This window comes from Chiroxiphia lanceolata, chromosome 8 (assembly GCF_009829145.1).
Source record: "Chiroxiphia lanceolata isolate bChiLan1 chromosome 8, bChiLan1.pri, whole genome shotgun sequence".
Classification (NCBI taxonomy): domain Eukaryota; kingdom Metazoa; phylum Chordata; class Aves; order Passeriformes; family Pipridae; genus Chiroxiphia; species Chiroxiphia lanceolata.
In genome coordinates, this window is record NC_045644.1 from 10090275 (window position 1) to 10162363 (window position 72089).

Sequence of the window (72089 nt, forward strand, 5' to 3'; positions counted from 1 at the left end):
TGGGCTCTTGGAGCAGCCTCTGCAAGGAGTAATGGGAACTGTCAGTACTGTTCCCTCTGTTCTACTTTTCCATTATTTTATTATTCACCTCTACATTACACCATGATTTGCAAATTTGCAGTTTGGCCTGGGGGACTCTGTCTTACCGTCTTGCAAGTTAATGAAATTTTGCACATTGAGGGTTTGCATCTTTGGACTTCTGAGGTCTGCAATATGTAATCATAGATTTACCCAGAGGGGTAGGAAGACAGAGGTCAGTGTCCTCCACACTAGCTCTTCTTGTAGCACCATGTGCTTGAAGTCACATCACAAGGAAGGGGTTGTGCTGATGAATAGTGCCTTTTATCAATAATGAAGTGACACTCACTCTAGCACAGGTGCCCCCATCCATATCAGGTGCTAGAGCAAAACAAACCATCCCAACATTAATCTGCATGGTCTGGTCTCATTTTAGGATCAGAGGTCTTTTCTTATCATCCCAATAGCTCCCTGGATTTTGTTTTGTTGACATTTCACAGAAAACACCTTGATCACCACTGACATTTCAAATGTAAAACAAATGATGTTGCAAAAGTCTCGGAATAAATCACTCTTCACATACAAGTGACATAAAATTGAACAAGTCATGGCTGAAGAACAAGCTGTAATAAAAAAAATTCTCTGCTCTTATTTAATGAGCATAATTCACATGAATGTAGATATTTAAAGTAAATATTATTTAATGATTTCTTATCTATTCATACAGCATTATCTTTTCTATCTACTGTGAAGAGATTGTGTTCTCCCTTTAACTATATAATGTTCAAGAAAGATCTGAGATCATGCAAGAGAATTTGCTTAATAGTCATAGGTTTAACTCCAAAAATTTTTCAATCCATCTGCCTCCATCTTAGTATTTATAAAATTTTAGTCATGGTAGGCTGCAGATTTAGTTCACATATGTTTGGACCCTACATTTTTCAAACTAAGAAATTCAGTAAACAAAAGTACTATTCCTTTAACACTTTCTTGTTTCTATAATCCCTATTATTTTTCTAGCTATCACATAAGCAGTAATTCCCCAGAAGCTGAGGTAGAAGGAACAAGACAAAATGTTTCACCAAGCATGAAGCATGGGTAGTGACTCTTATCACCACCCAACAGAGCAGATACTCTTTGCAGAGAAATGTAGCATCATAGATGGCTGCAGGGCTCTCCTTTTATGATGGTGAGAGCAGACCTTGTTGCAGTAATGATGATAAAATGTACTGAGAACATTAGGAAAAATTTTTTCATACTGGGTGATCTCTCCAGTACTTTAGTGCAGGATTTTAAAGATCACTGAAAAGCTCTTGAAATCAATGACCACTGCACCAAACCAAGGTCTGGTCATTCCCAGGACTACTACGGAGAAAGTTCAGTGCAACCTGGCTGATGGTTCCCATGTGGCTACATGTAAGTTGTCTCCAGTTGGTCTTGGCTGCTTCTGCCAACCCATCTCTCAGGAGCAGTCCTGTCTTCATTCACTGCTGTCTGCATTGCCCTTCAGAAACCCAGCTTCCCTGACCATTTTGGCTAAGCACCTCAGTTTGTTTTCCAAAACTAAGAAAGGAGATGAGCAAATTCCACAGGCTTTTCAGCCCTTGAAACCTATATCTCCTGTTCCTTCCCCATAAACCATAAAAAGTAAGAAATATTTTACAATGAGGATTGGAAAACATTAGCACAGATTACCCAGAGATGTGGTAGATGCACCATCCCTGGAAACATTCAAGGTCAGGTTGGACAGGGCTCTGAACAACATGATCTAGCTGAAGATGTTCCTACTTTTCACAGGGGGTTGGACTAGGTGACCTTTAAAGGTCCCTTCGAACCCGAACTATTCTATGGTTCTATGACATGCTCTGCTGGGTATCCCAAAGGCTGGATCCTCTGATCTTAATGAGCATACATTCCATGTGCATTACAGCATTACATTAACCCAACAGGGACAGAAGGTCGGTCAAGCTCCATGTGGGAGTTACAAAGCTATGCTGAAGGGAAAATGGCAATATCCAGACTCACATCAATGTTCTCAGTGTTATTCAAGCTTTGTAAAAGCAGAATTCACTTTTTTATTTTGCTAGGAGATGCCTAATAAAATCACACTTTTGGCTGAAAGTTTATATTGGAAGCATTATCATTGCATCTCTAAAGAACAGTTCTCATTAAGTGAAAGACTGAACGGACAGATATCCTAATAATAGCTTGATTTGAAGTGCAAAGTGGGTTGAAGCACTCAGCATGCCATCTTCTAATCAGGAATGAAGGTTTTAATGCAGGGCTTCCTGACAATCACAATTTTGTAATGCTTACATAAATGACTTTGTAGATGTGTGTATGGTTTTTTAATTTGGTGCATGGGTAAAGGAATGTATTTCCTGGTGATGCAAAGAAGGATCTGACTACAAATGCAGCAATGCTATCTGCACCTGTGAAAAAATCTAGGTGATCACATAAGAAAGTTCCCTTATTTGCAGAAATACTTAGTAGTCTGGGGGTTATTTGTCTTAACAAAAATACAGTTAAGGATCTGTTACCTTGAATGTTGTGTACAAGTATCTGTACATATATTAAGGCAGCACTCCAGGTGTTTGCACCCTAAAGTAACCTCCATGTACCTTGAACTCCTAGGCACAGCTCACATAAAAGGTCTCAGGATTTCAAGCTCCCTTTAAGCTTGTGTTCTCAGGTGACAGTCAGAGGCACATAATGCCTCTGGGGAGATGTTCTTCATTTCACTCACCTTAAATATGCCTTTCTCTCCCTCCTCCCTCAATACTGAAAGGCACCTAGAAAGTTGTTGCAAGGGCCATAGCCACAAGAAGAACTGATTTGTGGTTCTTCCCTCAGCCACACTTAGCTGCAGTGTCAGGTGTCTCAAACTTCTGGCAAATTAGATATGAAAAAATTCTTCTTCATTACATTGTGATAATGGAATAACCAATAACGATGGGGAAAATGGGATAGATGTTTCCTACCAAAGTATTTTCAAGCTCCATTTCTGCTAGGTTGATCCCTTCCAGAAGTCCCTTTCAGCTTAACTCACCAGTATTCTGGAAGTCCTCTAAGGTTGAAAGGAGCAAGTTACATGTCTTGTGGTCACCCTCTTAAAATAACTCAAGAAAAATCCGTGCCAGCTCCACAGTGTTTTTCCTGGTTAATGATTAGTCGAGAGGAGAAGTCTGGCTGCAAGGTCTTTGATTCATGAACATATTTGTAGTAATTGGGGTCATGGCAATTCCTGTAGCTAATGCATTTTAAAAGGCCAAAGTCAGTACCCCTGAGTAATTGGGGCTGTTACTGAGCAAATGACATGCTTTGAAGCAATGACATTATATTAATTATGTGGGGTGAAATCTAGAAGTGAAAGTTTGTAGGAACAAATCAGAGCTTGATTAAAACTTGGGATAAACCATTCAAGTTTAGTCCAAAATCCAAGATCTAGTTGGTGAACATCAGTTGTCCACCAGTAACATGAGTTCAGGAAGGACCCCCGGAGAAGTCACTTCTGACACTCCAAGCCATGAAGTGGAGCCACGTGGCCACAACAGCACAAGGTCAGCCAGCAGGAGAGGGGAAGGAGAGTGCTACTAACCCAAACCTCTCCTCAAGGGTTGAAAGGCTGGTCTTAGTGAAGTCAGGGAGGAGGAGGGAAGGAGGAAGCACTGCTTGTGGTCCCAGCTTCACCAAGCTAACGCATCTTGCCAGTCCAGGATCTCCCTCTGAGAAGTGTTGCACTTCAACCCCTCCAGAAGAGTAATTGCAAGAGCAACCAGGACAAAGCATACAGCACCAGTGGTGCATCTTCAGCTCATTGCCAGGGAACACGCTGCTGTAAGAGCAAGGAAATAATCCAGGCTTTAAAAAGCAACCCTTCAAAAGAACAATGTTCTCATGTCCCCAAGAACATAGTATTATAAAGAAAAAATTCACACACTTCCATTAAGAGATTTGATCAAATGCATTATCAATATGAAACAACGTACATTCCCATCCCCAGACCCTGTTTCCCTAAATATTTGCAGAGAGATGCAATAGTGCCAGAGCCACTTTCACAGGTGACCAAAAAAAAATTCACCTTTTTTCAAGGATTAATTATTAAGTATAGTAAGGATAAATTGCAGCAGCCAACAATTGTCTTATTCTCCCAAGTCCTATTCATAGTAAACATGATATTATATGGAAATTTAACTTGTATAATTATAGCCATAGGCACTTTGGAAATAGTACAATATGGGCTCGGATATGGGCCAAACCATGCCCCTTCTGCATCTGCACAGTAATCACCATGGCTTTACATCACTGTTCAGATATAACTAATGCTGAAAGTGGTCTGGAGCACTGGCAAGGAAAGATAGGGCTGTGCTTCTCGAGGGGACCATCACTCCAGGGCCCTGAAGTATTTGTGTCCCACAGCACTCTCTGTTGTGCCACAGCAGCTGAGCACACACTTCAACAAGCCATTCCCATCTCTCCCCGCATGACAACTAACTACTGCTCTGTGGGCAGCTACACTACTAACCAGGATTTAAGGCATATGATTTAAGTTGTTGTTTTTTTTTCCCAGGGTCTGCATTAGAGGCCTATTTCTTCATCTTACATATTTCTCACTATACTGGAAATTTTCAAGCAGAAGGCAGATGCTGGAGGAAAGACCACTGTGTGATATGCAGTGAAATGAAGATGGAATATTATATACATAAATACTTACAAACACATCATGTAGGAGATGTTTGCAGATGGAATTCTCCACACAGCATTCATTGTGTATGGCTTGTTGGCTGACAATAGATTATTGATTTATTACACTTTGAAAACATCTTTTACTTACATAAATTTTCCCCTTCTGATGGGGACTGAACACAATATCCATTCTCCCCACTGAATGAAGGCTATTATTTAAAGGATGGTGGATAATCCTGGATCCATCCCTGCCCTGGTCTTTCCGAGTGGTTCTGCTTTGCTGTGGTCTTTGCCTCAGCAAACACGTGCCCTAATGGGGTTGGTTCAGAGCAGCCCAGAGATATTCTTCTCCCTTCCCCTCCTCTTTGCTGATGGATTAACCTGCTGACATTCACCTATGAAGGAGTCAGCTAAAGACCCTTCATGTTACAAATGAGCCCCACATCTTTCCATCTCCCTGGGTTTTGGCATCATAGCTGAAAGAACGATGCAGAGATCTGACTTTAGACACAGAAGGACCAACTAGAGTGAGGTCATTGTTTCCTGACTTTTCCTTAACAGAATTAGTTTGAAGGTAGTAAAAAAACCCACATCTGAATACTTAATATTCATAAGAGGTTTATTCTCCTTTCAACAACCTTGAATAAATTATGGAGAATGTGATAACACTGTAGTTACAGCTTATTCTAATGATCAAAGCAGTTCATCATTGGGGAATAAATGTTCTACCTAAGCAAAAAAAATGTTAATCCCTAAGCAAATTTATTACTTAGAAGGAAATTTCACTTGAAATTGTCCCATTAACTCTGTAAAAAGAAAGTAGGTGGTTTATATTGTATCATAGATTTTCCAACAGTCCTGCAGTATATTTAGCTGAAACAGCTAGAGTGAAAACTGGGAATAAACATTAGTTTCTGCAGTTTGAATATCATTGTGGCATTTTCCCATCTGTACAGTGCAGTACACAGGACACCGTGTTCACAGTACTTTGCAAGATTCTTTCCTCTGAAATGACACATAAGCTGGGAAAAGAACTGACCTTTGGTTTAATTTATATATAGGATTGATCCATCTTCTCCATGTCAAAGCCTTTAGTTTTTGACCTACCGGTCCAAACAGATCATTCTTACATAACTCAGCCCTTGGGCACTGGAACAGGCTCCCCAGGGCAGTGGTCACAGCACGAAGCCTGACAGAGTTCAAGAAGTGTTTGGACAATGCTCTCAGGCACATGGTGTGACTCTTGGGGATGGTTCTGTGCAGGGCTAAGAGTTGGACTTGATGAGCCTTGTGGGTCCCTTCCAATTCAGCATATTCTGTGATTCTGCGATCTCCAGCTTCCAAGTGAAGTCACTACTCCTCTTCCTCAAGGCAGCTTGCTTGGCAGATTTCTTTCACCCTGGCAGGTCCTTTAAGTTCCATTCCCACCTTAAAAATCATTTTAAAGCTCTTTGTTCAAAAGAACCCCCTTGCCAGTGAATCCTGAGTGGTGTTCAAAAAGCATACACTGTCCTCAGCCTTCCAAGATACACCTCTGAATCTCCTCTTAGGAGCAAGTGTTCCAGCTATAGAGCCTTTCTACAATTTCTCTCTCTCTCTCTCTCTATATATATATATATGTATGTGTGTATATATATATACTTTCATTTCTACTTCTGTCTATACAGGGGTGGCATCTCCTTTGGAAATGTCCCATTCCTCTATTTATGAGCATGGCTGCAGTAGCTGGCATTGGAGTGATTTCTCCTTGTATCTCACCTAGATTTCTATTTTCTATAATGAGGTAGCACACCAGTTTGTTTTTTTTTTTTAAATAGACCGTATTTTGTGAAGGAGAAAGCTTTGCTACTGGAAAAGAATGTCAGGAGAATAATGTCTGGCATGACTAGTGCAGATTCCTAATCACTTGCAAAATCAAAAAGAAAAAGGTACACTTATGAATTTTAATTCCCCTTATGAATTGGGAACTGAATTGAAACTGAAAAAAAAAAAGCTATAGACAAGAAATGCTTACAACTCTATGAATGTAGTTCTAGAAAGAATGTTATTAATTAGCAAGCAGATGGATGGATGGATGGATGGATGGATGGATGGATGGATGGATGGATGGATTAATAACATCCTGCAAAAAGCTATGATCTTCTGACAAACCACCTAAACAAGAAAGATGGCTTTCTCTCTGCCCTGATAGCTTTCTAATCCATATTAATGCAGCAAAAATCTCAAGTAAAATCCTCTCATCCAGAACTTGGTCTTTCATTCTTGGTAGGTAGAGTTGATACAACAAAACCTCTTCCTACCCTTATCAAAATAGTGTGCCAGTGAAGCATAGTGGAATTAAAGACAAAAGGAAATTATTCATTGTCAAGATGTACAGCATTTCCATACTACAGAAGACATAGTGTGTGGTTCTTTTCCACTTTTTTCTAATATAACCAAGTAGCTGTTGTACTATTAATTTGAACTTACATCGTATTTTTCAGTTGATTTTTATTATGCCTGGTGTTACTGATGCTGATCTAGACTCCACTGTGTTTCTCTAGGATGAAAATATGGAAAGAGAGGAGCTAATACCCAGGAGAACAAAGGTAAATTAGTGGAAATAAATTATCCAGTTTCATGTATCAAAGTTTATTGGAAATAAAAGGAAAAACATTTATCAAAAGGTCTAGGGAACACGTGATCATTGATTGTCAGCCTGTATTAATTTAAAGAAGATTTATCATTCTCAGGGGATTAATAAATTTTTACGAGCACTTGACTAGTTAGTCATTGTATATTTTCAAGATCCTAACTAAACCAGAAATTCAAAAATTAATAATTAACATCTTTTAAATTATATCCTTATGAGTCTTTATTCACAGGGGCACTTGGGACATGCCATAGTTGTTGATTTAACAAGTTTGCTTATCTACCTGATTGAAGTTAATCATCTTTCTGAAAGTTATCTGTACCTTTCAATTTCATTGTATAAAAGCAAGCTGGATCAAAAGACTACTTCCTTTTCGGTGACTTTAATTGACTCTCTGGTGCTTTCAGTACAGCAAGTGGTGTGACCACTCATCTCACAGACTGAGCAGCAGTCCTAGAAAATCAACAGTAAAAGCTGAGAAGGATGGTTGATATCTGTACACTGAGAGGATGAATCACACAGAGCCTCTCTAACTTGGAAAGGAAATAAAAATATACCTAGAGCTGCATCAGTTCTTATAGGTACTGCTGTTAAAATGCTTCCTAAGCATCTTTCCCTGGCTATGATCAGAGACAGGATACAGAGCTAGGTGGACCTCATTTGTATATTTGTAGCCATTGTTCCTGCAGAAATCCACAGGCCTGTTTCTGTACTGACCCAGGAATTAACCAAGAAACTTTCCTCTTTGTAACAGGCTTCTTGACTAATTTCTAATAAATTTTGAAGAACAATGGGAAAAGATGCTGTGCTGTTTATTATTTTTAGAAGGTATTTTCTGTGATATTTCTCTATCCTTCCATGTTTTCAAATTGTGAGCAGCATTCCTACCAATGTTTGACTTCATTCAGCATTGTCTTCCCTGATTCTCACCCCAAGCAAACATGGGAAAAAATCAGACATTATTATAAACACAATATAAGTTACAATTATTGCGGAAAAAAAATAAAAAAAAAAAGGAAAGCTGTTCAGTGCTACACATGAATAAAAGTTCCTTGTTATAAATAGTTTGCAGTGTAGGGAAGAAGCAAAAAATACAACACAAGAGCTCAGAAATCAACAAGAAGACAGCATGTAAACATGTTTAGAAGCCAAAATCTTTGCAGAAGGGATTTTTTTTTCTGGGAAGAAAGAATTGGTGCATTCCTGCATTTTGTCCAGGGATGCCAGCCAAAAGGCAATCCACCTGTTCTTTTTCACTCTTACTGGTACCTGGGGAGAACAGCATGAAGTTCATTAGAGTCCACCTCTGCTGGAAGATACAGCTAAGGTGTTGTGCAGCCAATCAGCACAGTTGATACAAACCTGATACAAACTTTAGGCTTTATACAAGCAGTTATTTTGCTTCAAAGACAATTTTGGATCAATCAGCTTATAGTTCTCGAAGAATCATTGGAAATTCTGGATTTCACATGCCTATGCTTGTCAGACCAAGGAAAATTAAAAGCCTTAGAAGACTTTATGCAATTTGTAAAAGCCACTTCCCAGAAAACTTCTGATTGCCCTATTTGCCACACCACACCTGGCAGAGATGTACTCCTGAGCCTTAAGGTGACAATATGAAAGGAATTCCTTTCCTTTTGAGAGTTTTTTTAATTATTTAATGCTCATGGACTGGATTCTCTGAACCCAAAATGTTCTGGATTCTGTAAAAAGGAACATACAGTGGAAAATCGATGGATTTCAACTTTGTCTACGTAAGCACCCTAATTATTTTCCAGTTTCATTGCTCTGCTTGATTGCAATTGCAACACACACAGCACTCAGTAGCCTTACTGGCATTACAGAGAGCCAACTTTTGGATTGCTTTTTCGATTAATCACATTTTTATTCTGAAGTCTTAAGCTAGTTAAAGATTTTTGAGGGAAACATATCTTTCTGTCAGAAAATGTGCCAGACTAAATTTATTTCATGGAACACATTGTTTTCAGTAAAACTGAGCATCAAAAATGGAAACAGAGTGTGGGACATCTTGTACAATAATAAAACAAACAATGCAAATCTAGAGTTAATATTGGAAAAACTGAGATCCAAAGTAATAGATTTTCAAAAATGGTATTCTTGATGCTTCAAGATAAAGGAAGACTTTTTTTTCAGTTCTTCTCATGAAGTGTCTAGTCCCTTTTAGCTCTCTTGAATGGGGAGTTTATCAAGACTCGATATTAAAGTTCCTACATTCACTACCACCTCACACTACTTGGGCTTGTTTGATAAGAAGAGCTACTGCAAATAACACACTAGTACTCTTAAGTGAGGCACAAATGCACCAGGCTCTTAGAAATCATTTAGCTTCAAGTCAGAAAAAAGGAGAAATAGCTTAAGTATCTCAAAAGGTCTCACCAATATCTCTTCAGCTGTCCCTCCTTTAATCCATTTTGAGATGTAGATCCATGTTTAATAAGTATTCAAGTATGTACTTGTCTTTAAGCACAAGTAAGAGCGTGGACACCTACTCATGGGTTTGGAATGATATGCATAATTATACTTTACTAGTAGAGAAATTTATTCTAGAAGATCTTGACAAAGACAGTGTTTACAAGTGTATTTCCAAAACTCCTGGTACATCTAGTCCCCATCTCAATGGGAGGAAGAAGGAACTACAGGTGACAAATACAGTTTGCTTAAAAGATTTTTTTTAAATCTGTAACTCTCCTCTGTGAAGAGGAAAATGCAGATACTATTTTCTGTGTTCTTTAGGGTTTGTACTTTTCTATTAGATTCTATATCTTTCACTAACCTTGGGTTCAACAAGGATCATTTCTGCCTATCCAAACCCCTCACTGGGACAGCTTTACTGCCTAAGTTCTGTTCCTGTAGAGCATCTCTCTATGTTAAGCTGCTGACAGATACAAGGAAGGAAAAAGCTCAGATTTGCACAAGTCAGTTATTTGAAATTCTTTACATTCTCTTTTGCATGACCCTGTTACACTGCCCTCAATTTTTTATCAGTCTTTACTATTTTTATTTTCCAAGCAAATGTAATTTTCAAGGAACTTATCCAGCTGACAAATGTGGAAAATGAAACACACTGTCCAAAGAACAAGGTTTGCAATGTTATGAGCTTCATATATTTTGTTTCAAATAACAATGTCCCACCAGCCACCACCATGACTTAACCACCTCAGATCTGGGTGAGCTTTTCCATTCCTGACTTTCCTGTGCAGACCAACAGACAACATGTTTTTCACTTGTGCTGAGTCTTTCTATCATGTCCACAAGCAACCAGTGCAAAAATGCTCACCTCCTCCCGAAACAATCATCAGATAGTCAGTGATGCCTGATGGTATAATCCTTCTAGACTCTGAGTTGAGCAGGATTTCTGCTGCTAAAGGCAGCCTCTTGAGAGACCACTCGGTATCTTTCACTATCCAATCATACCACTGAATGACTGCATTGGAACTGAATTTACATAATACAGCACAGGGACAGTTCATCACTTCTTTCTATAGTCTTGAGCCACCCTTGTCTTATATCTTTATAACTCAAGATATTTGACAGTTCTCCCCAACAGGATGCTTAACAACAAGGCTGCAATGGTGCTTAATCACCCTGCTGTGAATCTGGTTGGACCACAAAGCAGTTCTGCTTCCCGTTCAAGAAGGAAATTTAAAAAGTAATTAAAAAAAAGTATTTGTACTTAACAAGAAACAAAACTGTAACCACGTTGCTCCCTTTCCTGTTCATTTCATCATGAGAAGTATGGAGTTTAAACAGAAGGAAATTTGAGAACTTAAATAGTGTACCAAGATCTCTCTGCAAGTGCATTCTTCCTTACAGCAATGACATTACAGCATGCAAACACCTTGAGGAAACGCAGGTGCATCAGCTGTCACAATATATGGAATAATAGAATTTTTAGGTTGGAAAAGACTTTTAATGTCCAATTGTTAATCCAGTATTACCAAGTGCAGCACTAGGTAGGCCATGTCCCTATGTGTCATGTCTATGCATCTTTTAAATATCTCCAGGGATGGTGACTCAACCAGTTCCCTGGGTAGCCTGTTCCAGGGCTTGACAACTCTTTCAGTGAAGAAATTTTTCCTAATAACCAATCTAAACCTCCTCTGGTGCATCTTGTGCTCATTTTCTCTCATCCTACCACTTATAACTTGGGAGAAGCGACCAACCCCCACCTCACTACAACCTCCCTGCAGGTCAGTACATGGGGAACCACATCAAAAAATTATTTATCAAAAAATAATTCAGGAAAAGAAAGTATTCCTGCCAACATAGCAGAGAAAGAGTTCAGAAGCAGACAGGCTTTCCTTTGCAGACAGAATCCTTGTCTCTAGGACACGACTTGAGATCCACGTTAAGTCCCTTGGCCTTGCCAGTATCCTTCCTCTGTTATCAGAATCTTTGCAGATCAGCCTATCCTGTGTAGCAAAATTTGAACATTACATCAGATATTCCCAGGGAAAATGTCATTTTGTGGCCTGTCTACTGAACCTGCTCAACTATTTACACACAATAACCCCCATTTCAAAGCAGGATCTGAGACACAGTTTAGCCACCAGAGACAGGTTTTTTTATTTTCAGTTTATTTTGGCCACAGTTCATGTGTGCTTTTGTGTATTGAAAGTTACAATCCTTGGCCAAGCCATTTCACCAGATATATTAAGAATCTGATCCATCCCTTGTTGAATGGTGGCAGAACTCCCACTGACACCATGAAAACAGGATTAAGCACTAATCTTTTGCGCAAAGAATGAATGTCTTTTTTTCAGCTCCTAAAGTGCAAACACCACCCAGGTCACTGCATTTTTCTGCTGTACATTGTTTAATATTTGCCCAGTGTCGGGTTTGTTATAGCTTTTATTTAAATCCTCTTAAAAAAGGGGAAAAAAAAAAAAGAAGAGAGGAGATGGAAGTGCAGCATTCACGGCTTTTTTAATTATGAGAGAAATCATGAGTTCTTCCTGACACTAATAACAACATGTAGGAATTATGATGAAAGAGGTTGCTGAAAAAATCCTGTGATTTTTGCAAAGAAATTCAGAGACCAGCATAAGAAGTGTTATGGAAAATAAAGCAGGATAATAAAGCACTAAAGGGAAAAATGGGACAGATTGTATCTAAAGCAAATTAGCCCAAGCTCATTTGACTTCAGTGAAATTATTAATATTTACCTCAGTTTTGGCCCATGTACTAATTGCTCAACTTATGAATAGCAATGAAATTTGAACATTTTATGTTTAAATTACATTGCGTACAAAAATACTGGCTGGATTTTGAAAGACTATAACAATTTGAATTCATACCTACCTTATCCAAACTGCTGGTAGTTTAGCATAAATACTAAATCTACCTGGAAAAGGGAAAAAAGAGATTAAAATATATAACTTTTTTTTAAAGTTTCTTGAAATGACAGATAGCAAATACACCATAAAAGAAAACAGGACTTGAGGTAGGACTGTGAACTCAGCTATAAATCTGGAGTGATTTCAGTAAAATGATTATAGATTTTCAGCTTGAAATCTTTCTCTGGACTTTTCAATGTATTAAAAGTAAAGGTGAGTGGATTTGGGGTTTTTTTAGATCTACAGTTGTGAAAACTCAGGAAATAGAGACTGATAGCAAAAAGCACTACATTTTATTACTGTTGGTGTTCAAATTACTCATCAAATGCTGTTTTATTCCATTTGCTGAATTTTACTGTGAATTTTTACTTTAATAATAAGGCACCAATCAACTTTTTCTGGCAAAATATAGGAACCTTCACAGTATACAAGCAACCCATCCCAGCTGCCTGGGAGCAATATCTGCTCTACAGCATATGGGCCCATCCTGCAGCAATCACAGTCTTCTCACATCTCTGACTGTGGGGACAGTGGGAAACACCCAAAGGAAGCAGAATTTGCCAATTTTGTAACTAAAAAAAGTTGTGTGAGAGCACTTGGAAGAACAGAACAGTCAAGAGACATGAAAAAACCTGCCAGGTAGCTGTGGCAGACAGTGCACTGAGACTGCCCTGCTCTGTCATATACCACATCTTCGTGTCATACTGCACTGGAGCAGGAGCTTGATTCCCTTTGACGGTCAGGTTATGGGGTTTTATTCCTGACTTCTGACAGATTTTTTTCTATCTTCATCCCACTTTGCAGCACGGCTCTGATTTTCAGCTGAGATAACTTCCCATAGTTCTTTCCCACAGCCCTGGCATCGCTGCACAGGGGGTGATACAAGACTTATGTGTTGCTATCATGCATGAAACAGTCCATAAGGTCTCAGCACTATGAGTGTTGCCACCCGGAAAATGGAATTTTTGCAATTCCTATCTGTCTGTTTTAGGCATATTTCATCCAGCAGAGAGAAAAATGACCTCAGGTACAGGTACATCTATGACTCTACAAGGAGGGATGAAAACTCATGTCAAAAGGCACTGAGTATCTCTGTGCAATTGTTCCTTGGTTCTGTAAAGTTCCAGGAATGGGCCACAGGGTCAGTGTCTCCTGCCAGGGTGCTGCCACACATCTCACCTTTTCCAACAGAAGAAGAAATATCAACTGTCTTCTATAACCTCGTAGAAGTCATCACACCAGAATGTTTCCTTGGCATAAAGGAAAAAATCACTCCCTGGTGTCCTTTCTTCTTCTCTTTCATTATGCTTTGTGGTCAGGACTCCCTGGCTTTTGAAATACCAGCTTCTGGGCCTTTAATCAAGCACCTGGCTCTTTTCAAAAAGAAAATCATAAAAACAGTTCTTGAACATTCCTAATGCTTCTTCTAATACATCTTAATGTCTATGAATGCTCTTTCATGGCTTTTTGCATCCAAACAGAAGGACAGCCTGGACATACTATGAATGCACAGTGAAACTCAGAGCATGTTTGTGTAATGTCAAGTCATCAACGTTAGCAGTGCACCAAGTCATTTCTGAAAAGAAAGTAAGAGAAAATACCAATCCAGTCCTAAAACCAGCAACATCAATGTCTGATTCTGAGATGATACCAGGAAATTCCCTAAAGCCACTGCTATTCCCTTAGAACAAAATTAATACAGAAAGTGAAGAAGGGCTGCAGTGTGCTTTGAAAAAGGGAAAGCACAGCTTTGTTTTTATTTTAGCCAGTACAGTAATGAACCCCAGCTCAAAAACACTTCCCACCCTTATTTAGACAAAAACAGGGCAGGCCCCACTTGTGTAGGAACTGCACCTGTTCAGCTCTGGAGACAGCAGACTGGGTGGCACTCGTCCATCCAAGCAAGACCAAGGGCAAAGGTCCTTGCTCCCCTCCTCCTGATGTGTTTCTGAAATGTCACGGGAACATGGAATTTCCTGGTGGCCCCAGAATTTCCTCCAAGGATGAAGGCACCAGAAGCATGTGGCTGACCTTGGCAGCCTTGTTTGTTTTATGCATCCTGCTTCTTAAGGCTTGGATTCATTGCTGAGATCCAATGTCCTTTGGGTATTTTCTTACTGGAAGGGAAAGTTTATGCGTATTTTGGGAAAGTATGTTTTGATTTGGTTTCCTTGTTGTCCCTCCTTCAGGATCTATTTTTTCCAAGTGTCAGAAAAATAAGATGCTGGGTTTCAAAGGGTCCTACAACTGCACCAAACATGATCCAGATGCCAGACAGAACACACTCACTGTATGAAGCTGTCAGCTTTGGTTCACCCAGCCACCACCACCTCAGCAGCTTTCCCCATAGCTCACTTTATCCTCTGCAGCAGGTGAATAAAATGCCTGTTGGAATGATTTGCTGATAAGGTAATAGCACTTCTCTTCCTTCCAAAATATGCTTGCCAATACAGAAATCCATTCTGACCACTGTACTCAGGTTGTTCCTGGCAAAAAAAAAAACCAGGAGGGAGGGGGAATCTTTAAGGAGAAAGTGGCCCAGCAGAGCAGGGCTCAGCCCAAGCAGAAAGCAGTCATAACAGTGAAGTGAATGCTATGGACCATTACCCTGGGAGTTGCCTGGCACAATTCTAAGGGTCCTGCCCCAATGTTCCTCTGCCCAGTCATTAAAGAGAGAGGCAAGTTGGAATTAATAGCTTTGACTGCCCTTAGACACAACCACGTGCAGCACATGACAGGCAGAATGCTTGGAAAAGAGGGAGACTGAGCCACATCCATATACCAAGCTGCTCAGCAGCTACTTCTGCATTCTCCATCTGAAAAACTCCCAAGGTTGTTTGATTTCATCCCATGCTCTTGAAAGCCTGGAGTCCTGATATGATGTACCCCAATCATTCTACAGAGTTGGATGAAAAGCAAAGCTCACTGTGTACGACTTTCCTTTCCTGGCTCTGCAGCTCTCCACCTCCAGCTGCAAGCTCAGCAACACTAAGTATTCAAGCACAGCAAAGCACTTTGCTGCAGCTGTGCCCAGCAACAGGAAAGCACTTCCACTAACTTTTCCTGTCAGTCTCAGCACTTGCCTGCTGTTGCTCACCTCCCCAGGAGAGCGAAGCTCCCCCTCAACTACAAGAGCCACCTGCTTTCCCCTCAGCAAGCCGCCCATCTTCTGTCATGCATCTTCCTTATGGACAAGGTTTGGTCCCCCAGCCCTTGTTCACCCAGGTCAGTTTGCATTGTTCGAATAACGAGCTCCATTTCAGGAGGATCTTTCCTCCAGATGGATCCAAAGCATTTCACAAACTGTTAATTAAGCAAGCCAAACTCAGCAGAGAAAGTTCTTTTCAACACTGCACAACAAATCCCTTTTGGATGCTAGGAAGCAGATGTTTTACGACCAGCCCAGAACAAGTAATGAAGGCTATGGGTAAGGAAACTCAGTCCGGGGAGGAAATACCTGAGATGTCAAGTCAGATTATTTATGATTTCTTCTAAACAAGAGGCACCATAAAAGGGAGGCTGTTTCTTTTCCTCCGCTGCTACCAGGGAGGGGCTGCTCCAGACCCTCACTGAGCTCCTGGAGATGCATGTCCAGGTTCCTGCCTCCACGTTCTGAGACAGTGTAGTCTATGGGGAATAAAAGTTACTAAAGGGTTTTTCTTGCTTTTCAGTTTTTCATTTTCCTTATGGTCTGTTTTTTCCCCAGAGGTTAAAGCCTGGTTCCTAAAGGCTCCTAGACTCCATAGTAGTGATGGGGGTCAAACCCCCTGAATTCCCAATTAGATTTTTAGACTGCAGTGTTGGAAGAAGAAAAGTGTCAGCAGAAGAAATAAATATCTGCAGATCTAAAATCCTCTCACTCCATTGGTTTTGGTCATGGCATATGAACGCTACAAGCATAAGATGTGTCCTCAAATTATCTTCTGCCTAATTCTTTGACTTTGCTGGTGATGGATAAGGCCCTTGCTTACCTAATGTAACCAAAGAGACAAAGCATGCCTGCATGCATGTCCACATTCAGGAAAGCTATGAAATCCACCATTTTCCATGGGAAAAATGGAGGACAGCATAGGCCAAACTGTCCACCTACCTCTCACATGGCCATGTCTCCCACCACTCCCCATGGGTCAGTCACACAGGACATGCCAGCCAGGAAGACTGAATTGAGGTCCCTCTTACCACATCAAATGTCAGGAGGACAGAGTACTGTAAGGTAGAATACAGGGATTTGCTACTACTATAACACTGAGGAAACCCTGGTCCAAACAGTCCTTGTCCCAGAAACCTAGAGTGAAGGTACCTCAGGAAGTATGGAATTTAGCTGGACACCAGAGGCCAGCTATGGAGATAACCAAGGATGTTGTGCCAGGAGGTCAAGGACAAGTGGAGATTGCTGCAATTTCCCTGTCAGGGAGGAGTTCTGACACTGAGAGTGCCAAACTGAAACAAGGCTCATTTTATGCCAGGATGGGGCTTTACTAATCATACTTGTATCTGACTGTGTCCCACTTCACATTTTCGAGGCACACTAAAAAGCTATGACTAAAGAGGTAACTTCAAGGGGGAAATTTCCATTTTTAACTAGCATCTTGCAAAAATAGAAAAAAAAATTGTAATATAGACAGCTGACCAAAGGCTATCTTATTTGCATAATGAATGCTCCCCATCAAACAGAAAAATTAAAGCCCTTTGAGTTCAGATTTAACATTAGCTTCATCCTTGAAAACTGCCCCAGGGTGCAGAAATATGCATAAGTGTTTCTACTCTGGTACCAGAAGTGATTGTACCTTCAGGAAATGCTTTTTAAACCAGTTTCTGACTCTCACTTAAACTACTTAAACACCTTCTTGCAGTTCCCATGCTGAGTTTTGTTACAGATTCCATCATAAATGCTGAATCCCAAACAGCTCTCAAAGTACTCCTTTTTGAAAAGCATAGGAAGTCACACAGGGATGAGGGATGCTCATTTCCAATAGGATTTGCTACAAACCATAGACCCCCGCCTATGTCGGATGGCTTTCCGAAGTCCTCTCATTTATGTAATAATGGCATTGATCTGCAAAGCTCCTTGATGCCTGGGAGGCTTGAAGAATGGTTAGAAGTCTTGTTTGGGAAGTTTTCTGAAGTTTCTCATTTTTCTACTGTTTGTAGGAAAGGTTTGTATAACTGCAAGGTAAGAAAATTGTTCTTCATGTTTCATTATTGAGAAAGCAGCCACCACTGAGAAGCCACAATAAGACTTTCTCTCTTTTCAGGCAACAGCCCACTAGACAAATTGAAGTCTGTTATTTCTACAGAGTTCCTACTCATATGGAATATTTTCAAATAAGCAGCACATTTTAGAACAAGACAATACAAAACATGAGAAAAAAAAATGTGTCTCCTGTTTAATTTCCCTGCAGTAGGGAATTTGGGTTTAAAGAAGAAGAAACCTGTGAGCATAGAAAAAGACATAACTCCGTTTTTACAAAGATGAAAAAACAAACAGATAAAAACTTGTCACTTGACTTGCTATTTGCCTAGAATTTTCTAAATTCTGTGAATGAATTTCTAAATTCAAAGTATACCTAATATGAAGAAAAATAAACAAAGCGTCCCTATTAAAAAAGCACATAGTACTCTACTTCTTACATTGCACCTCTTTCTGAAATGGCACAGAGGAGTCTCGACACACAGTGATCACTTCCACCTTTTGCATTGTCAGTTACAAGAAAATCTAACCTGAAAGAGGACTTTGGTTAGGAATAGGGGTATACTCCTCAACTTCCTACAAAACATCTGCTGAAGTAGGAATCAGCATCTTTTCCTTGGTAAAAAGGAAGGGTTTGCCTTTTACAGGCTACAAATACTGATCAAATATTGTTCTGTCTTCTTGTGACTCTCCATTGTCTCATCAGCAAAATGTACACAACTATTTAACCATAAGCATTACCTGGGATAAGGACAATCAGCAAAGGGAATTGGCAGGTTCTCTGTTGCTTGGTGTCTTCTGGTTAATACAGGAGTCAGAACAGGACTAGAAGCTCTGCTTTGATGACCTGCTGGACTGCAAATAGGTTTAATTAGAACAAATGATGTGTTTAATATTATAAATACCTCAAAGGTCAATTATGATCTTAAAATCTCACTTGACAGCCTATATGTTAGCTTGCAGCTTGAACTTATGTTCAAGCTCAGGCCCTGGACCTTCAATTGACATGATGGCTGCAATCTAAGACAGACCAAGTATCTCAGATGAAGTTCACACAATCAGACGAAAGGAATTGGCTTGAACTGATTTTGACTCATAATTGGGGCACATGGACAGTATAGTGGATTTGGGTATCATTTTGAAAATCATAGCTTAAGAAACATAGCAGACAGGAAAACATTTGCAAAAAATCTCAGTGCCTGCACTTCATGATCAGCTCCACGAAATAAACAGATCAGCTCTAAGTAGTCTGTGGTTCTAATTGCTATACCTTATCCCCCATATTAAACATTTCTATCACTTGGCTGAGGAGCAGACACTGTCCTGTGGATTAGCCATCAGTAACAGCCCAGGAGTAACAACTGATAAATGGCACAGTTTAAGATCTAGCCAATGTTTTGCACTTATTTCTAGAATATTATTACATAATGACGTGCAGTGAATAGAAATGGAAAACAATCACAGCTTTGGCATGGAATTTCTGTATATACAAAAATGATTGCATTTACAAAGTATATTATTACTGACATCTAATTTAGTCTGTCAGAGTGGTACTATGAGGGACTAATTAAAGTCAAAGTAGAACAAATGCTTGTACTTGAGAAAAACACCAGGGAAAACATGGACAGATTTTACCAGTCTGCACGTCTCATTCCTGTCAGTGTGAAGAGTTTCTGAGGTGGTACATTTTACCTGCTTTAAAGCAGAGTATATTCCATTAAGATAGTTATAAGCTTCAAAAGAGCAGATCACTGGCACTCATTATTCGACCAGTCTTGCTCACTTGAACAAGCTTAAGATTGTGAATTTTGAGCCTCCAATCACATTTTTAAAGTTTTTGCTTGTTTTTCATGATCACAGAAATCTATATCCCAAATACGATAACTTTCCCATGCCAAGAAGGAGAAACCAAAGCAATCAAGCAAACAAACAAAAATGACAGGCAGGACAAAGAGAAGGAGAGGGGAAAAGAGAGAGTGTGGTATTCCCGACAAAACTGTTGGACCAACTGTCAGTTGCTTGCATGAAGCAAAGCCCCACAGCTACCAGGGTATTTTGCAGAGCATTAAATTCATTCAGTCTAGGGCCGTAGCGAAGGGAGAAAGGACGCTCTCTGTATTTGTCAGTATGAATGTTCTTGTGTAGACACTCTTCATGTTTCTTGTCCTTATTGACACTACCCTTGACCACGGAGGCTGCATCTTTCAGTGATAGAGGGACAGCAGCCAGCACACAGCAAATCTGCCAGACTTTACTTTGCTGAGCACTGGGCAAAAAGCCCAGTAGCCCCTTCACAGGAGCAGTCTTGTATGCAAGGAATTGGGTGCAAGAATTCAAGTACAAAACTAATTGAAAGAAGAAATTGGTATTTTTCATGTAATTTTGATCCCTGCCCAAATATTAATTTTTATCACATATATTCACATGTTCTGGCAGGACAAACATGTGTGCCTTGACTGCATTGGTCAGCTCGTGTTAATGGGCACATAATCCAGAAAGGTATTTCTGCTGCACATCAAGCAGGGAGGCCTCTAGGTTTCTGAGGCTGTTTATGCCAAGCACTGATTATTTCAGCGAATGAGGATCTTTCTCACCAGAGGCCAATATTTTGAGGATGCCCTGAAAAGATATGTTTTAAAATTCACTGAAGCTACAGAACTTCAAGACAACTAGTTATAGAGGGATTTCATCTAGTGACTGGGCTTCTGCCCTCAAATGCATTTGTAATCATTGTCGTGCTTGTTTTCACCATCTCTGGCTGGAACCATGTACTCCTGAATACTTGTACCCAAACCCAACTGCTTCCCCAGCCTCGTGGCTCAAATTCCTTTCCAAAGGTAAGAAGAAACTTTGTTTTAAAGTTGGAGAAAACAGAACAGGCTGAGGTGAACATGCAACTTTGTGACTGCTCGTGGTCTCTTGGAGACTTTTGATCCACTGGGCCTTTCATTTTTGACATGACATGCTGTCAAAGTTTGAAAATGTGGCAAATGACCTGAGCAGCTGGGCAGGTCCCACGAGAATGGTATTAGAGGTGGGTGTACAACATATGCATCCAGGCAGCATGCCTTTTCTTTCTACAATGCCAGCCCAGCCTGAAGGGACAGTGTCTGGTTTTAGAGCAGTCCTGTCTTTATTTACCCTGAGATGGCTTTCAGAAGGGCAGGAACTGAGCTTTCCTAGAAGAATAGTCAGAGGCTGGCGTACAATTACACTGTATTACACTCAGTCAGATAAATCACTTTTGGGGGAAGAGGTTCATAACAACTCCAGACATGCCTAATAGTTCCACTGTGAGTCTCTGGACAAAGCCCGGGACTGGAAACAAAATGAAATCATTACATAAAATTATTTGTACTCCTGTAATGCTTGAGAGCCCCAGCTAAAATGAGACCTTACTTCAGTGAGTGCTGTGCAGAGTCAGCCAGAGGCAGTTCCTGCCTGAAGTATCTGCTATCTCAATAGAAAGCAGAAGGGTAGGGATGCACTTTTTCCCACTCTTCCCACAGGCATGGGCCCAGAGGAAGTCTGGGGCCAGTGTGCATGACTGCAGAGAGCAGGGGTTTTGTACCACCACATAAACCAGGTAGTTTACTGAGCCTTATTTTTATTGCTGTTATTATTAAATACATTATCAGGGCCTCCTCAAGCAGTGTTAATCAAGATGATTTCCTCAAGCTATGCTCCAAGAGGCATATTACACCCCCTACCAAACTTATTGAATTAAGTGAAGTATGCGCATTATCTTTGCTTATGGCTTTCAAAGCCTATGAATGCTACTGTAATTGTTTTCATAAAACAGATCAATAAGTAGAGTCAAAATAGGCTCTGCTTGCCTCAGGGGGAAGGCATTAAAAGTATCTGGATAACAGCTTTTTCAAGAGGTCTTTCTGCCTGCCAAACAAAGAGAACTTACTGCAAACTCTCACCTTCTCAGGAAAAGACCTTATTTCCAAGTCAGTCTATGAACTGGTTTTGAAACAGAAGATGGCAAGAGCTTTCATTTGGAATGAAGGAATCAAGTTAGCTGGCTAGGGTTTTTTAAAAAATTCCTAAATCCTAAAGCATTTTAAATTAATTCACATTTTAAAGTACCTCCCTCCTCCCACATGAGTGTTGGCAGATTTCAGGTCACTTGGATGCAAACAGGGATCTGCTAAATACTCCACAAAAAACACACTGGTAAAGTTTATGTTCCCTTGTGGACAATGGGAAACACAAAAGATACCAAAGGCCAATAAAATAAATGAAATAAATCTTCACTTCTTGCTATGTTGAAGAAACTTTTTTAGTGTGTTTATCATTTGCTCCAAGACAAAATATGCCTTGCTATTTATGCAGCAAGTTAGTACATTTCTAAAGACATAAATAAAAATATCAAGGTGAAACACTGAGGAGTTTATTAGCTTAGTTATTAAGAGCTCTTTACACTTAACAACCTAAAGCACACACAGAGCAATTTGTAATCAGCACTTTTTAAGCTCTGAATAATCCATTCCTTAAGCAAGCTTTCCTGCTTCCTTGAAAACATCTTTCATGTCTTCAAACTTTCAATGAGGAAAGCCAAATTCATTAAAGCAACCTCTTCACTATGCTTTTCTCTCTCTCCCTTATTCCATCATATCTCCTATTCTCAAGTGAGCTAATTACTTGGTAGTTGGAGCTACAAAGCCTCCTGCCAGGGCAGGGCTCGGCCCTGGGAGAACATCTCTCAAGGATGGGATTCAGCTGGGTAAGGGACTAGTGCAACCCAGGGATGTGACAACTGGCAGAGCTGTTAGCACGAGCCTGAGACACTTGGTCCCCCTTTCTAGTTACACCCTTTCCTCTAACCAGAGATCTTCTCCTTCAGATCTCCTCCTTCCACTGCCATGTCCTCTTCCATCAAGAATGCATTCCCCTACTGCTCTTTCTCCCTTATACACAAACTCCCATCCTCTCCCATCTCCTTCACCTCCTCCAATCACTGCAGTACTTGAATACCTTCTCTCCCTTTACTAGTCAATTTTTTATATTTCATCCTCCTTCTTTCTTTTCCCCTTTTCCTTATTGGTTTTCTGTCTTTTCAATACAATCTACCTTGGAAAAAATATTTGTGCTGCTAACTAGAATTTGTGAGATGTACTGTGCTTATTCAAGCCTTGTACTCACAACACCCCGGTTAGGTTAATATATTCTCTTAATTATCTTACTGACTGGCTGCAATACATCATCTTAAACCAACTAGTAATATGTAGTGCACCTAAAGATATCTCCTAGAGTGTAAATGAACCTACAGTTTCTTGCAATGATCATGCAAGTGAGACACCTTCTGGCAAGGGTAACATGAAACACACACAAATAGTTTCCAAATAACACCTTTTTTTTTAAGTAATCCGTGAAAACATACCCAATGCCAAGAGTTAAGTAGGATCAGAGAAGCAAAATTCATGTTTCAGATGTAAATCCTGAAAATCTGTGCCAATTTTACAGACTTCCCTAGAGGTGAGAATCACAGCATAGGCACTTCAGCTTCTTTCCCTGACTGTCCGTTTAAATGAAACTTCTCTCGTCCTCTGGACTGGAAGGTTTTAGGGATCACCTTGTAGCAGTTCCTTAAATTTTCCTCAAATTTAAAAGGTGAAGAATATGTGTGTCTGCAACACCCACCTGATAGCTTTCAGGATAGCCACAACACAACCTGGCACAAGAAGATATTCTGTGACCTCTCCTATAAGCTTTAGCTTGCTCTTGGTGTTTTTAAATAACATTAGACAGAGAACATTTGGGGGGGGAATCTAAGAACCTAATACAGAGAGCCAATTCAACTGCAGTTGGTGGGAGAAGGGGTGGATTTGCAAGAAGACAATGAGAAAAAGAATCAGTAAATAGATGAAATATTAGCTTTATTTATCATGGGCCAGGCTAAAGATCTGTCTCCCACCAAAAAAGCACTACTAGAGCTATGCCAGGGAATATCCTGGGCAGCACCTTATTTGTCTTGACACAACAACACAACAGCAAAAAAGCATGCTGTAATAGTCAGCTCTTTTGGTTGTTTTTCAAATCTATATATTTTCTGGTATTTTATGAACACATTTTCTGAGGATGGGGAAAAAATGAGACCCAGGATCTTTGTTCTGAAATAATGCAGTATTTCCCAGATTTGTAATCAGTAGAAATATTTTCATGACTTAACTTAAATTTTGAAGGGAAGATCTTAAAAAAAATCCAAATATTTTAGTAAGGTGCTAATGCAACAGCTCAGGTTAAAAGTGGCACCAGTGTAAACTAAAGGGAGTGCTAAGTCCACATTCTTACATTTCTGTTGCCAACACTGAGATCAAATAGGATCATGCCAGCAACAATGTAGAGAAAAATGGTTATCCAAAAACTAATCCTAAGCAGCTAAAACATAAGATACATTATTGAAATAGAAGATGACACATACATAGCATCATCACCAGAATCATTTAATTTAATGTAACAACATCTTGAAACATTAAGGAAAGCTAAGTGTATAGGAAATTTCAAAACACACATCAGCTTCCTAAACTCTCATAACCTCTTCCTAACCTCAGAAGCATATTAGACATATACAAAAAGAGTGTATTCAACTGGTTGTAAATAGGAAAAGAACAGATTCTGACACAGAGCTCTGTTTGCTGCTTATGGATGTGATTGAAAACAAGACCTCCCTTGCACTGTATTTGGATGATTGACTCATATAGTCCTTGTTTGCATTATCAAGGTTTTGGAGACCATTGGTTCCAAATGCAGGAAATAATTTTCTCTCTGTTCAGATTGATTGTAATTTAGTGCAGACAGAGGTAAGGACAGTTTTTACATTTTTCTGCGGCATGGTACATATTTTCACAAGCATTTTCCACCCTTTTTTTCCTCCCACAGTAGTTTTAAAACATTCTTAGCTTTGATGGCATCTTTTTTACTTGCTGGTGGTACCTGCTGGTGATTAATGTCTAGCTAAGAGTTTACAGAAAACCATCATTGAGCAAATTAAAATGATCTAATAGTCCTTACCGACTTTATACTTTCTGAAACCTTTAGAGAGGCAAGCATACCTGTGCCATTGCAAGGGAAAAGATCTTGCAATGTTTAATCTGCTTGTGATTTCTGGGAACCCGTCCAATGATGTATGAGTGCCAAGGGAAGATGGTTCTGTCTCTCTGGGGACTCCACTGGAGCAGGGTTTCCTGGTACTTCCTTAGCCTCCACTGCAGAAAGTCCTTGTGCCTGAGGTGGCTTCCCCTAAAGGGAGACTGCAGTGAAGGGAGTTATTTGCTGCCTTAAACTTAGGCACAAACTTAGGCGTTCCACAGCAGCACCAGGAAAGCATAAAGCACCAAGGAAGGGACTATAACCCCTATTTTATAAAAGGAAAAGGTGGCTGGTAAAACCTTGTCTCCTTTTTCTTCTCTAACAATTTTTCCTTTTGTAGCAATGATCACACAGGTCAGAAGAAAAAACTTGGGGTAGAGTAGTCCATTGTGCTTCTAATATTGTCTGAAGGAAGGTTGCCTGAACTTTAAGTCTTCAGAGACTTGACAGTTCAGCCGAAGGGTGTTTTTTAGACTTTACTTTAAAAAGAAAAAAAAAAAAGAAAAAAGTAGCTATTTTCCACAGGAAAAAAGAAATGAACACGAGTTTTTGTAAGAAAAACAATTTTTATAGATTTCTTTAGGCTGAAACAATAAGTTCTTGGGGCTTGGGTTTCTGCAAGAAGCCATAGTATTGTCTGGAAAGTCAATCAATTAATAATAGTTAACACCATGGGAACAACTCCAGAGTAAATTCCTCATCCTGCTGTACGACTCTTCAGAAGTTGTGAACTACAGACAAGGGGGACCCAGATCATCTCATTCATTCCATTCTTGACTTCTAGAAATACCCACAAGCTGAAAACTCTAAACGAGGTGGAAAAACCCTCAGACACTACTTTTTTACCCTGCTAGGTCTTGTGAAGGGAACAGACTGATCTGCCTGGTCTGCAACCCAGCAGACAACACAAGAGGGCTCTGTGGCTGCACAGAGCTAGCCCCGCCACTTGCCACTCCACTCAGCGATGGATTTTTCCTCACCTGGTCCTTCTGAACCGGTCACTGCTGGCTGCTGGCAGCCCGTCTCCATGGGCACAATGGGAGAACGAAACCTCCCTTCTCCTGCCTCCAGCTGGCCCCAGCGCTTCGCTCACTTTGGCGGGGGCACTGGGATTCCTCTCCGCAGCATGAGCTGGGGAAGTGACCCAGCAGCAGAGCAGGCAGCAGACCTGCCCTGGGGGGTGATGGGCTTTGCAGACAAGCAGTGCTGAAGTGCCTTCTGTGTCTCTTTCTACAGAAGATCAAGGCAGGCAAAGCTCTTTATTTCATTTTAGCTCTTTCTCTTCCGAGATCATTAAAACTTCAGCTGCAGGCTGGGAACAGTTCCCTCTCAAGCCTCCCCGCTCCCATCTCATCCCCATCTCCATCCTGAGGTTTCTCCCTGGTAGTGCAGTCACTATTCTTGCTGCAGGAGCCACAGCCTGAGCTGTGAGGTTGTTCTTTATCTTCACCGTTTTGCCCCCACAGCTCATTTAATTTTTCTCAGAAGACCTTTCTGGAAAATTTCCCTACCCATCTCACAAATCTACGGGATTCGTTACAGAGAGAACAATCTGCCCTTCTCGCTGACAAGCTCTGACATTTGCTGAGGGCCCTACTCAGCCCCAGGAATATCAGGTAGTTGCTGGCCCGATCACAGCTTTGGTATTGATGGCTTCCTCCCTGTTCCTGCAAAAGTGTCACAGACACCTGTGAAAGACCTCCTTAGAAAATTCCCTTGCAGTACAGAATGAGGGCTCTTGTCTTGCTAACTGACTTTGCCTTTTCCAACCATCAAAAGTCATATATGGCATTTTTTCCAAACTCTCTCCTTTATTCTTTTGAAGCTGACACCAATGAAAATCCCAACCTATTGATGGGAAAAAAAATTAATCAGGTAGAAGCCAAAAGTCCATGGAATGTCTCTCTGGAGTGTGGAGAGTTCTATTATAGTAACTGTCACAGTTGGTGAAACATCCCTGGCCTGCCTCAGTGTGAACATTTTAACAGCCCCAAAGACAGGGTAACCCGAGCACATGCAGCAACATCTCTGTTCAGAGCACACAGGTGCATCCTTCTATGCAAGCAAGAGCAGCAGGAGTTTGCAGTGGGAAGGTTTTCAGCATTAACTGGTATTTGCTCAAACGACAGACAGGCTGTAACCACATGTCAGTGCAGGGCACTGACCCTTACACAGGGTTCCTCTGAGTGTGTGGCTGTCAAAACTCCTTCATCTTCATCTGGTCTCACCTGCACAACATACCCAAAGGAAGGCCTAAACACCTCTTCTGCAACAGTTTATTGCAGAACAGTTATTCAGTAAAAACATGTTATCACTATTGTCCTTCTCCCCCCGGCAAAGGGCAATACAGTCCACACCTACAGCTGGGTGTCCATAACTGTGGTACCAAATGGTAGAATCGGGGTAGGGCACGGGATAGGAGCAGGCCTGAACCCTGCCTGCCCCCTGCCCCATCTCACCCATGCACAAGCCTTTTTCCTGGTTCGTTTCAATGAACACACTTGAGACTCTTCACTGCAGGTTTTGCAAGAAGATCCCTGGAGCCTGCTGCACTGCTAGGACTTGTGCATCCTCTTCCCAATCCATAACATCCAATAACAGCGTCCAGCAAGTTCCAAAGGATTGGGACAAGGGGTACCCATTCTCCCTGCAGCAGGGTGACAAGGGCAGAGACAGGTATGGCCAGGGGAGCACAGGTCTTGCCCATCTGCAGACACACATCCCTGTCAGCCAAGTCTCCAGGTGGCAGATCAGAGGAGCCAGCTGCTCTGATGTAAATGAACCTGTTTTCTCTCTCACACACACAAATACAAGCCATGGATGAAAGAAGTTGTGCTGGAAGTTGCTATTTACAAGGAGCAGTTTAACACAAATGACTCAGACAGAACGTGGAAACGAGTGCTCAGGCTGAGATCCCAGATAAGAGAGGCAAGGGGGAGCAGGCCCGTTTCTCGACATATATCTCAATGCACAATGATGAGAAAAATGTTGGGGCCAGCTCAGGGCTCCCAAGAGCAGAGGTATTATTGAAAGGTCTTCCCTCACAGCTGGAAACAGCCTGTTGTGGAGACCACAAGGAGAGACATGGGACTGCAGTGGGACACACTGAGGGGCAAGGAGGGATGGAGAGGGTGATCCTGTGGTGAAGCTGCCACTCAATAGCCATTTAGTCAGTGCCCAAATTTCAGCCCTGCCAAGATCCTCACAAACATTTCTAGACTACTGAAATACAAATAGCATCCTGAAGGAAAGAGCCTGGGAAAGGGTGGAGACTGGTTGAAAGCCAGAGCGGCAAAGCAAAGGGAGGTCATCCTCATTAACTAAGTCACTGCTCTGTGCCTGTGAGCTGCTCAGTGCCCAGTTCCTGCCACCCCCAGACTCAGCAGTGATCCTTCAGCCATGGAGGAGTTTGAAGAGCAAAAGCCTACAAGCAACTGTTCCTTGAACATGTTTGGAGAAAGGCAGTGAAGTTTCTTTTCCAGAGTGACAACACATGGAAAATCCTAGGCCAGAGCCTTTCACAACTTGCCCTCCACAAAGGCACAACCTCCTTCTCTCCCTCTCCTCTCATTCATGCTTCTCTGTGTCCGTGACTGAGCTCTGCCTGCAAGAGACAATTCCATTTCAGTACAACAGATTCAAACTCTAATTGAGTTTTCCCATTTAAATCAAGGCAGGAACAGCTCTGCCAGCCTGCAGTCATGAGAGCTATTTTTGAAGAGAATTTTCAAACTGGCCAGGAAGTCAAATACAACATTTTTAAACCATTTTAAAAAGTGTGTGTGTGCACACGTGAGTGCATTTCCCTCCGCAAGGAAATTGCTCCCTATGCATGAGAGGATCCAGGTTGCTTTAATTGTGCAGCTGCTACATGCCTTCTTTGTGGCAGTGGAAAGCAAAAAAAAAAATCTTCAGTTTATGTGTGTATTTCTGCTTTACATAACTCATTGCAATGGAAAAAAACATAATGCTTCTTCTCCTCTTTTAGCCCCATCTCATCCCAGACACCATCTATCTTCATGCCACTCTACGGCTGCTTGCACAGTGGTGTCTCCTCCTTTATGCTCCTTAGTTCGAGTGCACAGTCCAGAGTTTATTTGGAACAGCTTATCCCCCTCTCTGTATAGCATAAGGAAGGACTGTTTTATGATGAAGACATCAGATTAGGATTCACGTTCAGCTTTCACATTCAATACTGATTCAAACTTCTGGTGCAACTCAGTTATTCATCTTCTATTAGGCAAAAGTGCAATAAAACTTTGTCTTTCATCCTATTCTCACTCAAGGCATTTTCTATTCAGCAAGATTTCGCACAATGAACACCTATTATCCTTTACATTTACATTGTAAACCTGTATTTTCTATCACTTTCCTATATTCTCTTCTATGTATTGTATGCTTTTTAAAGAGCTAAGTGAACTCCTTGGTAGATGTTGAGATCTCTACTTTAATAGGCCTTTACAGTTAAATCAGTGTTAGGAATAAAAGTCAATACATGCACACTGAGATAGTTTCAATTTCATTGATTCTTTAGTAAGAAATAGTCATGAGAGTGATTTGCAGGGTTTACCATCCTACAGATAAATTGACTGACACGTTTTGAAGATTCAAATACTTTAACAAAGATGTTTTTCCTAGGACAAAAATGTTTGCAAAAAAGCCTGCATTTTGCTGTAGAACAATTAACAATTAAATGATGATGAGCCCATCATAATTTTGTGCTATAAACACATATTCTAAGCTACAGTGAAGTCTTGCTTTGAATTTGTCTCAAAGCAGTATTCAGGATTTATCAGTTCCTAGTGGCCTTGATGATATTTGGCATTAGATAACATCCTGTTTACTTCTTTGCTAAAATAAGTTGGTCACATACTCCAATCAAAGCATCATAGAATGGGTGAGGTGGGTGGGCACCTCTGGAGATCCTCCAGAGCCCTACCCAGAGTAGGGTCAGCTGCCACAGGTTGTTCAGGGGTGTCTAGTTGGGTATTTAACAATTCTAAGGATGATCTTCCACAGCCTCTCTGGACAGCCTGTGCCAGTGTTGAACCAGCCCCAGTAAAAGTGATCTTTCTTATGCTTAAATGAAATTTTCTGTATTTCAGTTTGTGCCCTTTGCTTCTCATCCTGTCCATGAACATCACTGAGAAAACTCTGACTCCATCTTCTTTACTCCTCCCTACGTGTTTGTACACATGGATAAGACCTCTCTGAGCCTTCTCATCTCCAAGCTGAACAACACCAGGTCTCTCAGCCTCTCCTCATGTGACAGATTCTCCAGTCACCTGATCATCTTCATCACCCTCTGCTGGACTTGATCCAGCATGTCCATTTCTCTCGCACTGGGGAGCCCAGAACTTGAACCAGGACTCCAGATGTGTCTTAACAGTGCTGAATAAAGGGAAAGAATCACCTCCCTTCACCTGTTGGAAATATGCTTTTTAATAAAGCCTAGGGTGCCATTGGCTTTATTTGCTGCAAGAGCACATTGCTGCCTCACATTAAACTTGGTGTCAACCAATGTCACCACGGCCTTTTCCTGTGCTGAACTTCAAGAGATGGTTGTTGGCTCATTTTTTCCCCTATTTCTTCAGTCCCTCTGAACAACAGGGATACACTCACCCAGGGTATCCACTGCTGCCACTTCTGTATCATGTACACTTGCTGAGAGTACACTTTGTCCCATCACAAAGGCAATTAATGAAAATATTAAACAGTATATAGGACCCAGTGTCAATCCCTAGAGTGCACTACCAGTGCTGACCTCCAGCAGGACTTTGTACTGCTGGTGTCACCCCTTGGGGTCCAGCCATTGAGCCAGTTTCACCTCATGTCATTTCTATTTATTAGCCCACTAGTTCATCAGCTTGTCTCTGAGGACCTAATGGGGAACAGTGTTGAAAGACACTTCCTAAAGTTAAGATAAGCAACATCCACCCCTCTCCTCCCATCCACTAAGCCAGTCATCTCCCTGTAGAGGCTATCATCATCCATTTGTGTAGTGAGGAAGGTCTGAAATCCAAGGTCATGGCATTGAAAGGCCATTTTCCCACTGCCTGTAATTGTTAGTCCTTGGATGAGTCAATTCTGGCATGAGGAAGGTAGATGTGATTTCTTCATTTCTGTTTTACATTAGTAGATCTTGTTTACCCTCAATCTCAGATATTTAAATGCATTGCAATATTCTGGGTATAAAATTGTGCTGTGACCTTTAGAAAGGGATCCTGAGGCTAAAATATCAGTTGTGCCATTCCAAAGACAGCTCATTTCCCCATACGGACCTTTTTGTGTTGCTAACAAGGAGCCTGGTTTTTATGTTGTTCTCCATGAAAACAGAAGCTCAGCCTTGGCATCATCTCTCCTTGAAGTAGCCAAGAAGTGAAATTGGCCCATGTTTTATGCCAAATGTAGTTGATAGCTTAGTTGAAAATTGGATTTCCTTTAGAATAGAAAGCAAAGAGGACAAAATTCAATGGAAATATTCTTTTTGGCATCCCCAGGCCTTGGAGTAGCTCTTTGAAGATGGGTTTTCTGGGAGAGAGAAGTGGTGATGAACTAGGCCCTGAAATTACTTCCATGGTGTGGTTGGGAGCTGAAGGCACAGGGGATAACTCTGGGAGGACAAGCTTAAGGAGGAATTTGGTAGCTGTTTTCTACTACCTGTAAGGATTTTATGAAAAAGCAGCCAGGCTCCTCTTGTAGAATCACAAGGATACGATGGCCCTGAAATACAGGGCCAGTGAGTTTGTGGACTGTCCATGCACAGCCCAAAGTCCTGAGCAACCTGACCTGCCTTTGGAGTTGGCCCTGCTTTGGGCTGGAGCTTGCAGTGGGCAACCTCCAGACGTCCCTTCCAGCCTGAACCATTCCTTGAGTCAGTGGCCCGGAAGGGATGCAGCAGAGCTCCCATTATCTCGGGCTAAGACAGGATATCTAAACCCTTACTGCAGTTTAGAGATACAGAAGATACTAAGCTCGGTAGGAGTCCTGTTTGCATCAGAAAACATACTGAAAACTTTGGTTAAAGATTCTATCAGCAGGCATTGAAGTTTCACTAACTTTCTTGTAATAACTCCAAGTCTGTTACTAATATATGTGAACATTCAGATTCTATACATATTTTCAAATTAGCAGAAAATTTCAAAGTTATATCTGCTCTTCACATAGTTTCCCTGATAGCAAAGCTGTTCTTCCTAGATTTGCAAGAATTCCTTCACAGAAGTGTAGTCTAGATACACTAGTATGTTTTTCACTTATGAGATATTTTTAACAGATGTTGGTTATAGATATGATTTTTTCAGTAGTTTGTGGTATCACATGAAGCATCAAATTCTGGACAAGCATAGGTTTCCTTCTGATAACTGAATATGAAATATATATATATATCTATGATATTGCAAAGATATCTGTTTTAAAAGTCTCTCATATACAGAGCACTCTCCCTTTGCAGCTGCTGCTGGTTTCTCAATAATTTATCTCTAATTAATTATTGAGATAACATTTTTTTAAAATATAAGTAAAATCTTACAGCACAAAACACAGAACCATCAGTTCAATGTTGAACTGCTCAAGTAGAGACTGAGCAGAAAGGTAGAAGAATTGCTATTAGCACACAAATAGATGAGATAATGGAAAAGGGAATATACTACTCAGGAAGCAGTTTTATAAATGTTATTTTTCAAGTGTTCTACAGGATGGAAGTCCCCATTTAATAACAGCATTTTAAAATTGTCATTAAGGTCTTAATCCTTTAATGTGCCACATGTGGGTGGCTGCTGTCCAGATGCCAAGTGAGGCTGGGGAGGATGTGAGCTTCATGAGACATGGGACTTCTTCAGCTAAGCATCATCACATTGTCCCTCCACCAACCCCCTGAGACCACAGAGAAGATTTTCAGCAAAGTGTAACAAGAGGAATTAAAAAAAAAATTAATGGGGGAAAAAGCATCTGAAAAGCATTCCTTTCAGCAACAAACTCAGATTTCTAAGGTTTCTTTATAATTTGTTAGCAAAGGTATGGTCACACGTCCCCAGCAACCAAGAATGATTTTCAATACTAACATATATTGAATTTATACTGATACTAATACATATTTAAATAATTTACTTCCCCTTAGTTGAGCCACAGAAATTGAAAGCTATAGTGCTTCCAACATCCTGCAATGCAGCATAAAATGGATTATCTTAAACAACCTTTTCTGGAAATGGTCAGCAAAAATGTATGCAAAAAATTGCATCCCCTCACCTGAGAGATGATAATTTCATTGTTTGCAACTATCTGACCATAATTTTAAGGAATTCTTTGTGGATCTCAAAAGAAAGCTTGCATTGCACTTTTATGCCAAGGCAACGGATACAATCTGAACGAGGACAATCCTCACTGAAACACTTTTTAAAAGAATATACAAAATTCCACCTAACATCCTGTATCCTTGGCCCAGTCTAATTAACGTGGCCAGTATCTGAACCTCAGGAAACTGTAGAGATCTCTGGGAGTGAATGTCACACTGGCAATCACATAGAAGAGCTAATCACTTTGCAGAATACTAGGATATTTTTGTCTCCACATACAGGCTGAGCACTGTAAGTCAAGCCATTGAAGTAATTACAAGGGAGTTCAGCAAGCTGCATTTCAGGCACAGAAGAGTTAAATTAAAGCCACTGCTCTCACCATTAGGAAAAAAAATATAAAAGCATACCTCAAGGATGTAAGCTTTTTATAATCCTTGAAGAAGCAAATTTTTGACAATACTTCATAAAGTACTGGAATACAAACAGCTGCAGCAGTACACATTATTGTCAGTTAAATTATGAGATTGCAGCTGACACAAAAGTCAAGTCCAGCGAATCATTAAAACTTCCAAGAGGAGCTTTATGCCTATGGGGTTCATCCTGAAATTCACCAGAGCGATTCACTCATGGAAGTCCTCATGCCTAAATATCTGCAAGAAGATATTTGTAACTAGGGTGTTCATTGCTCAGATTTGGGTCAGAAAGTTAAAAGAAAATTGGGACTAACATAAGGCTCAGCAAAATAAATAACGTGTCACTGACCTACATATTTAGAGCAGCTCTATATCTTTTATCTAGTGGGTAAAGTACAAAATATCTCGGGACTCCTTGATCCTACCTCTGGTTTTGATATTAACATATTTCCCGTAGTTACCCAGGCACTGTAACCTAGACATATATGTGCCAACAGTTTAAATCATTGGTGTCATTTTATGTGCCAAAGCTGCTTTCAAGTTGGTATCAATATAAGAAATGAAACATAGTGTAAATAGACCAAACTACCTGAAAAGTGACAAAAAAAGGCAGCCAAAAAGTTCTGGGAACCTGAGAGAGCAGAATTTCTTTCTGTGTTGTTGGATGACATGGTAGCATTCGAAGGAATCTCCCTTTGAGATAGATCACTGCCAATCCTGTTCCAATTCTTGACCTTGAATACCCTCCCAAACATCAGGAGTGAGGGGAATCTGAAAAGGGGGAAATATAATCTTCTGTGCTCTATCTGTTGTCAATGAAGAGATATCCTTAGTACCTCTCCCCACGGCTATCTGTAGCTAAACTAGCAACCCAGTACTAAAATTCTCTTTTCCACAAATTTTGCCCACAGCGGAGGTGACAGGGACTGTGCAGTGGACAGATTTGGAGGCTGTAACAAATGAGGCCCCCAGGTGCAGGACTCTAATACACTGCAAAGAAACACTGCAACAAGATGTCCACCAAAACCATCTGAAACTTGTGCTGACAAGGATTAAATGGGGGAAAGTAACAAGGGAAGCTGAAGAAAAAGGGGGGAAAAAAACCAAACCAAAACAACAGAATGGAGAAAGAGAAAAGGAGCTCAGTGGAAGAACTTCTGAGTCTGAGTCACTCGACTAAAACTTTCTATAAAGTTCAAAAACCCAACTGCATTTTATGCGTGAGCCTGAAAAGATGAAAGGAGCAAGGAGCAGAAGGTTGTAACTTTCATGTTTATACACAAATGCTCTGAAGGAACCTGCCTCTGCCTAACACCCTCATTCAGTACTTAGAAGTGCAAACACAAATTAAGCAAAGGCTTTGAAGTCCTCAGCTGTGCAGAAGTCCCAGCAGAACAAGGAGTTCTGAGCTGAGGCAGAGGCAGGAAGGTGCCTACAAGTGTTGGAGGAGCACAAGTGCGTGGAAGCAGAGACAGAAGACCTGTGTTTTAATCCTCTGCATTTTGCTTGTGCCAAGAGTCTTATTGAATCCATAGGTAGAATTTGTCTTGGAATGCCAGGAAAGTCCTTGTCCTGGCCTCCCAGCATCGTCAGAAGCCTCTCTGTCAGCTACTGTTGGCCTCAAGAACACTTGGTGAGTACACACTTGCCAGGGCTGGCAGGCTGTGAGTGGATGCAGCAGGAAGGGAGGCATCAAGGGGAAGAGTTTCTGCTCACCCTTCCCAGTGCTGCTATGCACAGGATTGCCTTGGGCCCAGCAGTCCTCCACACCTTCAGCAGCAGGGCACCACAAGTACCCCAAGAGAGTCCTCCAAGAAAAAAGCTCAAAATACATGGTATTCAATGCACCCTCTCCAGCCTGTACTGTCTCCATGGGCCCTCTCCATCCCACCCCTCTGACCATATTGCTCTGGCTTCTTTGATCAGATTGCTCTACTCAGCAGATACGCTACAACACTGCTCTAACCTTGCCCCATCCAGATTTTGACAAGAAGAGTGCTACTGAGCTTCCAATGCCTGTCAACACAAGGGAACAAGAAAGAGGGGAAATAACTAACCTATGATCATTGGGGATGCACCATAACTATCCAAGTTGGTAGGGAACACCAAAGAGAAAGTCAAATTCCAGTAGTGTTGATATGCACGCAAAAACCAAAGCCCTACATCCCAGATGAGAAGCTAACTCAAAAACCTGCTGAAAGTGAGTTCTTATACTTGTTTTTGGAGCCTGAGGGCTCTGAAAGGAAATATTGACTTTTACAGAAAGGAAATATTGACTTTGGTAGCACAGTGTACATCCTCTAGGGCTCCAAGCCTCTTCCCACTGCCCCTACTTCTTTTCTCCCATAAAATCCTCTTAGGAACGAATGAACTTTGTAATAATAATAAAAAAAATCTGCTTAATGAGTTTTCTCATGTATGGCCAAGAGCAAAAAGCAAATGTTTAACCTCTAACCTCAAGGCTAAATTACAGCATGGTAAGTGATGAGGACCCACTGCTTACTGTTTGTTTTAAAACACAAACAACGCCACCATTTTCAGGTAGCAATTAACACTCCTGCTGTGTTCAGCACTGAAGTGTTTTTTCTCAGTGGAATAAAATCGTTCAGGGTTTTTTCCCTCAAATTTACAAAATATCTCTGTAAATGTAAATCATCAAATTCCTGCTGAGTATCCAGATGTTGCTGTTAAAATACATGGTCATATATACATATATGATAGTTTATCTATATATATGTGTGCATATATAATCTATATTCATATAAGTTTAAAAAATGTATAAATATGTCTATGTGTGTCTGAATATACACATGCAATGGAAGACAACTTGGATCCCATCTTGGACACATTAAAAATTCATCTGGATATGGCCCTAGGCAACTGGTTCTAGGTGTCCCTGCTTGAGCAAGGGCGTGGATGTTCTGCAATCCTGCAATTCTGTTTTTCTTCCCAAATGGAATTATTCAAGTTGGCTGTCTTCTAATGGCACACATCTCTAGAGCTTATGAACAATTTAGCAGCATGTTTATCCAGTTCCTAAGGTCCCAGAAGAAGTTTTTCTTTGTATTTCTTTGTTTTTCCTTTTGAGACCTGCTGTGAAAAGTTCATTGTGTTACTGTTAGCAGTTCAGTAAGTTTCCGACTGAAGTACTGAGCCCAATGACAAAAGTTAACTGTCCCTACAGTCAACAACTTCATGGAAGATTTTAATCTCCAAAGTAAAATGCCTCTACTGCTTTTCCCAGAAGGACAGATTCTACAAACACAAATTTTACAAAAAAAGTTTTTCTTCCACTCAGTGGTGAGCTTTTCATCCTTACAGCTGTCTCTAGGTCAAAATTAGATGGAAGAGAAAACTTTTCTAAGCTTGTCATGAGAAATGTTGTGTCCCAACTTACAGAGAAATATTAATGAGTGTACTAATGGATAGAATAAGGAGCTTTAATGACTTACATTTGGCTGCCTGGAGCCTTACAATCTATGAAGGACTGAAAGAAGGCTCCCAGAGGGTCTCATGATGCGCTGATTCTCAAATCAATCCTTGGATGGGTTTCCTGGGAGTGCTCACAGACTTAGTAGTTTCAGGCACCAATTCAAGAAAATTGTCTTATTCACTATCTGCCTTTGTGAGATACTCCAGAGTTTTCAGCACCCAGCAACTAAAACTGGAAACTTCTAATTTCTAACAATTCTGCAATGTGCTTAAATTCAAGTGTAGGTTTCAAATCCTTGGATTAGGCCATATTTTTAAATGTTTCCCATAGTTTGTCTGACAATTTTCTGAACTGGGTTACACAGTTCTAAATCTGGTATAATATGCCACATAACCAAGTTAATTCCAGGCTCTTGCTGTTCCAACCAACAGGAAGAGATGTTAGGTTGATTTGGGATCCACAAGGAGCTTTGGTGCACAAACTCTATTTGGTGTCTGCTTGGAGATAATTTCAGTTGTAGTTGCTTTGTAGGCCTCAAATATGATAAACGGTTGTCACTATTTGCTATGGACTTTTTTAATTTTATTGCCTTCTGGCAGTAAATATGTTTGCTTAACCACAACAAAGCCCCGAGGACTCTGCTGCGAGATCCCTGAAACCTCCAGCAAATAGGAATGGTCTCTTTTCTGGTCTTCTTTACATCTAGGGCAGGATCTGGCATTACAGTAGAGAAGAATGAGGGATATTTTTTAGATTTTCATCTTTCATATTAGCCATTTGAACCCCTGCTGTTCCTGCCACAACAAAAGAATGCCTTGAGTTCCTATAAAAACATAAGCCTGATAGAATACTTGAGAGTAGAAAACCAGGTAGTCCAAACTGTGTTCTTGCAGTGAATGACAAGAAAGAAATCACAGAGCTGAAAGGAAACCGAGATAATCTTTATGTGGTTTAAAGGATAAGTCTGGCGCCGACTGCCAGAGAATAGAGCAATCAATGGCACCATTGGCCTATCGAAATGGAGAAATGATTTTCATAATGCTGCATAATGATAAAAGATGGCTGATGGTTAGATTTATTGCTTGTGTTTTCTTATACTGAAGAACAGAAGAAATGCCTCAACATTTTCAGCATCAGATGGAATTCCAGATCTTGACAGGCAACAACTGAGCTAATTATGAGGAACATCTTGGAGGGAGGGAAGGCAAAGGTTCCTCCCAGCATGTCAGAGCTTTCATCAATCAGTTCTTGTGTCATTAAGAAGGTGGAAGAAGCAAATTTTGTTCCCTCAGTCTTGCTTCTGTCTGATCCCCTTGTGCCCCTCAGATAGTCCGAGCCTGCAGTTCTGCCAGAGGGCCACACTAACCCTCAGCCACGCTCCACAGCTTTGCTAAGGCACTTTCTGTAGCAAAATAAAGACACCGTTTGCTATGGGAAGCTGCCAGCATGCAGCCATTATTGGAGGTTTGCTTCGATTTAGGCACCTGGTTTGCTTTTTGATTCCTAAAGACCAAAACGTCACAGCCTTTGGAAGGGTAAGTGGAAAGCTCAGCCCCAGGATTTCCCCCATTCCTGCTCTGTATCTATAGGGAGACTAGATTAATTCCCCCCAGACTCACTCCATGGCTCCTCTGAAATCCACCTGTGCTTTCTCAGTTAAATTTCCAATCAGCATGTGAAATCTCTGTCTTTCGCCAAACCGTGAGGTATCTGCTGCTATTTACTATAAAAAAATCAACTCTGAAGGCTTGTACTGAGGTGAAAATCTCTCTGAATTACTCTCTCTTGCCAAAGATGAGATATTTAATATTTTATTTTTCTCCCTGGAGACAGTAAAGATGAGAGAACAATGAAAACAAAAATACAGCAGAATGTATTATCTCCATGAGGTGGAATCTGTTTGGGTTTTTTCTGATCAGTACTAGGCCCAGGCTGGTGGCATCATCAACCACAACTGAGTTCCTACATGCACAGGCTGCATAAATAACAATGACTGCAGAAAGGCTGGAGGTGCTCACTGACCAACACATCTCCCTGACTGCAATCTGAGGATGTGACTCACCCTGCTTAGGCTGTGCTGCATTTCATTTTAATGTAGCATAGAGGGGTTTGCTCTACCTGTACTCAGTTTCTGACACTACAGATATGTCTCCAGTGGAGACCACTCTCCTTTTTTATTTCATTTTTGTGATTTTTATAAGACAGAATGTGGGCAGTGTACAAAAGCTGTGATTCAAGTCATTTCACAAGTAGCATTGTTACACCTTTGAAGCACTCTAAAGAGACTTCAGCCCATATCACAAAGCTTAAGCAGCTCTAAGTCTCCATCATATCAGCTTAAAAGCAAGTCCTGTGGGTTCCTCATTTCTTTTGAGACTATTCTGTAAGTGATGTACAACCAAGGAACAAATACAATTTCTCAGAGTACTTAGTTTTTGCTTTGGCACAATCTGTAGATGCTATGTTCCAAAAATCTCATGGGAATTGAATTATCCCGTTCTACTGTCCTGGGCCCCTTCATCTGATTTAGCTGAAATTGGTTAATATGCTCAGAAGTATGACATAAATACACACCCACAGAGAATGAGACTGTACAAACCATATTGAAACAAGCAGCTGTGGTCCTCCTGGGATTCCTTGCAGTGGATGGTCATTTTCAAGAGTCAAACAAAAATGCTAGGGAAGCCTCTTCTAGAAAAATCAGCATCTCCCTCCTGAATGATGCTCAGTACTTGCCACAACCATCCCTCTGTGAAATGTCCTGACATGCTGATTTACGTGAGAAATGGGTAAGTAGGTCCTTTGGATCAAGGCACAATAAGGATGAATGTGTTTATTCCAGCTCTTAATGTCATTAATTATTAGAGTCTATTAGCATGAATCAACTTCATCCCTCTCAATCCTTGCCAAAGTGCCACCTTCCACTGGAAAGTCCCTGTATTATCCCTGTAGGAACCACCAGGAGACATAAAGTATGACATCAAGAGGGTAAAAAGGGCCAACGAAAAAATAGAATAACCTTCTGAAAGCATCTGGTAAGGCTGGCAACTCTTTGGGGACTGTGAATCAACACTAGAAAAACCTCTGCCTATAACTGTTAGTTCTACCTTTCCCAGACAGCCAGTCTTTTTCCATGGGTTTTCCCAGCTCTGGTAATCAACTGGATAGTACAAAATCTATTTACCTGCATTATAAGTACCAGCAATATTTCAGGTGACACCTTAGTCTTTTGGGGTTTTTTAAGAACTGGCCAATCTAAACTTGCTTCATACTTTTTAAATTAGTTGAATTCTGGAACTAGAAAACAAATTGAGTTTTGTGTTTAATATCTCCGCATTACTTAAAAAGAGAGCAAGACAGAGAAAACATAATTTCATAGAGCAAAAACTCCCAGCTTCCATGACAATAAACCTTTTTTCCTAGGAGCTATTAGAAAAAGTTATGTCTAAAATTACATAGAATTGACCTAGCTTACCATAAAGCCTGAACTCTACAGGAAACTGATGTTCTGACAAAGCAGTCCAGATTTTAACCCAAATAACACATACCTGGAGGTACTCTTTGGACTCCATTTAAACACTGTTGTCAGTCTTCATGGACTGAAGGGGGAAAGGCGTTGACTTTGAACACTACTGAAAGCTCAGGGAAGTGTGGGAGTTTAAATGACAGGTGCTTTTGGTAAGAAATACATCATCATCATTCATTTCATCAGCTGCAGGAAAAATGAAAAATTTCATAGAAACCCAACAGAGATTACAGTTTAAGCGTCTAGTAGTATGTGTACTGCAGGACATTTAAAACACAAGGATTGTTTAAACATTGAATGATGAATATGACCTTATCTCACTCGGGAGGAGTTAGTACAGCTGCATCCTGATGCCAAATGTAAATAAAAGCAAGGCAAGGCATGCAGTGAATGCTTTGGATTTGCTTCTCTGTATCCAGCAGTGGAAAGTAAAGCACAGCAGAGACTTCAGACAGTGAGGGGTTTCTGATCCTTTCTTAAACTCTTTTCTTCTCATGATAGTTTTGGATGTTAGTTTTGTGTTGTTCTCTTCCAACTATTTATTTTCCATAATATAGTTGTAGCATTTGTAATAAGTCTGGCTATTGCCACAGTAACTGCAAATGCTTATCACAGGAAATTCATACTTGCCTGAAACATTTATTTCTTTTTTTTTCTTATTCTTTATACTGTAGATGTCCACAGGATTTAGTTTGTTGATTAAAAGTTGTGGTAGTGTTTTGTGCAAGTGATTGGAGTTATTAATATGGATATTTTTCAACTTTAATGTATAGTGAACATATCACCATGTGTCCATATCAGAACAGGGCTAAATGAGATTAAAGCTTCCAGAGAGATGGATGCAATCAGGAAGAAGTATGTCCAGTTACTGGTCTCTTTTATCAGTTAAAAGCATTGAAAATCAAAAGCCACATTTAAGTATTCTGACCTGGTCTAATGGAAGGTGTCCCTGCCCATGGCAGGGGGTTTGGAACTAGATGATCTTTAGGATTCCTTCCAAATGAAACTATTCTATGAGTTGGAAGAGAGCTTCCTCAAGAGCACAGGTTCCCCACTGCCATTCCCATGTTGGCTTTTCTAATAAGTTCTTTTCCCCATCACAAGCACAACTAAATGTCTCCAATTTTCCTATTATCAATATTTATGAAAGATGAACTCAAAAGCAGGAAGGCGAGTCAGTGCAGAATCAACTTCAAAGCATTTTAAATATAATAAGAGCAACAAGAATTTGAGCCTTTTTAGGAAGGAGGAAAGCAGAAGGAAATAGATGAATCTGAACATTAAAAGAAATCACAAAGTTAGAAAAAAAATCAGAGATTTCACCAAAGAATATGCTCAGATATCAAGGAACAGGCAATTTTGGAAGTGGTCTAATGTCAGGACACCAACTCAGCAGGGATCAGATCTCTGAATCAGACAAGAGACATAATAATTATTATTTGAGAGACAAGTGCTCTAAAGAGCCTTGAATAAAAGAGATTTAGATATTGACAAGAGATGCACACAGAAATCCTGCCACCAGCAATCACTACAAAGCAGGGATATTTCCTCACCAAAATGTTCAGAATAATGCCATAAGCTATGTAAGGGAAGAGATTGATAGGCAGCACAGAGTTAAGATTAATGATGAGTCTCTAAACACCTAATTGCAGCTCAATATCTGAGTGCAGCAAATCGCACCAAATATAGTGAGTATAATCAAATGTACTTCCTGGGCCTTGATGTGCAGGGAAAATATCTCTCCGGTGCTCCTGAACATCCCCAGTTTCCAGATGAATCAGTCAGATGCCTGTTTCAAGCTTTCAAGACTCAGTTAAAGCTGCTGCCTATATGAGGGTAATTATTCACAGAATGGCAAAGAGCATTCACTTGGGGGTTGTCTGGGCTCTTTCTGCCATGGCTGATCCTTGGCAGAGGTCTGTGGCTGCGGTGTTACACAGGATCAGAAGCCCCAACGTTGTTTTTTTCAGCATAAGTTTTTCCTGCACTGTTTTCTCCAGCAACCTGATCATCACCATGAATCCACCTCTCCCTCTGTGCCACCAAACCACAAGAAGCAGATGGTCTTGGAAATGATCCACACATAACCTGGACATAACCCTGGAAATAACTCTATAAATGCTGTCCCTTATTTGGGAGGAGTGAGTGACTGCATTGACATTGCTCTGGGGAGAGAGCAAAGCTCACACATTCTGACTGCTGATCTGTACACACTGTAGTAAATTAAAATTCACACGCTCTCCTATAAATCCAGCCTGGGGTTCTTATTTCACCTGGGCAATGGAAGAAGTGAATCCAGAGCTCTTCAGCAATATATCACTTCCTGTGAATCTGGTAGCCCCCCTGGAGGAGGAAAATGGGATCAGACAGGATTGTTGCTGCCATCTTCTCCCGAAAAAGGAAGGAATTTTCCTATTGCACAAGGAGTATCAGAAGGGTTGCAGGCAGTTTTATCTCCGTGGCAGCTCTTGGCTTTGGGAACAAAACTGCCAAGAAGCCTTAATTTTATTGCCACCGATTTCAATACAGTGTTGAATGCTAAATGATGACTGTTCACGTTCATGTGCTGAGTACAGTACCTGTCTGTTCTTATCTAGGGACCTCAGAAAAATAGATGCATTGGCAGTTACTTCTTTTAGTACAAATATTCTCACCTGTTGAGATCAGGGAAACCTGTGTTTCTCTGATCTTCAAAGCCTTTTAGAGCCATGCAATGGTTAGATTTACCCTAGAAGCATTGTCTACATTGGGTAGACTCCTTAGGTGCTTCCACACAGTCTGTCTTGGACTCAGATCTTCACAAAGACTCACCGCACCCAAGATGATCCAGGGAATATTGTATTCAGTTCATAATCCACATCTAAGGAGAGTTGGCAATAATCTTTGCTTTGACCCATGTGCAGTTTCAAGGTAGCCCTAATTATTGAAGAACTAGAGATCCTCTCTTATACAAACCAAAAAACACTGAATTCTTTCTAGTTCCTCCAAATTCTCATTTGTCAATGTTTTAGACCACCCTCAGAAAAATTATTGCAAGATAAATATACACAGATGCAGTGATTTTATTTGCTATTGCACTATTTTATGAGTGTGTATTGCAGAGCCTAACTTCAAGGCAAGAAGATTTATGGTGTAATTACTTTAGTATATTGTTGTACAATTTGCAACTAATGGAAAAGAAATTTACTGGCTACACTTCAGCTGTCAGAAAGTCTGTCTGCAGAATAAAAGTGAAAGGAATATGTGCTTCTCTCTTTGAGTGGAAATGTTAAATGACAGGCATTGCTTAACCAGATCAAATATTTTAAACTTGATCAGCTACCCGTATCATAATAAGTAAATTTTCCTGCAAAGAAAATTAATTATTCCTCATAAGGAAACAGAAGCATTTGATATAAAGAAGCAAATAAAAAACTTCCCAGCACACCCACTCCTAGGAGAGTCAAGCCCAGTCAATCAACTTTCTAGCCAAGTGTAAGAATTAAGAATTCCACATCCTTTTTTAATTGTTTTAATTGGCAGTGTTTCCCAGTGGAGCTTCATGTTTCATCTGGCCTTTTTTTCCCCAAGTTGAAAAAAATGCATTTGATTAATAATCATGTAATTGGATTTCCAGTTCAATATTTAATGTCTAACATCCAGTACTTAGGAAAAGCAAAAGCAGAGACTTGTCTTCACATTTTATGTAAGACCTTTTTGATGGAGAAAATATCATTCATATCAAATGTTTTGCAACTTACATTTCTCAGCATCTTGCCAATCAGTTCAAGTTAGATGCCTGGTAGTAAACACCCCTTCCATTAGAAACACAGAAATTGGAAGCATGGAATTGAATTGAGGAGCCCGGAAGAGTTCAGTCACAGTTTTCAGTAACCTTAATACTCAAATGACTTAATTTAGAAGAAACCCAAACTCAAGTCCCTTGGAAATGAAATCAAAGTTTCCTGTTGCAGCAGAGAGGAAAAAAGTGATGCAATATGATGGGCATCTAAGCCTAGAGTGAATTTAGCCTATATAAAATCTCAGTGAATGTGAAAAATTTTTGTTTGATCCTTAGATTTGGGAGAGTTGCATGCTCTCTGAAGCAGAGCAGGCAACTGTGGTTGTATCTGTTCCTTTCCTCATTTTCTACCCTTTGCTCACTATGTTTGTATTATTCTGGTTAACAGTTCCTATTAGTCTGGTGTTATACAAATGGTAATATAACATGCCCGCATCATAAAACTTCCCCTTACACAATTAGAATTAGATCTATAAAAAACCAAACATTAAAATACAGAAGTACCTTTGTTCCATATTGAAAATGCAATGAAACTATTGTAAACTTGGAATCAGTCAGGCTCCCATCCAGGACTGTGCATAGTGGGCAGGTCTTCACATCCTCTACTTCAGTCTTCTTCCTGGCCCATTTAAAGTAATTATGAGGGTATTAGACAAATCTTGAAGGAAGGCAGACTATGAAGCCTTGTAACCATGTCCATACCAGAAGAAAACTCTACCAAAGTTTTCAGTCCCAAATATCTCAAAAAAGCCTTGCAAGTCACTTTAAAATAGACAGCCATCATCTCATCACACATGCAGCTAAGAGGAGCTGAAAACACTGAAGCACTATCATATTTTGAATTGAAGTTTAATGGTGATGATCTGCTCTTCGATAAAGTTCTCACCCTACGTGCTAGTTTTCAATAAGGACCCTTCAAAAGGCAGTGAAGTGTTTACCTTGACTTCTTATTGCTTGTTTACCACTCTCCAAGTTTCTGATCATTTCACATGTACAGACTATTAAACAACACTCCTCTGACCATGCCCTGAGCTGACGGACACACCTACAAAGGAACAGAGACAGCCCAAAAAGACTCATTGAGAAATTCAGTTTAAAAATTAATATGTAAATAAATTAATATTTAGTTGTGATATGCAGAGGTGACTCTACTTCTTCAACTTCTTGTCTCCTCCCAGTGGAAGTGAATTCAATTTCAAGGCATTGTTGTGGAGCAGGTTTATAACTCATACCGAATAAATCAAGGCACTACAAAGGTACCTTACCCTGCAGTCTGAAACACAGGGATATTTAAGCACATTTTAGTGTGCACAGCACATTGCAGGCACAGGGCAGCCTGTGACCCAAGACAGTCCAAAGCCCAAAGGACAGCCTGTTCTCTCATGCTTGGTCCTATTCCTCTGTCCTGTGGGACTCCAGCATGCCCAGAACATTGGCCTCCAAGGTCACATCTGCCAGCATATACCTTTCATCACTACTCTAAGAGAAACCAATAAATCATTTAACTTCTTCCTTGACTGATTTTCCTTTGCATAGAAAAGGTAATGGTATTGCAGTCTCTTTCAGAATAACGAAAAAACTCCCACTCAAATGTTTATGCAAAAAAAAAATTATTTCTGTGGCAAAATGGAAATTATTCTGGAGAAAAGGAACTCTCATTATATAAGTTTATTGCTAGTGACAATTACACAGATTTTTTTATTTGTATCTATAAAGGCAAACAAAAATGACATGAGCCTAGTGGCAAAGGCCTGAAACAGAAAATTCAAATATTTTCCTAACCATTAAGAGTCTTAACAATGACTTGGGGAAGGGTATTTATGGGCCCATTATAATTCTCCATAGCTCTATAAACCTGAGATGAGCATTGACTAGCATATTAAATTCTTGGTAGGGACTGAATTGTTAATGTAGACACCAAGATATGACCACACTTTTCAGCACACAGGTCTGTGAGACTATTATTGCTGCTTTTCTCTGAGTTAGCTTTCACCCATGTACTTGGGTTTGAGAGAGGAAGTGGATCTTTTTCATGCTCCACTGAGCTGGAGACAAAGAAATTACAAATGAAGTTAGACCTTCTCAAAGGGTTACTTTCTTTAAAACTCCAGACTGCTGTGAGGCAGCCTTTCATATGGGCAGTCTTCTCTGTTTCCTATGAATTTAAATATGGTTTTTAAAAATAATGTGAGTTTGGGGGTGAGCAGATCTAAATAATCTTGCCCTGATGAAATTATTCATATGACATTAGTCCATTCCTGAGCCATTACACTAACAAGCACTGTGCAAATACAGGGAATATCTATGTATGACATATTGACCTGAATGCCAAATACCTGAGCCTTCTACATTAACAGGTTGATGGGTACTATTATAGTAATTATGTCAAATAAACCAAAGCTGACTCTGAAGGTCTGACTACAAAATGAGAGCCAAGAACGTAATGATTGACGGAGTCTGCAGCTGTGCAGAAGCTTATTCTCTATTAAACCCCTCATATCATTTTATTTTGGTTTGGCTTGTAGGATATCTCCAATACCAAAAAGTTCCATTTCTCCCTTAATTCAGAGCACTCTGCCTAGTAGAAATGGGGAAGCAAGCAAGAGGGAAGCCCTGACCTTGGCTGTGGTCTTCATGCTGATGCGGCTTCTGACCCAGATTTCAGGGGTACACCTTGATGACCCCGTTTGCCCACATCTATCATTTGCAGGTCTCCACATCTACACAGTGAAGAGGTCCACAAGACTTTTGCTGCCTCCTGGACTAAACTTGGCTGTAAGACTTAGAGAGGGCATTTTCTGTCTCAGGAGAGGAAACAACTGCCCTGGCTTCTTGAGTTCCTTCACAAGCAGGCTGTCTGGGAAGTGAGCACAGCCCTTGTACAAATTCCATGAAATGAAGCAGGGGAAGATGAAGAGTTAATATATCTCTTGACCAGAATGGCTATATCTCTTTTATGTAGCTGTACCCACCAGATAACACTGTGCTCCAGGAGGAGTAGCTTTTTTCTGTCCCATATCTGATCCAGGCTGACTTACCAGAATAGATCTGACTCACACGTAGCAGCCTGCTCTCTGGTAGGAGTGAGGGATGAAGACACAGCTTCCCTCAGATGGTGGACTTCACAATCTGCAACTTTCTCCTCTGTTTCCAACTCATTCCCTTTCATAAATCTCTCAACATCCATAAAGAAGGGCTTTGCGATACATTATATGACAGGAGATGAAGCACTCAATTGTATGTAACTAGTTTATATCTCCAATTATTTTCCCTTTATTTTTAAAGCTTGGCCTTCCCTCCCTTTTTCCCAATGGTCAATATTAACACCACTGATGGTCAATGAACCCAGAATTATATGAGATAATAATCTCACTCACACACATACACAACCTTCCTCTTTTCCTACAGCAAAACCACTATCAGCTACTAGCCCATCTTTCCACAAAGATCTCCAAATGACTCAATTCCCTCAAATCCCAATGAGAAATGACATTTCCTAATGAGGTGAAGTGCATAACTTGTTTTTGACAAAGTAAAAAATGCCCATGAGTCATCATCTCCCCACATCACACATCACTTCTTCCCACATCCCACTAAACCATTCCTTCATGTAGTTTGAGAAGTCCGTCCCAGGTAAAAAGTATCAAAAAGCTGGCAGAAAGACATTGATTTTCCAATGAAAATGATGGCTCTGTGACACCTTAGCTGAAGGTCTGCTGTGGTATGTTTGCACAGTAGTTTGTGTGGCAGAGCCATGACCTCTTTTAATACTAGATCAAAAAGACAAGTAGCAAGAAACAAAGTGTTTCTTGGATTCCATAGTCCAAGACCATTTCTGGTCTGGTAACATATTTATTACTACAGGAAACCCCTTCTCTTTCTGTTAGTCCCACACATCACATATATGATTACAGTATCAGTAACATTAATCATAATATTGTTAGGAAACATAAAGCAGGTTGACATGACACACATTCTGCAGAAAATAGGAAAGAGAATTTATCCAATGCCTCTTTGCTCCAACCTTGTTCAGATCCTACTGCTCTCTCTGATTTCTTCATTATCTTCCTATGCTACATCCAAACTGATATTGAATTGCAGTTTCTTCAAGATAAAAAGCAAAACCTATGACTTTATTTCAGTATGAACAACTTAATACTGTTGCTTTCCTACTCAAGACAGCTCCAAGAAAAGATTCTTCTTCACATTGCCCTGCTAGTAGTCCCTATCAGCCAAAGTCCTGTTTGCACACAGTGATCAGCACTGAATGCCTCAGAAAAGGTTCCATAATTGTGCAATAATTCACCTTAGGGAAGTTTGTTCCTAGTGACAGGATGCTGGTGGTCAGCTTAAGCATTCATGTACAGAGCTAATGGAATTAAAGACTATCTGCAGTGTTCAGGATGCAGCAGGCAATACGGTAAAGAAGGAAACAATGAGATGCTTGAAAAGCACCTTGGATCACAGACACATTTTCTTGTTTTTAAGCATTCATTCTGTTTATTTCAATAATTCATGCCAAGGTAATCAAGGTTCTCAGAATTTCTATGCCCAGAAATGAGGAGTGTTGTAGCATGCATCACAGTCCAAGTACATATATTTTAGGTACCAATGTTCCCATAAAAGACCATGATTTTCCCTCTCTGAAGACATAGTTTTGTTGTGAAAAGTGATTTTCATATTGCTAGCATGTCCTTACCCAGATCTGCTGCTTGGGAAAATGCTCAGCCAGGCTAGAACCACATGCTCATCGGTACAGGCAATCCCAGTGTGGTCAGGCAAAACACAAGACAGGGAGGCACATTGTCTTCTGATGGTTCCTTCTTAAACCAGCAATATTTGATGAGATGGAGACATGGTTGATAAGACTGTATCTTTTAGCACATGGTGGAGGCTTGTCAGTAAGCCCTCAAAATGGCCTAGGTTAGCCTGGAGTCCTCTCCAGCTGCCCTGTTAAAAGTACAGATCAAAGCTGCCATGTGCTGTCATCACGAGGGCTGTGAGCTGAACTGGATTGGAAAAATAGCCCATCTAATACAATAGCTGTCACCAACAACAGCCATGGTATTCCATCAACACACCTTCACAGCCTCTGGTAGTTTGTGTCCTGAACTCAAGTACAGTTTCAGCCCCAACAACACCTTACAGCAATCAGTCCAATAGCACTTCCCTGACCTTCACCATCTCTGCTTAAGGAGAGGATACATAACTAAGCAGAGGCTTCCAAGGGAAATTTGAAAGGCTCAAATTACATACAAACTGTAAAATCAGTAATATGCACTTATGCATCTTAATAGGACTGACAATGGCCAATTTTGTGCACTTTAGGCCCCTATTAATAGGCAGGTTTCACAGGCAGTAGAATAAAACATGCTTCCCTGGAGTGATATAACAGCAAGGGAGGACTGACCAGGGATGAATCCTGTTCAACTGAGTGGATGAATATGTAAACATAACAATAGTTGTTGCTTCATCAGTTCCTTCTGAGTTTATCTCCTGTAGAAAACGTTAAGCATATTGACCAGGTGGTGCCTTTTGTGATACGTTTATTTTATTAGTACATGTCCTTGAACTAACGCTGCACTTCATACATACCTGCCTGATAAGTGACTGAAAGAACTTGGCATCTGGGACTGAGAATTCAGCAGAGGGAGGGAGGACAAGAGGGAGACAGGTGCATTTCAGTACAGATAAGGAGTTACAATTATCATGCTCATGCAAAAGGCAGGGACAGAAATGGCTCACCTTGTAGAGGACATATTTGCACACATTTTACTCTTCAAAACAGATCTTGAAATAGCAGGCTGAAGACAGGTTCCATTATAAAATGTCCCTGCTTTCTTTCCCAATAATGGTGCCATCCACTTTAGTCTGTGAGGTTATCTCTGTTAGGTGAGACATTTTGGGATAAAAAGGCATACTGAGCTATCTCCCACTAGCTTATCCATAGCCTAGGATAGCTACGAAGGTAAACTTGAGGAATTCCTGTGTGCGAATTGTCACTGATGATACTAACCACAGGCTGGCTCTTTCAGGCTGGTGGATGAGCCATACCATGGCCATCTCCTAACATATACTGGTTTGCAGTCTGCACACACTACCTTATGTGGAATCATTACTTCCAGAGGAGCAGCAAGCCTTGGACTGGTCTGGGCTCAGGCACATGCCTAGCCAAGCTTAGAGACAAAAGTACTCTAGTACAGTGAAATGTTAATTAAGTTCTCAGCTGTCAAATTGAAGACTTACAAAAGAGAAATCAAGGCATACTGAAAAACATGTGCTTGGCACTGACTTTTCTGTCCTGTGGTCCCACTTTGGGGGTCTATCAGGCACAGCTACAAAGTAAACCCAGCATCCTCCATCAGGCGACTGGCCTTCAGATTTAATCTGGCAGTCAAAGACCAGGTGGGTTGAGACCCACTCCAAGGGGTTCCCTCTAAGTCAGCTCTTCATGCTCTTGCTTAAGACAAACTGCTTCTCTTCTACTCTTGACCTCTCCTGGACCTTTCTTCCTTCAGGAATGCAGCTCCAGCAACCTCATATAGCAATTATAACTGCAGCTCCCGCAGTCCTCTTTTCCGTGTGTATCTCTATTACAAATGGAAGCACAGCAAAGGAAACCTTCTGTGGTCCTCAGAAGTGTCTCTGAACTTATATTGCTGCTTTGTTCCAGAACTAACAAATGGCTTTTATTTTAAGTAGCCTTTTTGTCAGGCACATATTTTAGAGGCCACTACGACACTTTGCAGTTGTAAATTATTTCCTTTGCATGTGTACAGATTTAGCAGCCAGAGTGATTTTCTTCATCATATCCCTCTAGTTGCCCACAGCTACTTGCCTCATCCAGATTCACTCCCATCTTTATCTGAGGGCTTGGTTTCACAGCTCTCCAGCAGAAATTATAATGGAGCTTGAGCAGATCAGATCATTTGGAAACTTCACGACTTGTGGTTTTGTGGCAGCTCACTCCTGCTAGAAGGTGGACACAGAGACCACTAGCTCATTTCCTATGTCTCAGTAGCACAACAACATTCCCTAACAGGTGCTATGAAACGTGCTCTCTGCTCATCTGAATGCAGCTGGGGCTGAAGTTAGAGGTTTATTATAAACTGAGCACAATTAGCACACAGCCATCAGGTCTGTGATCCTGCAGCAGCAATAACTCTCCAGCTTCTCTCTGATTTTCCTCTCTATTTTCTCATCCTCTGCCTCCACACCATCTCCTTTTCTTTCCACTTTCTCAAGCCTTAAAAGACCTCCTGTGTTTAGGATTTCTGTCTGCTTTGTTTTTCTTTATGAGGGATTTACCCACCCTCTCAGTTCTCTTGGCTACTCTCCATCTTCCTCATGTGAACCAAGAAATTCCTGACAGCTGCACTTCCCATCTTGTGTTTTGTCACCATCGTCATTTTGTTTTGTGTGCATGTGAGTGTGAGAGAAATCCAGCCAGCCTAGTGACATGGCTTGAATCCTACACTAATGGGAGGTGGAGTCAAATGCTCCATCTCTCCTTACAGCAGCTGCCTCCCTGAAGACCAACAGCCGTAGCTCAGTGATAGAGACCAAGCTCACAGCCCCGGGAGCACCTGGGAGAGCCCAGAGCTTTTGCTCTGACACGCACATTTACCACCAGATTTGTTGAAGCCGTGCAGCTGCACTCCTCCCCACACAGTTCTGCTGTTGATCTGTGCTGGCTTTTTATTTTTATAGCAGCCAGCTGTGCCCCATGAAGAGACTGGGCAGGATTTAATCAATAAATGTTAAAAAACTATCCATTTTTTCCCTTATTCACTCTCCAGACTCACAGCACAGGCTGTTTTTTTCCTACATGCACTGGCTGCTTTTTCTGTCTCTCTCCCTCTTGCCCTCAGACCTGCACCAGCAGCTGTACAGCTTGTGCTGCTGCTGTGCCAGGGTCAGATGCTCTCCCACATTGACCAGAAATTACAACTGACAGTGATCTCGGACAAGCAAAATCATTGTTGATGTAAATCAATGATTTTGAAGAATAATAAATACTGAATCCTACAAACTCTATCTGTAATCCATTACCTCTGAACCATCTCTCTCTCTCTCTTTATGACTCAGCATCTGGCAGTCAGATGAATCCAAACTTCTATACTATCCCATTAAAACCATCTCCAGAATGATTTCTTTGTGTATTTCCTAAAATTGTACAAAACCACAAGAGTAGTTGAGTGAAAAATGCAATAATTCACAGCTATCATGGCGACAATGATAAAATATGTGCTTCCTGCTTATTGGTTTTGATTAAGAAAATTATTCACACAACGTCAGACATTTGGAAAGAAATCCATCCTGTGGTTTGTTAATCAGAAGAACAGTATACTCTAGACTATTGAGAGAGGTAACTTTCAGGGCTGAAAGGCATTGCCATTTGTTTTCTATAGAAAGACGGTAAGAATCCGCACTCTTTTTTAGCCTGAAATTTGATGCTATTAAATTAGCTATCAAATGCTATCAATTAGCATTTCCATCTTGAAAGAACTTAAGCATACAGTTAATTTTAAGCGTATGAGGAGAGGCATAAAATTCAAGATGAGTATTTGTGACCTGTACATTGAGCCCATTTTTAATAGTTCTAGTATTTTCAATTGCTGTGTTGGAACACAGTAGAACAAGCTTAACAGCAGAAATGGGTTTAGTGCCTCTCCTCTCCCTACCACCTCCATGTCCTGTATCACACTCAGTTCCCTGTGGGACCACCAACATTCCTTCCTTGGGCTCCTGACCTCCACTTTGCAGTACTTTCTAAGATCCTACCTTCCTATGTTGCAGTCTCCTCATAGCATTTTGTCCTTGGGCTTGTTCCTGGCATTTTTTCCTTGCTGCTAGACACCAGATATGTGTAAAGGCCAAGTGAAAATGCCCGTGTTAGCTCTTCATGCTCTACTCACAGCTCCACATCAACAGGCTACTTTTCTTCTGATCCTCTAACATTACTCTGACTCTTTGTCTTTATCATTGGCACATGCATGTGACATCGCCAAGCACTACAGTGTCTCACTTGAGGAATGGCTGCATTTCAGTTGTCTTTGCACAGATTATCAATTTTGGTGTTCCTTTAGGGCTCCAGGTAAAGTTCCATAACGATGTGATCTCGTAAATAATCCATTATAAATTATTCTTTATCTGCACACAGGTAAACAAACATCTCACACCTTGCATATGTTGTTAGCTGTGGTGAAAAATCACAAGGTAGCTGTTGATTTTAGCAGAACAATCAGCACAAAGTATCAAAAGGTGGCTGTGCCTCTGCTCTACCATGTGGCATCATCAGCTTGATGCAGATGCATTTTTTAGGTGTGGTCTGTGTTTTGCAAAACAAGACAGTTGAGGACAGGATGCAGTCCTACAGGCATGGTGAGCAGATCACATCTGTCTTGTTCATCAGTTTTTCCAGCTTCTGGGAGATCCACTAGAACAAAGTATCACCAGAAGGACACGTGTTTTATAAATAAGCAATGACAGGCAAAAAGCAATTGAATTAGATCCCCAAAGCTTTACTAAGACAGATGATCCTTGAAAGCACAGCTAGGATATTAAACATAGTGAAAGTATAATTCTTAATTTCTAGGCATCTGTGAGAATAATTACCATTCTTTTGGGAGCATTGTAGTGACTGTAGCTGGTAGATGTCTAAATGAGACAATATTTCCTTTTGATATTGTATCATTAAGATAACTGATTCCTACACCCAGACAAATGTTTCATATAACTCTTTTCTTCCTTTTCCTAATGTGTGCAATTGTGAGAAAGCAGCACTGTAGGGATTTAGTGGCTGTATCTCTTTATGAGCCTGAACTGTGACATGGAGAACTCAGTGAGTTTATTGATTTTAATTTCTTATATTTGGGATTTATCTTCTCAGCTTTTACTTAACAGCTGAGAATACTCACAGTATTGACACAGAAGACTGTCTACCCAAGGGCAAATTTCAGATCCTCATTTCTCCACCTGTGCATTTATTTGTTTGCTTCTGGATGGATACCAACCGCCAGGCTTTGATCCAGGCTTTGATCAAGAGTGGCTAACAGGTACACTCTGTGCGAGAGCATTCCTCTCTCTTAGTCTCCATAACCAGAGCTGGGGGGGTGGAAGAGGGGGACTTTAAGCAGACTTCCATGGTTATCAGAGGGAAAGATCAGGTATTCCCTTTGAAGATACTTTGTTATTGAAATCTCGATTATCACCTATGATTTGGCCTGGAAACCCTAAACAACAAGGCATACAGGAGAGTTTTCTAGGGGGTAAAGTGATCTGAAAGATGGATTGATAGCTGTGGGTGCCAGGATATTTATTTTTCCCAGGAAGACAGCCAGAGTGGTCCTGAAAGCAACGGTATAGAAAACCTGGTGACAAATCCCCTTTTCAGGCTGTTACATGAGAGGTACCATCCTGCTCTGCAGTAATGAGGAAAATGTAGCAAGTTTTTGATTTAAAGTAGACTCAGCACTTCCTGGGCCATTTCAGTATAGGAAGGAGTGTTGATTAATCAGGTTAATTTCCTTACTGGAGCATTTAAGGACTAAGCTAATAAGGAGCTTTGTGACTGAGAATTCATGTGGCGACATAGAGAAGGTGAAGAAATATGAAACAACAGATGGAGTGTGCCTGTCATTCCCAGAAGAGGTGTTTTCTCCTGTGGATGCACTACCAAACTTTGTGCATTGTGCCAGGAGGAGCAATAGCTGTCAATGATTTGTGGTTCACCTTTCTCACTTACCTGCTCTTTGCTTCTTGGCACCATTTTTATCTTCTTCAACTTCCTTAACATCTATGAGGCACGTATTTGTACCCTATTGTGTGCAGAGCCATAGGCTAGATGTTGCTGCAACATTAGGTATTGCTGCCAGAGAGAATTAATGGCCATAGGTTGCTAGGGGTAATGAACTCTAATGACTTTCTCACTTGAGTGTCTTGGTTCAGTAACACAGGGATTGATGTAAGACTTTCTTTAAAAGGTATTTGACTTACATATTTTCTTGCCTCCTTTGGTCCCTCCACTCTCCCTCCCTTTACCTTCTCTCTTCCAGTATTTCCAAGCCTGGCAGGCCAGTGCTGCTTTCTCCATCTTCTATTTTGAGATGGCATCAATAACAACCAGCCACAGGGCAGAGCTGTGTCCAAAGCCATTTCCAGTTCTCCCCATGTGAAGGGTCAGCATGCATTCATGACCATTATGGATGCTACAGTGGACTCATTTGTGGACTTGCTTCTTTCTGCTGTGAGATTCCCTGGCCCTAGTGCTGTGTTTTCCTTGGCACAGCGAGTAAGACAAGAAGGAATTTTTAAGTTGAAATTTCTCTGGCTCTGGGAAACATTTCCCCACACACATGTCCTAGAAGAGATCTACTGCATCCCAAATTGCACTCAGCACTTGGAATGTGGTGACGTCTCCACATTTCATGACCAAACATAGTCTCTACCATTGCTCAAGAGTAGAATGGGCCCTAGCCCAAGGTCCTTTATCGACTGCCTTTGTCATGCTGTCCATTTGTACCTACTTGGAGGAAAGTTGTGCTGTCTGCTGCTCATGATGCCAACCTGCCTGGCAAAAGAGATTTGCTATAATTGTGGTATTTTTGTTCTTCTCCTTTCAACTTTTTAGGCAGAAGTGAGTCAGTCTTCTGCTTCATGGTTCTCTCCTTCACAACTCTTCTGGTCTCATGCAAGACTTTCCTAAAATCGATGAATACTCACTGCAAGCTGATCCATAATAGGCTTAGCACTTCAGCTTTGCTTTCTTCCAGGGACCGTTTAAGTAAGGACAAGTCCCTGTTTTATCTGATGAGAAGATAATGCACAGGGGTGCAGTTCTACCATGCTGTACTTAAGCCCGGATGTCGCACAGAAACTGAGACCAGTGTCACAGTAAGCCTATTGTCAGAGGTACCAGAATGAACTCTTTGTACAGTAGCTTCAGATTAATCCTGGTATTAGTGAGTCCTGAAAACAACCACAGCATGTTTTAATCAAACAAAGCACAAACAGTTCTCACTTAGACTGGAGGGGAAATGATAAGGGTCATTTCATCCCTTCATGTCTAATGTAGACTATGACAGATGGAGGAACCATGGGGAATACTAATAAAATGGGATAGGAAGGAGACCCTTCACTGTAGGGAACACCTGACCCTTCAATTATCCTTCATCCCAGCTTATACCCAGCTTATACTGGCTTAAGCCCAGCTCCACATTTCTGGGGAGGAAATGTTCAGTCCTGGCTGCATCTGCAATGACAAAAAAAGTGTTTCCAGGCAGAGAGGGACAAAAGGTATATAGTCCATCTTGCAGGTTACTTGCCTGCATCAAAAGAAAATGATGCAGAAGATGATCTAAAATGATCTAAAAAGATGAGAATTAGCTCCATCCCACTGGGGAAGGAGATTTCCAGCTTGCCTATGCAAACAAAGTTGGGGTGAGTTCAGCTCATTAACTCAGCATAAACCAAACTACCTCTTTTCTGCTGTACTATTTTTTTCTGCCAGATTAGTGAGCTGTATCAGCATAGAGAGAGTCCTACAGGTGCCAGAGCATGCATAGATAAACGGTAAGATCTTAAATGTTGGATTGGAGAGGAAAGAAGCTTAGTGAGTAGTAGTCAGTAAGGAGACATTCTTACCCCATCTGATGGTACTCTGAGTCTGTAAAGCTGGTGAGACAGGGATTGAAGTTCAGCACTTATGTGTGCTTCTTGATCTGTACTTATAGTTGGATAAACCAGAATTTATAATAGAGCCAGAAATAAAGTATAACCTATAATGAACACAATACCATCTCTGCATGGGAGTATAATATAATCTCCATTATATATTTGGGTGGGTGGATGTGAAAAGTGGTGATCAAAGTTATGTACAGGAGTTTCTGCTCCTGCAGGACCAGTGACACTTGCTGTGGATTGCACATGGACTCTCACAGAAGTCTGTGTAACATCTGATGGGTTGGCTCTTGCCATTGCCATTTTTTGCTCCTTTGTTATGGCCAAGTTTGCTCTGCACAGACCTCCTCCAGCCTTCACAGAGGATACCTGTCCTCTCTGGGACCCACTTAGCAAGATGTTAAAACCAATCTCCTGCCAGCCAGGAAGAGTGGCTGGCAGAGTCCCCTGCAAACACTCTCCTGTACTTACTATACCTATTGTCAGTGGGAGAGAGCTGCCTCAAAGACGTACCTAGAGCAGGCTGGCTCTTCAAAACCTGCTCGACACACTCTGCCAAGCAGCTCCCTGGCAGTGCCAGGCTGGCCTGGGGTAGATGCCACAGCCAAGTGGCCAGTTCCATCCTGAAACTCAACCAACAGCTTCCTTGGTGCCCTGGTCATTCAGGAATGAGTCACAGCCTCGGCCATGGCTTTCCCGTATTCCAGAGAGCCCCAGCATGCACATTTGTCACTTGCTGCTGTATGCTTAGAGATTTTCTCTTTTTTTCTGCTTTTTTTTCTATTTCTTTTTTTTTTTTTTACCAGATAGTGAAGCTTACGGTGCCTTGCTGTGTGATTAACTAACAGCCTCCTGATGCCTGTGGGAATTACTACATCCAATGTTTTTAGAGAAGGTATTTGTACTGCTTTTACCTGCCACTCTCCATATTGATCAATTGCTGTTTTCAGGAATTTATTTCTACTGTACTTCAAAGATCATCTTATTTTAAATTCACTCTGTCTCCTGGATACATGTTAGCAAGAGAAGTATGGGTTGTGTTGCATTTTCTCTGACTATTATTCCATATTAAAAGAAGATTAATTGGAATGACTTCGCTTAATATGTCATGGTGCAGTGAGTGGACTTTCAGTTCCCTCAATTTAAAGTACTTAAGGCTATTCCTCCTGTTACATCCTCTGTTTGCATCATTTGTATTTTTTCCTTAAGTAATTTTTACTTCTGGTGAAGTCTGCTGGGCAAGAGCCCTGGAGCCTGCAGGCTAACGTCTGCAGAGCAGCTCTCCCTCACCAGTATTCTGAGAGCATCCCTCAGGAAGGGTGACTGCCAAAGGGAGCAACCAATAAGAAAGAGGGCGAGGTACTTCTTTCACGTCCAGGACTGGCTCCCAATCCTTGGGCAGAGATACATGGATAATTGAACACAGGGAGAGAAATTCAAAATGAGCCCTCTGCCAGGTAAAAAATTATAAAGAACAAGAAATAAACAATCTCCTTTCAAATACAATAGAATGAAGAATACTTGTGTATAATTTTGTCTGGTACAGAAATTATACAATACATAGTCTTATACTGAGTGATATATAGGATATTTCAATGGGGCTTCAGTGTTTGGAAACAAAACTTCAAAAGAAGGACAGTTTTCTAGTACTTTCTGATAAGGCACATTCTTCCCTTATAATATCCTAAGACTTGATCAAAAAGGATGGTGACTTTAGGTCAAACCTTCTGCTTCTCAATACATTCTCATACTGAAATTTATAAACTTCTGCTCCTCTTTTTCTTTAAAAAAATACTAAAAATTTGAAAGTAATCTAAGCCCAACCATTATTGCTTGGCTGCTCATCATTTTAGACAGAAAGCTGTTCAGAGGGGAAGAATTGACCATTGCAGTCACACTAACAGGAGATATTTGTTCATGGTGAAGACTTCCTCAAAGACAACAGCAATACATCATTGGTAAATTTAATCTATTGCATCACTAGTTTGACATTCCTAGCAGCCACTGGCAGAGAGTTCCCAGGGACTCGGCACTCACCCAACTTGTCTCCTGTCTGTGTCAGTGGTAGCATGCCAATCAAGGACGAAGTGGGAAGGAAAGCTTTGGAAAACACCATCACATAAATGGAAAACAATTGAAAATTCCTAGCTTAGGTTAATTTCAGAAGTTGTCCAGCCTAGTATCTAATGTCAGCATGCTTTCATATCGATGATGAAGTGGGAAAAAAAAGCAAAATGAAAAACAAACAAACAAACAAAAAACATTCCTAGCTGATGGAAAGAAAAAAACAGACATATATATGTATATGAAAAGTCACAGAGATACAGTAGCTTCTAAGTCAGTTACTGGTAATAAAGTGAGTGCTGTTGACTGCAGAGTATCCAGGATATGTTATTTGTATATATTAATGAGGGAAAAAAAATAAATCCAACAAATTGGGAGCATAGTGTAGGGAGAAACTTCCTGGGTCGTAAAGTCCAGACTATGAGTATCCCAGGCACCACATAATTGACTCCTTTTCATCTGAGTTATCTCTGGTTTTCTAGATTGATGTGGAAAATATGTAAAACAGGAGAAGCAATACTAGCAATAAGAAAGTAAAAAATGACTGTACCACAAACAAAGCTACATCAGCTCTGAGAGCAGCCATAAACATAACAATATGTAAGGCTCAGACAGGTAAGGTAAAGACTAAAGTGTAGTGAAAAGTCTGATTAATTTTTGAAGAAATGTGTTGTGGTCTTAATACACCTGTATCACAGGAGTGTCAGAAGAGCTTCAGGACAGAGGCACCGAAGGAGACAGTGTTGACTGGGGGGCTGTTTGGTGCCTCACTCCTACTGTGCTCTGGGTTTTCTTCCATGCCTGCCTGATAGTATGTGAACACTCTCCATCTTGGCTTCAGTCCATGGTAATGAAAAACTCAGCTTAATGTAAGCAGAGATTGACACAGATGGGAACACAGCTGTGTCCTGCAGGGTCAAATCATGTCTCTGGCAGAAGAGGTTCAGAGCTGCTGATTCACTGCTTTTACCAAGTGGTTTAACATCCACTGTAGCATCAGCATCTATCCTCTCTTCCTTGTCCTGCAGTGTCCACTAAGCTGCACAGTTGCATTTCCATTAAGTCTTCTTGTCTCCAGCACCTTTAATTATTCTGTGAAAACTGAGATTTGGGAGCTCAGTTCTCCTTGGATAGAGGTGGAAATCAAAGTCTTTATCTTTTATCAAATCAAAGCCCAATGTCTTTTACAGGAAGGGAAGGAAAGGGAAAAGCAATAGCAAACTACATGAGGCAGAGGGAATTGATTGCAACCAGCCATATGTAATTACATTGTGGAGGACATTTAATATTTCATCTTGATCTTTGCTGTATCAGGAGAGCAAAGAAAATCAACATATGAGGAAAAGAGAGGCTGCAATGTTACTTGATTTGAATCGTAAATTCTCACAAGCAAAACCATAAGGTGCTTTCAGACAATCTGTACTGCTGTTGCCTGAATGTATGTGACCCAAATTCCAAGAAGAACCAGAAAGCCACTCCACCTGTTTGGAGACAACAGTGGCCCTAAGCCATCATGGCAAGTCCCCAGCACAGCAGGTATTTAATCCAATTGTCGTAATGAATTTCTCTCCTCCCTTTGCTCCTGGGCAGCTACAGGCATACTGGCAAAGGGCTCTCTGGTTAACCACTGCAAAGAGGAAAGAGCTTTGAATCCCAAAGTCTTAAATAGTTCCATCCTCAAAGCCAGACCTTTAAAAGAGCACAGTATGCGTTTTGGTTATGACTGGTATAAGCAATGTGCACACACATGGGAAGAGACAATTACTGCTTAAGAATGTTTAGTCTTAAAAGGAAAAGATGGGAAGGTAAACAGAGGCTCTGAAGCAAGATCAAACAGAAGAACAAGAGGAAGGGTAGAAGCAAACATCCCTGCTACACTAAGGGCATATATGTACTTAGGCTATATGCATAGGCTTGCAAATCCTCCAAGAAAGCACACCTAGTCAATCCGCTCAGCCTCCACTGCATTCTACTTCTGATGTCTAGTCCTAAAAAAATAGGCCATACATTTGCTGTGATGGGAGAAAGCCAGTGGCAGCACCTAGCAGGAACCTCAAGAGGGGAGGATAAGGCATTACTGAGCATCCTTACACACCAAAATACATAACCTTAACCTTATGACTCCGACTGGACCAACTTGTCTTTAGAGTTTGGCCACCTACCATAGAAATTCAGCCCCCTGAGGTGTTTCAGAGCTGGCTCAAGCTACAGCTTACTTCATAGAGGGAATAATTGCCCCAAGAGCTCCATGTACTCATCCTTCCTGCAGCCTAAAGCTGCCAAATACCTCTCTGTTTGCCTTGATCACTTCCATACTCTGCCAGCTGTAACTCAGCTGTACATATTAATTATGGTAAAAGAGGGGGAGATTTACTCATTGCTCCAGATGATTAATCAGCTAGTCAGGCATAACACAACCCATGCTATTGTAATTGCAGTCAAATAATAATGTTATATGCACTGCAATCATAGGCATCATCAAACACCAGAGGAGTCTCGTAATATAAGCAGTGTCATCTGTTCATAGGCTCTACAACCCGAAATTATCTACAATCTGGAATAAATTCTTAAAGACAGCCCATGAGATCAAGGTCTCAGTATGGAGAAAAACTGGAAACAGATCAATGATGAAACAATGCTGCCCACGTGCATTTTTTTCCATTCTTCATTTCATACAGGAGAAATTTCTCCTCCAAATTTTTAAACTAGCAAACTTCTGAGAAGGTATTGGAGTCTTGGATTCTGAAGCTGGGCTGCAGCAAGGAGCAATTTTCACTATAGCTATAGATTCATATGAGTGGTATGCATTTACTGGGGAATGCAGGTGAGGATGCCCCCAGGCCTTGTCCTGGTTAAACATATTGACCAGTGTGGTCCTCAAGGCCATACACATACACACAGTAGGCAAGGGTACTGTCTACCACACTGCTCAAGCCCCTCTCAGGTTCCAAGGATGCTTTAAAACATCTTGTGCACTCGCATAAACTCACCAAAAGTTTGGGCCAAGCATCTGACTTCTGTCTCACCACTCATAACAGGCTAGAAAATAATATTTGGCTATCCTGCACTTTCCTCTATGTGCAGTATGGCCTCATAACACTAACTCACATGTCTTAGCACTGAAATGAAAAAACTTGATGATGTAGCCAGACCCCGGAAGAAAGGATATAATGAAGAAGCAGCATGAGAACTTAGTCATTACAGAAGGTGTAAAAAAGTGTCTTTTGTGTTGTTACTTTTTTCTCAGTGCGTATTTTGTCCAAGGCTGGTGGTATTCACTTGTTGAGCAGCTCTTTGTTGGTCTGCAGGAAGCTGATCGGCCTTCTCAGTGGGGCAGTTTTAGTTCAGAACAGATAATTCAAGACAAAGGCTATCAGCCTGTTGTCCAGCTTACAAACAGTGCCTGAGCCTGCTCAAGGGCTGCCTTCCAGTGGAACTGACACAGGGATCTTTTCTCGGCTAAGTAATGAGCTGTATTGATTTTCCTCAAAAAGAAAATTGGACTTTTACAAACAACGCAACAAGCTGCTTGAGTCAGGATGTCACTGAAGTGATCCTGTGACCACCTCAGGCTCATGGGCTTATCACGAAAGAGAGGGGAAAAAAAAACCCAGTAGGTTTTCTCTGCAAGGACAGGTTACACAGTCAAAACCAAATTTCCTTTCTAATACGTTCAACAGTCACCAGACTAACCTGCAGGGACAATTGTCATTTACCCATTTGAAAAGCATCTGCATGAACAACTCTTGCACTTGTTCTTGTGTGTCAAGGCCCAAAGCTTGCACCAGGGTTGGACTCCATCTCTCTTCGTGCAGTCTTCAGTCTCTTCCCGGTCTCGTGGAAATGCTCCCACTGCTGGCTGGACACCTCTGCAGCAAGGAGCACTGAGACACCATTTGGGCCACCTAGTAGATCACTGCTGTTCACCTCGTCAAAATAAGTCCAAGGGCTGAGCCCCTGGCAGCATCTCTCTCCTCTTCCCCAAGCTATTGAGCATTTTGCACCTTCTTGAGGAAGTCTCATCACATGGCAGAGCCCATGGGATTGTCCTCTTCACTTAGACCAGGCTATTCATGTCTGCCCAGTATAGGTTTATTTCTTACCTCCTAAAGCTTAAAATGATTAGCTGTAACATCTATTTCAACTTCCAAACCTACAGCATATTCCTGAAGCTGACCTGACAGGAAGAAAGCATTCAGCCAATTTCTAAACTGTCAGCGGAATATGATTCCTGCCCTTATACCTCTCCAAAAGTCTTGGTGGCCTTACAGCTCTTTCAACATTTCTGCGGGACAGGGGCCACCAGCACCAAGGTTGTAGGGTGGCTGGGAACTATCTTCATTTCCTTCAGCACACAGGGAAATCCTGCCTCTGCTGTCATACTCACTCTGGCAGGACTCAAGGTGTTCCCCATCCAGCACAGAGATCATGGTGCCCATGCAAGGTGCTGAGTGAACACTTGTCAGGCACTGAACCCCTCACTATCACAGCCCATGGGGTTTTGCATCTGAGCCACACAACTGCAAGTGATAAGAGCATCATCCTGTGGGGCATAGGGGTGTGTAGGTCCAACTCGCACTCTCACTCCCTCTTTCCCTGCACTTTCCTCTATGTGCAGTCATCCTCACCAAGGGGCAGGGGCTCCTCAGTGAAGTTTTCTCAAGATGGAGGAACTTGCCTTTACAGAGCTTAGCCCTGAAACTCATCTCCTGAAATGAGAACAGGCCTGTGAGAATGAAATAGGAAAGCTCCAGGCCAGTTCCTAATGCTAAGTAGGGAGATAACATAGATAAAACTTCCTCTTTAACTTCTTTCACCGAGGGAACAAGCTGAAGGACAGCAACTCAGAGAGGAGCTGTTCCTCGGGCACACAGCGCAGAGCTGCACACTGAGGACCTGGCTGTGTGCACCAGCTCATTCAGGCTCATCTGGATACCTCCATCCCCTTGCTTTGCTCCCCACTTTCTGGGGCAGTGCACCCATTTCTCTCATAGAGTGTGCCACTCCCTGTGCTCCCTAAAAGCCAAGCCTCATTGGCAAGGATGGGTCAATAGCAAAGACAAATTCTCATCCTCTACTAAAAAGGGATCATTACAGAGCATCTGAAAGAAGAAACACAACCATGATGTGACAGCTGGTCTAATGAGGCTGGGCTGCCCCCAGGAACCAAACCCCAGCAGGGTTTGCATTGTGCCCCAGGCCCTTGGGGCTGCCACATCCTCAAAGCAGCACCAGTGCTCCCTCCAGTTCTCAGATGAATGCTCACAGTCCCCCAAGAGGTATCACCAGCACCAAGGCAGGCAGGAAGGCAGTGAGGGTATTTCCTTAACGTGCCACTTCCAAGGCTTTGCCGAGCACTGCAGCCTCATTCACCCGCTGCTTCCAGTGGCCCCAGAAGGCAGCAAGACACCCACTCAACCACATGCTCTCCAGCAGAACAGGAGGCAGCTTCAACCTTGATATCAGCTCTGATAAGGTAATACCCAAGAGCCTTACTGTTAAATGCCATGGCATCCAATTGCTCTTTACAGTTTGACTCAGAAATCAAAAGATTCCTATCTCTGTCTTAAATGGTATCTGTAGACTCTGAAATGAAGAACTTATGGGCAGTAATCTCTCTGATCAGGCATGAACACCTGTAGAAACCTACTGGGAAAAAAATCCTAATCAAAGTTTGCAAAATTAGAAAAATAAGAAAAAAATTAATAGCAGTAAGCTCAGCAGGGACAAGAAGTCTTAATTTTGTGTTGGTAAATGGGAATTAAAAGAAAATGGAAAAATATATTAAATGTAAATTCAAAGTCATAAAAATCCCACAATTAAAAGAAGTAGCTGACACGCCTACCTGTACCAGAAAGGAATGCAATTAAGATCACAAAATAGGCTTTTCTAATATTTTTCATATCAGTCTTTTTTTGTGTTTTATTTAGTGCAATATAAAATCTAGACAAATATTACAGTCTCCCCAGTAAACCAATATCTTATTATTTAGTTTTAACTCCTGATGGGAAGAAAGTTTGGAAAATTTCAGCTTATAAAACAAGACGTTTTCCTTTGTAATGCGATAAACAGAGATCATGGCTGTAAGTAAACTATAAGTAGCTACATCTGACCTAACTTTAAACAAAATAGCTTTGGTGATGTGTGTAAGGAAGAGGGGTACCACGTTGTTGTGATGTGCTCACCTCCCACCTGTCTACCTGACACAGCTCCTGCACAGTGCATTTTCCCCAGGAACCATCAGCTACTTGCTATGCCTGACCCCATCAGCAGTAGGGGCTGAACAGTACATGGAAAGGAGAGGAGAAGGTTGAGAGGTAATCACCAGCTCACAGTAAAGCATAATAATCCCATCTTCCAAAGATTCTCCATTTACAGTCTCTCCTCCCTTTAATACAGACTGTGTTGTTTTAATGATGAACGAGCTTCTTTTGACCTGGTTTGTGAAATAACAGGAGATCTCCAAAGCTCAGCCTAGAAATGTCTTTTCTGGGGGTAAAACAAAACAAAACAAAACAAACAAACAAACAAACCAACAAACAAACAACTAAAAAAAAAGACAAAATTTGCTCCCTGCTTTCATATGAGATGCTGATTTCACCTGACCATGTTCACACAACACCTGCCCTCCTTCCTAAAAATGTAATAAAAGCAGCAAAATATCTCCTCTCCCCTTGTTATCGTCCCTTTAATAATTCTGCAGAATCAGGCCGAATGCACTGATTATTTTCCACATGCATTAATCATGGCTAAATTGTGCTAGAGAAGAAAAACGTACAGCCTGCTGTTCCCTCTCAGCATCTTCCTCTCACCGTGCTCTCAGAACAGTCTCAGCCTGGAGGGCATCCTGCCAGTGTGATTAACAGTGTGAAATGGGGAAGGGAAGGAGATGGGAAGATGAAGTAAAAAGACCTTTCCTTAAAACTTAGACATGGCTTTTGGCTTATGAGAACAGCAAAACCTCAAGATCATGATGTACTTGCAGCCATGAGCTTCCTCAGCTCATGAAATCCAGACAAGTGCATGATCAGCTGCTGTCATCTTCTGCAGTCTCATTCCAGTCCCTATCCAGAGCCCCGTTCCAAACTTACATATCCTACCCTTAGACACACGAGAAATGCCTACCAAGCTTTTCTCTTTTTCTGCTGTGGTTGTGCTTATTAAAATATTCAGTAAAGATTTAATAAATTATGAAGAGCTGCAAACGGTCAGCCTATTGCAGTAGAGTTGGATGGAGCCCACCAGGACAAAAGGTAGGGGGAAAGCATGTTATTCCCTCCTTGGGCAGATTTCTTTTTCCCAGCATTGCAGCTCCACAGAGCAAGCATTTTCCTAGAGCTGGTCAGTAGGTTCCCTTCACCATTGACCAAGAGAAAGTGGCTGGCTCAACTCACCTTAACACAGGCATCTAAAAGATGCTGAATCTATTGTCCTGAATTGGCTGGTCACTGCACCAAAGAGATTCCTGTTCCATTTTGGCAAGCCTTGGAAGATTGTCACCCACTTGACCTGGATTCTGGAGGCAAAGTGGAACTGCATATGTCTAATTAGAGCTGTGAATGTCACATTTCAGGCTTGATTTGGCCATCACCTCTCTCTGCAGGGAGGCAGCTTATGCTGCCAAGCAAGGAGAGAAGCACAAGCTCTGATCCTCAGCCTGTAAACTCCGCCAAAGAGGATCCCTCCTCTGGCTCTCCTCCACAGCAGCTGCTGCTGTGTCAGAAGAATAGGTTTTACCTGGAAGATTTTTCCATTTTGCCTTTCTTTTGCCAAAATCCTTGAGGGCACTGTCACTTTAAAAATAATTACATCCAAAAGAAAGCAGATCTGAAGTGGAGACGACCTGGCAGAAGGAATGGATGACAAGGCCAGGAAGCGAGCAGTTAATGCTGGGCTCTTTCCAGATGCATTGTGGTCATGCCACACATTAATAAGCTGTGACAGGCATAAAGATGGGCAAACCTTTGCCTACAAAGTCAGCTGCTTCATACATAGATACAGTCACTGGGAAGCTCAGGAGAAGGTTTCTCATCCCTGTCTTTGCAGAGCAAGGCTAGGCAGAATAGAGGAAACCCAGAGTTCAAATATAAAGTCTCCAAAGGCTTTTGATGCAGCTGAGGATGCAGAAACACACTTAGGCTTCATGTACAATGGCAAAAGGGTTAAGGTGTCAGTGCATGTCAGAGCACTTAGTGCACAGTGCCTGAGTTCTTCCCAGGAAAGTGCAAAAGCCTCTCCTCCTGCTGCAGCGTCTCACAGAGACAAACACAAGGCCTTGCAGAAGAGTTTTTGCTGAAGGATATTCCTCTTCCTCTGGCCTGGAAATCCAAATCTTCTAAGTCTTTGCATGTGAGCTTCACATTCTATATTAGCTGTTTAATGCCATTTATAGTGCTGTTTAATGCATCCAGAACATGCTGAAAACTTTGCGCTGTGAGGTGGATCAGGCCAGCAGCAGACGTTCAACATGGCCTGAAATTTCAGACTTGTTCTCTGAGAACAGAGAGACGTGCAGCAATCTGCTGTGACAGCAGGTGGCTTGAGGAGTATTTACTGAAAGATGGATTTTCCTCCCCATCGTGCCCAGAGCAACGCAGTTGGGCAAAACAAAGTGATCACAAAAATTACACACAGTGACAGAACCAAAACATGTCACAAGAAAAACACCTTCTGGTGTTGTTTTGCTTTTGTGGAGGGCATCCCAGCCGGGTTCTGAAAAGCTCCCAGCACTCCCATCAGTCATTCAATCAGTTTAAGACTGCCCAAAGAAATATTGCAGCTTTCTCCCTATGACAGTGATCAGGCATAGTTTTGGGTGAAGGAGCTCTTCCTTTTAGTAATGAGGACTTCTCTTGAAGCCGTCTAGCTTGCAGGACACATGATGTTCCAACTCATAGGGTCTATTTAGGTCCCATGAAGGTTAATGTGTTCCTGTGCGAGTCATCTTGGAGATAAGCTTACTAGACAAGGGCAAAGAGAGTGCTCTGAGCTTCCAAGAGGAAGAGCTTGCTCACCACCTAAGGGACTTGGTAGACTTGACTGCCTGGCCTTCCCTGTGCCACCTTGCAGCTCACTTGGTCTTGGGCATCTTACACAACAGGTTTGTGTAATGAGCTAACAAAGGTGAGAGCACCTGAGGCCACTACAAACCCCCTGGGGAAGTGCAGCTGACACCTACTGATCTTCTCCATTAGATCACCTATTGCTGACTACTGATGTGATCTTGACCTCTCAGTCCCGTCATGACATCATCTATGTTTTCATACAGATGTAGATGAATTAAATCCCATCTAGGAGTTCCAAGAGAAAGTTTTCCCTCTAGACACATACTCTTTCACATTTAGGAAAGGCTCCAGTGCTCCCCAGTATAAATGCTCCTCAGGCTGGTTGTGTCAGTGCCTTCTCATCGTGTTCTTCACAGACACTGATCATAAAGGAAACAGGCAGCCTTTCCCTAGCACACATTGCAAAGAGGAGGTGAAGCCATCAGACAGAGCTGGAGAAGCATGCTCTCTGGAGGGTGCATGTCCCTGTACTGCTGCCCGAGGTGGAGTGCTCTGATCAATACATTTCAAATAAAACACACTCACATTCATCAGCTCCAAAGGAAAAAAAATCCTCTTATAATCTTTTAGCAGTAGGGCCAGAGGACTGCTGGGTCACTGCTTGGAAAGGGCAAAGTTGGAGCAGAGCTTAATATTAGATTAGCGAGAAGTCTATGAAAACACTCCAAAACTGCTTGTATGCTGTCTGAGTTAGTACCAAAGGGTACCCTGAAGGGTTTCAATCATTTGAAGGGCTTCAGCACTGGCATCGATGTTTGCAACCTGAACTCACTTTGAACACAGTGTTCCCAGCTGTTGGTTGATGAAAAAATCTGCTTGAGAGGCTGAGGCAAAGATGTGCAGAAAGAGGAGAAACCTACCTCACTGCTTCTGCAAGATTCTTAGGAACAGTGCACTGGAGAGGCAAGGAAAGCAAAAAAAAGGGCCTGAAATAGTTGAACAGAAAGACAGCTCTGATATGGCCTCTCTTGTAAGGACCATTCCCTCTTTTTCTCCATCCTTTGATGTTATTCCTGTTTCTGCTTAAAAAAAAAAAAAAAAAACAAAACCCACCAGAAGTTAACCGTGTGCAAATCCTTTTCCTGAGTATGTGAATACCATTGCTTATGGGAAACCATGGCCATCCACATGCCATTCTCCTGATTCTTAGAAACTCTTACATACTCTCAAAAATCTTTTTAGAGCTATGACCGAGAATGGCTGCCAACACAGCAACATGTGAACCTGCAATTCAGCAGCCTGTGGGCAAATGCTGCTTGCCTGCAACCAGGTTTCCTTCCAAAGCTGACAGCTTTGGATTCTGCACAGCCTGGTTTCTGCCATGTCTCAGAGCCTGCAAGCACATCCCCTGCCTCCAATGAGAGGTCTCCATCCCTCCTCCTCTGAAATGACAGGCTGCATTAGACCGTTCAGAATCCCATTTGCTTCTCGTTTTCAAACAGACATCCAAGATATTATTTTTAGAAGAAGCTATCCTGGTATTTGCAAAAAATAGCCTTCTTTGCTTTTATCCCAAATGGGGTCTTTTCCAAGTTTCTTTTCCTACTTTAGTCATATCTCTAAAGCTGTTTGCATTAAACAATCCAATTCTAGAAGCACATTAATCAGACTCTCTTTGGGTTCCTATTACGTGTGCCTTTCTCTGTGTCACAAGGCAAAAATACAATCAGCTCAGCCATTACCTAATTCCCTTCTCCAGTAGAGGAAGCCCCAGTCCAGGGGCCATATATGGGTGACAGCAGGTCCGTTCAGCATTTGCATGGTGTCACTGACATCCATGCATCAAGAAGGCAGCTTCCAAGACCTGCCCACACTGCAAGGATCCTGCCCTTACCAGTCCCTCACAGTTAAAAATGCAGATCAAGAGCCTAGTGCAATGAATCAAACAGAGAGGAGAGCCGCTAGCAAGGGCTGGCTTTGCCAGGTTCTGACCTGCCTGCCTGGCTGTGTTCCTGTGGGACCCCTCAGAAATCTGCTGTGGAAATGGTTTTCTCTGCTTGGCTATGATTACAGTTCTGAGAAATCCTGGCAGGACAACAGAAAAGACAACCCTGATGGGCGTGGGGGCTCTGCTGCCTGCCGGCAATGAAACTCAAGGTAACTCAGCAGCACAGAGGTGAGACATAGAAACAAAGATGGATTTGTTTGGGGTTTCGCAGCATATTCCTAGAAAAAGGACCTCAACTTAATGAGGTGTTGCAGCAGCATCCTGAGTCAAGGCAAGCATGGGGTGCTGGTGTCTGCAGATGAACTGGTGCCGAGCTGCAGGCAACCCACAGCCAAGGAACAGGAGAGCAGAGTAAGGCAGGGAGCCCCATGGTTTGGCTCCTTCCTCAGGTGTCTGCTTGTGACTGTGAGCATTGGGAATGCAATACCCCAAGCAAGGACTATCATCATGAGCCTCTGTGAGCCTTAAGTCCAGGCCCACCATCAGCAAGGTGCAGACCTGCCTTTCCTGGACACTCTTGGACAGCATGGCCTCAGGAGCCCACCCAGACCAGGGATATCTTTCTTCAGCACAGGGGCTGTGTTCCTCCTGGCAGGGATCAGAGGCAAGGGTAGGAAACCAAAAGGGATGTTAAAGACACCAGAAGACACAGAGAACAATTACCACAGCAATGACCAGGCAGCAAATTCCCCATCCCCAAGCAGTCCCTGAAAACCACAGTGAGATTAGGTCTGCCTTACCCTCTGCCAAAAAGCTGGCTGGGCGCTGCCTTGCATCAAGCTGAATGAGATCAGCTTTCTGGTCCTGTTAAGCTTCATCAACTGGCCCATACTGCATTATTTAAAACCATCTTTTATTAATCTACCACAACTTTTTTCACTTGACCTCTAGCAAGTCACTTAACAACTCTGAATGGATTGCACTGGCTTCATCCCCACGCGATGCCGGCAGTGGTGAGAGGGACAAGCCACAACTCTGTTACTGCTTCTGAAATATTCTAGATGCCAATAGACTAGAACAATCTGTTTGACAATGAGAGCGCTGGACTTACCCTCACTCTTAATGGGAGGTCTTGTCTAAACATACAGGTCATACTGCTGGGTAATGACAATACTTGTATTTAGAAAACTGCTGCTAGGATATTGTACATACTTTTAAAACAAGCTTACTGTCCCCAAAACCAAGCAAACACTGGCTAAAATATCACCAGTGCCAGCACAAGGGCCCAACACGAGCACTAAGAAATTGGGAACTTAAGGGAATGTATCCCCAGCTTGGACCCTTCCAGCGTCCATCATCTCCCATCAGTAGCCCCCTGGACATGTGACTGGGGTTGCCCACAGTACCACGCTGCCAAGACAGAAGACTCCAGGTACCCCAGACACAGTGCAAGCTGTTCTGAAACCCTCCCTGTACTGTGGGAGGTGGCAGAAAGCCCGTGCATGGAAGCCAGGACAGTGATCTGTGCCCAGCCAGAAGCAGAGGTGCCAGGAGAGCAGAGTTTATGGCCTTGGGGTTCAGGCAGCACTGGGACTAAGTTTTGAGGATCTGCTTTTGAGACATGGGCACCTAAATTATGTTTATGTCATCAAAATTCCCTCTACACGCATGCAGAATCACAAAACTACAGCTGAGAAGGAGTTTGGGAAATAATCTAATTCATTGTCTTGCAGCAGCAGATAAGCCCTAAATCTTTGCTAACCCACCTTCTGCAAAGTGTAGTCTAGCATGAGTGCTGGGCTTCAAGATGAAAGACTTCAGTAGGGCTTCATCAATTTGTTCCTGCTGAGAAAGCAGCCTCAGCCATTCAAAGTCCTCTTAAGAGCTCACACAACTTTCACAACTTTCACTGGCACATCCCAGCACTTTTATTCCTCAGTCCCCTTTTGAACATCCATATGTGTT

The 72089-nt window shown here is 41.5% G+C and overlaps 1 long non-coding RNA gene across 1 annotated transcript; it reads right to left on the reverse strand.

Moving 5' to 3' along the window:
- Positions 1-3372: 3372 nt before the first annotated feature.
- LOC116790122 lies at positions 3373-43014 on the reverse strand. Its single transcript, XR_004358269.1, has 6 exons — positions 42919-43014; positions 18626-18739; positions 16784-16899; positions 14548-15179; positions 12659-12701; positions 3373-3853 (listed from the first exon to the last, which is right to left on the reverse strand). It is a non-coding gene; the product is annotated as an uncharacterized LOC116790122 (long non-coding RNA).
- Positions 43015-72089: the final 29075 nt, after the last annotated feature.